Below are 72,089 nucleotides of genomic sequence, written 5' to 3'. Positions count from 1 at the left end.
GAGTACATTGGGGAGGTAGTTCACATTTTTCATAGTAGCAAAAAGGGGTGATTTCATGGGGATTGCAGAAGTTATCACTTTTACACCTTCTTTGCATTGTGCGAAATCTTCATCAATCACCACAGCATAGAATGCAGATGTCGGGCATTTAGCTGGGGAGAGTAAGAAGTTCCCAGGCCCTGCACTCAACCAATATCTCAGAGTGCCTTTCCTGCACTTTGATGCTGCAGAAAGTTGAATAAGAATGCTTTTAAGTTCTGAAAATGTAAATGGAGACGCGATCCTGGCTTTAGATGCTGATCTAAGGAAGCGGTTAATGTGGACATCCAATTCGTACAGATAGCTGCATTAGAAAACCAGAGAGAAGCTGAATCAACCATAGACTTATAGCTTAGGATCTTAGCTCTGATAGAGTGTCTCTTACTTTAGTAACACTAAGAATACATGATATGTAAAATGATTTTAGCATATACTTTCATATAATGATAGGCACATTTTTTCTTTACTTTGTTTGTTGGGGAGTCCTTCAATCGAGGGTCTATAGGAAATAGCCTCTCTACCTCCCAAGGTACACACTACGCTACCCAGACTCCGCTTGTGGGATTACACTGGGTTGTTGTGTTGTTGTTTTGTTGGGGAGGGCGGGTTTGACTTATAGGGGAATGCATTGTACATTGGAGTTGATTGGAAATGAAGCAAGTTATTCATGGAGTCTTAACATAAAGTTGATATTTTCAGAGATCAAATCACAAATTATAACATCATTGTTTAAGGAGCTAGACTAGATTCATACCCATCAAAAATAATAGCTGTGTCAAAGACGCCATGTCCTCGATGCACCATGTGATCATCCATTGGAATAACCATCATTGCTGGATCAAGAATGATTCCACCATAGACACTAGAATACATTGCCGGATAAGGTTGCTGCTTCACTGAATTCCACTTCTCGTGCAACTTCTCAAGTAACTGTCTCAGCAAAGAAACATCTAACTCAACTCGTAATGCACTAAAAATGTGGATGACTGTCAATGGCAATAGTCGAAAAATTGCACATAAAGGGGAACTTCTTTGATTCATTTCTTTCGCTTTAGATAATTTTAACTTTTAACTCTTAGACACGATTTGTCCCTAGCTTAAATTTGTGAAAAAGAGCACTGTAAAAGAAATGCCAAGAATCAATACTAAGTCTGTTGGGCAGTAATCAAGTTAGCTGAACTTCATTCATGATTCATCTCATATAACGAGCTGCATTTACTTTGATTTTCTCAAATAACATAAACTACTACATCAGGAAATACTAATAACCGTGAGATAAATGCTAAGTTATGAGCAAGAATTGCATGATCTCCGCAAATTAAATAGCTAATACAGTGGAACTACTAGTAATTGAAGGAGGTGAACTATATATGTTTTAAACTCAAACTTGTTTTGGAGCACACAATAACTATACTGGAGTTTGCCATAACTATATGTCACAGTCCAAACCCATGATACGTATTGTCCACTTTGGCCCAGCAGACCTCACAGCTTCATCCCTTGGGCTACCAATCATTGAGCCCAAAAGCGCGTGCACCGTGTGAACTTGGGTTATAACTTGAAAATCCCTTAACTTTCCTCTCTCATTCCTATGTGAATTTGGTTAATATGTAGCCCCTCTTCAAAAGCTTGATAGCCTAGAAGTTTGTCATTTCTTCTTTTTTACCCGTTCTAGTCGGCCCACCCTTCACCATGGACATCACACTATACTAGCTCTTGGACCAATTGAAAGGGGCAACACAATTTCCATTCTCCCTCATCTATTGTACAATGAAACCATTATCTATTAACTCTTTCAACATTTTATTCTTACTATTTTTCCTTTTAATTCCTATTTCAACATTAACTAGTCAAGCTAAAGATTGTAAAATTATGACACATGAACCTAACTCAACCCCAAAAGCTAGCGAGAGTAGGATTGACAAAGTCTATATATGCAAACCACTACTCCATTCCCCAATGAGACGCTAACACCCCTTCACACCCCTGCCCAACTGGAGTGTGGACTGGGAGCCCAAACAGATGAATCTGACTCTGACTCTGATATCATGAAAAAATATTTAAAGAGGGATTTAACAATTTTTACCTCGGCGGAGGACGAGAACACATGAACTGAGAAATCTTCCCCATTCTTAGTCTCTGCAGCTACAGCTGCTTCTCAGAAAGAACAACATATCACAAACACCAAAGAGCAAATTATTTTTTGACATTTCATTAAAATTTAGAGAAAAAGAGAAAGTACCTGATGTCTGATCAAACGACGAGTTCGAGGCTGCCATAGTGCAAAAGATTGAAACTTTACAAAGAAATAGATGAATGAGTATTGAAAGTGAGGTGAATGAAATGAAAAGGACCAGAAATTTATAGCAGCAGAAAACAGATGACACATGAGACAAAAACAGTCCATTTGGTTTGATATTTTTGTGTAAAGAACTGAAAAGAATCTATTTTTTTTGTCTTAACGTTTGTTGTTGGTACTACTACATTGTTTTGGAGAAGTGGTTTTGATGCTAAAGACAGAGCTGCCGTCCAACTACTCTTTGCTTTTCTGTATGATTCAAAATTGGAATCCAAAAGGCTCTTTTTTCTATTATTTCTAGGTCATTATTGGACATAAAATTGAATGTATAATGAAGAGAAAATGACAATAATTGTACCTTATCAAATGTATATACCTCTTCTGTTAGAGATGTTCAAGGTGGACACTTAATCGCACGTGACAATTTTATTTTGATGAGATGAATATCATGTAGTTAGCCCTCTAAAAATCATTTTTACCCATCCCCTTCACTTGTTCTACCATCACTAAGAAACTGATATATTTACAGATAATTTTGGAAACAAAACGGTCCCCACGCCTTCTCAAATTTTCAATTTTCACCTTAAGAGGGGTTCGAACCCAACCACAACTCTAACGTGATAAACATTTAGGTCCCTTCCTTATTAGAAGAGTCAATCAATTTTGTTTGGCGTTTACAAGTTAATATACATACAAATACAGGCTCTATCCAAAAGCTATGAATTCATCGTGAACGCACGAAACCTCACCTAGCTCCGACTCGATGTGAAAATGCATCAGAGTGAATGAATTAAAAGGCAAAAATATCTTGGGCCTTTCAACTTTTCTCCTCTGTGCTGTGCTGACGCATTTTGTTGAAACTTCGGAAATTCTTGCTTTGCTCTGTTTTTTTCTTCTTGCTTGTTCTTGAAATTTATCTGTTGGGTTCTTCTTTCTTGAGAAATTGAGCCACTTTACTGGGGAATTCTCAATTCTTGGAAATTTAGAGTCTTTTTTGGTGGGAAAGCTGGATTCTTGCTGTTAGTTTATCAACAGCATATACTAGGCCATGTTTTCACCTTCAATTTGCTTTCCAACAACAATTCTTCAAATTCATCCATCTTACTCTTCAGATAACACAAGCCGCTTCAGAACCCACAAATGTAAAAGCTATACTGATGACAGAAAACTCCCCTGTTTCTCTTTCAAAGACTCATCTTTCTCAGCTCGTTTTGATGTTTCTGCAAGTTTTTGTAGAGACGATGAATTAGTAAGTCAATTGGAAGTTCCAGATGATAAAATTTGTTCAGTGAATAGTTTTGTGGCTGACTCAAGTTTGCTTGGTCGTTTGCTTCAATCTAGTTCTAGTTTAAAAGAAGTTAAAATACTTCATGCGATTGTATTGAAGTGTTTGACGAGTAGTACTATATTCGTTGAAAATAATTTGATTAGTATCTTGGTGAAATTTGGGCGTTTGGATGATGCTCGTAAGGTGTTCGATCATATGCCTGAGAAGAATGTGGTTTCTTGGACTGCTATGCTTAATGGGTATTTGAGATATGGGTTTGATGATGAAGCTATGGATTTTTTCGCGGAGTTTGTACAGCGTGGTTTGCTGTGGAATTCGAAGACCTATGTGTGTGTGTTAAGCATGGCTGGGAGGTGTTGTGATTTTGGGCTGGGGAAGCAAGTTCATGCTGGTGTTATAAAGGGTGGATTTAGTAATTTGATTTTAGATAGTTCGATTGTGTCTTTTTACGCGCAATGTGGGGATTTGGAAAGTGCTTTTCGCGTATTTGATGTGATAAAACGCCCTGATGTAGTTTGTTGGACGACTATGATCACTGCTTGTTCTCAGCATGGGAGAGGGAAGGAAGCTTTACTAATGTTCTTGCAGTTGTTCTCTGATGGTTTTGATGCTAATGAGTTTACTGTCTGTAGTATCCTGAATGCATGTGGGGAGGAGAGGGAGTTAAAATTCGGGAAGCAACTACATGCTGCAGTTATTAAGAATAGATTTAGAATGGATGTCTTCATAGGCACCTCATTGGTAGATATGTACGCGAAGTGTAGTGAGATAGATGATGCTAGGACAGTGTTTGATGGGATGGGGAAAAGGAACACGGTGACATGGACGTCTATTATTGCAGGATATGCTCGTAATGGTCATGCGGAAGAGGCCATAAGACTCTTCCGGATAATGAAAAGGCGAAAGATCTTTGCTAATAACTTGACTATGGTAAGCATCCTTCGAGCGTGTGGCCTACTTAGGACTTTACCAACTGGAAAGGAAGTGCATGCACAAATTATCAAGAATTCTCTCCAAGATAATATTTATTTAGGAAGTACATTAGTGTGGCTGTATTGCAAATGCAGTGAAAATTCTGCAGCACATAAAGTCCTTCAGGACATGCCTATTAGGGATGTAGTTTCATGGACTGCAATGATTTCTGGCTGTGCCCATTTAGGACATGAGTACGAGGCTCTTGAATACTTGAAGGAGATGCTAGGTGAAGGCGTAGCCCCGAATCCATTTACTTATTCATCAGCCCTGAAAGCATGTGCAAAGCTGGAAGATATCGAGAGAGGGAAGCTGATCCATTCCTCCATAAGCAAGACACCTGCTCTGTCAAATGTGTTTGTGGGCAGTGCATTGATCAATATGTATGCAAAATGTGGACATCTTCCTGAGGCAATTCAAATATTTGATAACATGCCCGAGAAGAATTTGGTTTCTTGGAAGGCGATGATTGTTGCTTATGCTAAAAACGGAAACTGTGGAGAGGCATTGAAGCTCATGTATCGTATGCAAGTAGAGGGCATTGAGGTGGATGATTATATCCTTGCTACTGTCCTCACAGCATGTGGAGAATATAAGGGAACTATCAAGTCCAAATCGAAGTATTTCTTGCATCCAAATAGTTCTATAACCTAAACTCAAATGAGGTTCCTGGAGAAGTTTCAGCAAAATACAACAACATACCCAGTGTAATGATGGTTTCATTCATGTCTCAATGACAGCTGAACTCTGAGTGCTTCATGTTAGAGTCTGGTTGATAGCTATTCGTCATCGGCTTACTTCTGGACCATCGATGGACACTAGTAGCCCCTGGCTAGCCTGCCTCGCCGGTAAGAATGAGGTGAAGTTTATCGGACTGTGCTTTTAGAGGTCCATAATATTCGAACGTTGTATCTTCTAACCTCAGTGATACTCTGTATTATACGTAGGTTAGGTCCCTACGACCGCGTATTGTCATATTAAGATCATGTATACTTAAAACTTTTTCTTAGTGAAGTGATAAAGAAAAGGTTATAACAACAATTATGTGTACTAAATATCTGAATGTTAAAAACATGCTAGTATCATTCATTGGCTTGTCTTCAAATCTTTAGCTAAAACTTTTACTTGTAGCAAAAAGCTCATCTTTGGACACAGCAAATAATATCCCTTGGGTTTTTATGCCCCAGCTCCTACAAATTTGTGGATTATGAACTCAAAAATTGATTGAATTAACTATTAACATTGTATAACTTGTACTCAAAACAACATTAACATAACCTGTATAATCCCACAAGTTGAGTCTGGAGAACGTTGTGTGTACCCGTCTTACCCTACCTTGTAAAGGTATCTGTAGAGATATCAGCAAACATACCCGTAAGGTGGCTGAGTTGGTGCAACAGGTAATATCTCTTTGCATAAGAGAGGTCAAACATCAATTTTCTCGACCAACGGCTTCTTAGTTATCTGATGAGATATACATGGTGGACAAATAATCGTAGGACTACCTTATACCCTCCAAACAAACACATGATTAAATAATCCTATATTTTATCTCGGAGTTATCATACCTTCTACCTCACACCGAACTACTCCTCAGTTCTTAACGAGAAGAAGAGAATAAGTTCCTCTTTTGCCAGCTCAATATCATCACTTAGAAGTGACAGATTCCTTCAACTGGAAAAAGCATATAAACCATATGAATACTCACACATTACAGCCATTAATCCTTCAGTTATATGTGAGCAACTTATGCAGGGAATCTCCATCAGCTTTAATTTTCACTAACAAATCCACTTGAAAAATGCAGTTAATTTAAATAATTATTCAGTAATGAGGGACAGCTGCCTACACATTCCCCCACAGATTAACTTGAAACTGATAATCAAGAGAAAAAAGCTGCATTATTACCTTGATGTAAAAACATTTTTGGAAGTTAATATTACACTAAAACAAGGGGCGGCAAGTTTGAAATTGAATGTTACAATTACCAAAAATGGGAAATAAGTCAACCATGAACATTAAAACACAAGGGATCATTTGGAATACTTGTAATTTGAATCCTTTATTCAGTTGAAGAGTCTGAATTTTCAATAAAGAGTCTTAAAATATGAGTAAGTTAACTCTAGAAAAAGTCCTAGGGAGTTCAACATAGAATATAAGTTAATTTTAACCATTTAAAACAGCATGAGTCCGATGAACCCCTCGACTTTACCTGTCTATGCCCTTGTTACGTTAGCAAACTGGAAAGCAGTTGGACCAACTTTTTTTCCTGGAGGTCTCATCAGGTAAGGCCCAAATGCTACAACAAGCCCAATATTGACATTGATGGAAGATAATTTACATAAATTTTAGTATAAATTATAGGAACCACATATTATAAATACTAAATAACATCTTATCCCTTCTAGTTTTCTATTTACCAAAAATCCCTTAAAAATAATGTTTGCGGGATACATAGCGTTGTGCACGGGATACATTAGGTTTGATACATTCCACATAGCGGGATACATAGCGTTGTGCACGGGATACATTAGGTTTGATACATTCCACATAGCGGGATACATAGCGTTGTGCACAGGATACATAGCAGGATACATAGCGTTGTGCACGAGATACATGCGGGATTTTTGAAAATTTTGAAATAAGTAGGAATAAATGAATATTAAGGTAAGTAAAGGAGTGTAGTTAAGTAATTTGTCCTAAACTTTATCTCTATCTTAAAAAATGTGTAATACTGGTTTACTCTTACAGATAAAATATTAAATTATTATCTAACATTCGTAATAACTTATAAATTTTATACTGACAAATTTTTCATAAAATTTCCATAGTCTTCCTTCTCCACTCCTCTCCTCCTCCTTTTTTGGAAAATTACGCGGTTAAACAAGTTTATACTACTTAATTATTCATCATAGTTATAGTTTGCTATAATTATCACTCGCAACTAACATTATACATTAATTGCGTGGGCTGACTTCGAGTTTGTATATTAGCCACGTTTGTATATGTATATTTCGCCATATTTGTATAATTCGCAGCTAACAATTTTTTGTTTGATTTGTATTTGTATATAACGATGATTTCCTTTGGTTTTCAGTTTTGTCATCAGATACATTCAATCTTTTTGTGTATAACTTCTTAAAGTTTGTATAAACGTGTAGTTTTTGGATTTTGTAAAGTATAATGTAATTTGTATAATTGTTTAAAGTTCATACATTTATGTTTGTATTAATTCGTTATTTCGAATTTTATTATAGTTATATAATTTTTTACTTTATATCACTCAATTATATACAAACATATGTGAATTATACGTTCGTTCATGCGAATTATACAAATTATTTTCCCCTCTCTCGCTCACCTCTCTCCTCCCTCTCCCAATCTCGCTTGCCTATCTCCTCCCTCTCCCAATTTCGCTTGCCTCTCTCCTCTCAATCTCTCTCGCCAGAATATACAAATACATATGTATAATATATAATTATCTAATCGATATACATATACAATTCACCTCTCTCCCACTCTCCTGTTCGACTCTCTCCTCCCTCTCCCAATCTCGCTCGCCACTCTCCTCCCTATAACATATAGCTACGAATCATAATTAGCAAATTATAATTTTGAAACGTAATTAGATTATTTTTGAGTAGCTATATGCGAAAGTTCCTCTTCTTTTTTTCGCTCAATAATCACAACAACAACAATTACTACATTTTGATAAAACCAGTTTGGATTGGTTATATAAATACTCTAATAATTAATCCACTATAGATTAATCTCATTTTTTTAATCACATTTTTCTTTTTGGATTTTCTGTTGGAGAAGGGGAAAATTTTGTATTAAATGAGAGGTGAAACATAGTCCAATATTTTCCTATTATGGTTGATTCTAATGGCAGCAAATCCACTACTTTTTCTTCTTTTCTTTCTTTTATTTCTATTTTAGTTTGAAATATCATACTGTAAAATATTATGAGTGAGAATCGAGAAAATTGGATTCACCAATTGTTCACGCCAAACAGAAAATAAATATTATTTTTTTCTGAACATTATTTTTTTAAATTACAATAAAAATAAATAATTATAAAACGTCGTAGTTGGAGGGCGGCGGCTGACTTCAGGTTACCGTCATTGTTCAATCTTCTCGTACAGTTTTAATTTTCTCGATATTTGAGCTTTTTTTGTTTTTTTGTTTTTTGTTTTTTAATAAAGTATTTTTGTGAAATTAAAAAGTTGATTTTATTACTATTTGAAAGAAAGGAAAAAAAGGTAAAAAAGTCAACTGTTTTTACCGGTGTCGGAAGCCAAATTCATGCAACGGTGAAAAACAAGATGCATATTTAATAACAACTGAGTATAGTATATCCAATATAATTTTATAAGTACGATTCGAAGAATATATTATATATATAACTCCGTAATTTTACATAAAGAGATTTTTTCTAATAATATTGTTTCGAAGTTGTTTAGTCATGAATTGTAATTAATTTTTCACTTGAACTTGTATAAAGAATTAATTTCTGTGGCGTAATAATATTCATAACAACTTAAATGTTCGATGTTGCAATGTGGCATAGCAATTAGTCCTTTTCAAAATACAAAAGAAAATCCTCGTGAAATATTTTTTTTGATCAAATGAAATGCATATTGAGAAATAATTTCAATTTTAATATATTATACATTTTTTTTTTATGATCACAAAATTTAAAATCTTAACTGTTTTTTTAAAATTTAAATTAAAATTAAATAAACATATTAAAACGGGAGCAGTAAATGAATAATGTGAAATTCGAAAATTGATAAACCTTGCAGCAACCAAAAAAGAGAAATATTTTGGCTTTTTATGGTAACTACTGTGTGAAGGGTAGCTAGGCTTGAGTTGAGTGGCCAATTGAAAAGATGGCTCCTTTTTTATATATCAATATACTGTTCCTTTAGTTTATTTCTATTTATTTATTATAAAAATATTTTTATTAAATTTAAGAAATCAAAAGGTATTTTATTACTTAGCTCCTAATTTACATTTATAAGTAATTATAATAATTATTTTTATATGCACTGAATTATCATCACATGATGATATATTAAAATTTTAATCTTCGATAAATATATCATTTAATTTTATTTTAACTAACATTTATGTCCTTCAATTTTAGATGTACACAAATAAGCATTTAATCTTATATAAAATTAAACACATAAACATCTACATGTATTATAATGTACTATATTTAAATTGCCATGTAGATACTAAATAGTATGTCGTATGTGTCTCGCTTTTTGTTCAATTCTATATAAATTTAACTATTTATTTATGTATATATCAACAACAATTGATTTTATTACGGGACATCACATGATGTTTATATCAATTTATTATGCGTCTTTGAAATTAAAATTAAATAACACGTTTATATATTATACGTGGGAGGAAGTATTACTGATGGGAGTAAGTAATTGTGTAAGTATAGTAAGTGGGAGAAAGTAGCTATAGAATAGGTGCATGCAGATTGAAGAGATGATTTGATATAAAGCCTGTTACCTACTCTTTTTTTTTCTTTTAAGAAAAAATAATATTTTTGTATATGAAAATCTGATTTTTCTTCATGACGAGTCTCTAATAAAATAGTAGTATACATCCATCCATCCATCTATCTCTATTTATTCGTATTGATAGTGAGTGATGGATTTGATTGATGATGAGATCCATGCATGAAACTATTTTTGTTTTTATTTTATTTAATACTCCCTCGGTCCCTTTTTAGTTGTCTACTTTAGAAATGACACACATATTAAGATAATAATAATTAGCATAGTAAAGTTACAATTCTACCCTTATTAATTATGATTTCAAAAAGGATGAATTAAAACTTAGAAATTTTCAAGAAGTTTAAATGAGGATATAATAGGAAAAAAAAAATTGTCCTCTCTTGATTTGTCAAAATGGACAAGTAAATAGGGAGAACTAAAAGAGGAAATATGGACAAGTAAATAGGGACGGAGGAAGTATCTATCTATCCTCATCCAAATCAGAATATATATGATATGTTTGGCCTGAAAATTACTTATAAAAAACTTTTATAAATTGTGTTTGGTTATATAATTTGGTAAATGTATTTTTCAAGAATCATTAGTTTCCGAATATTAAAAAAACTTAGTATGTGGGCCAAGTTTTAATATTTGGAAATTTTTTTTAAAAAAATTATCCCAAACTTTATATTTTATAAGAAAATATTCATTATTTATTAATTTCAACTAATATTTGTTACTATTTATTCTGGAAAAGTTTGAGTTCTAACTTGAGTGATAGAACTAAGAAAAAAGAATAATTTGTGTTTAGTGGGTTATAATTATAACTGAATTAGTGACAAGTTTGAATCTGTGATTAATGTATTATTTGTCTATATTGTTATTTTGTTGTTGTTGATTGTAATCAATTATATTATAAGGTTATTTTTTAACGGAACATATTTATTATAAAATTATAATATAAATTTATTGGTATTATAAATAATTTTTAGAATTTATGGGTATAAATCATAATTTTTGAAATAGTTTATATTTTTGAGAAAATTAGGGCCAAACACGTTGTAAGACTTCACTCAAATATAATTTGCCAAAAATATTTGAAAAGTTAGAATCAAACGCTAGCTAAATTTCATGTATTCAAATGTTGATTTGATATTATAATAATTTCATATTATATGTGCACACACAAGTTATTTATGACCTAAATTACGTATTCAAATGCTGATTTAAAATTATAGTGTCATATTACAAGTGCACACACAAGGTATTAATGAGATGGTTACGATAATTTTGTCATATTCAAACACTGATTTGATATTATAATAATTTAATCCATGCACACACAAGTTATTTATGACCTAAATTACGTATTCAAATGTTGATTTAAAATTATAATGTCAGATTACAGGTGTACACTCAAGGTATTAATGAGATGGTTACGATAATCAAATAAACAACTATATTATCATCTTGTGATATACCAAATAATTTTTTTTGTGAAATCATATAGTAATATATTTTTTAAAATAAAGGGTCAAATATGCCCCTAAACTATTTGAAAAGGTCTAGATATACCCTCCGTTTAAAGTTTGGCTCACTCATACCCTCGCAGTCCAACTTTTCATCTAGTTATGCCCTTATTGGGAGTTAGTTGGCCTCCTGGACATATCTAGCTCATTTTTCATTTCTATAAATGTCACATGGAATTGTCATGTTATTTTGACTTTATCGCATGATATTTATATGAAAATGGAAAGGGATCGATTATGCCCCTAAAAAATTCGAACTCATAAACACCTAATCCGACCCATAAATCAACCCCCCTTTTAAATCAACTATCCGACTCATTTTCAACAATTTTGTTTAAATTTTTATTTTTATCAATAAATCCCAAAAATGAGTAATTGGTTAATAAAAAATAGGAAAAATATGACAAAAAATATAAAATTAACACAAAAAATTCACAAATAAATATTGTAACCTCAAATTCAACAATTTCAACAATTTTTTTAAATTTTTTTTTTTTTTTGATAAATCCCGAAAATGAGTAATTGATTAATAAAAATATGAAAAATACGAAAAAAATATAAAATTAACGCCAAAAAATCTTAAATAAATTTAGTAAACTTAAATTCAAAAATTTTCGACAAATCCCAAAAATGAGTAATTTATTAATGAAAAATAGGAAAAAAATGAAAAAAATATAAAATTTACGCCAAAAATTCACAAATAAATAGAGTAACCTTAAATTCAACAATTTCAACAATTTTTTTAATTTTTTTTTTGGTAAATCACGAAAATGAGTAATTGATTAATAAAAAATATGAAAAAAATATAAAATTAAAGCCAAAAAATCACAAATAAATATAGTAACCTTTAATTCAAAATTTTCAACAATTTTTAATTTTTATTTTTTTGACAAATCCCAAAAATAAGTAATTTATTAATGAAAAATAGGAAAAATATGAAAAAAATTTTATAACATTTACGCCAAAAATACACAAATAAATAGAGTAACCTTAAATTCAACTAATTTTTTATTTTTTTCGGTAAATCCTGAAAATGAGTAATAGATTAATAAAAAATAGGAAAAATATGAAAAAATATCAAATTAATTTTTTTAATTTTATATATATTTTATTAATCAATTACTCATTTTTGGGAGTTATCGAAAAAAATAAAAATAAAAAAAAATTGTTGAAATTGTTGAATTTAAGGTTACTCTATTCATTTGTGAATTTTTGGCGTAAATTTTATATTTTTTTCATATTTTTCCTACTTTTTATTAATAAATTACTCATTTTCAGGTTTTGCCAAAAAAAATAAAAAATAAAAAAATTGTTGAAATTTTTAAATCTAAGGTTACTATAATTATTTGTGATTTTTTGGTGTTAATTTTATATTTTTTATTAATCAATTACTCATTTTCGGGATTTACCGAATTTTTTTTTAAAAAATTGTTGAAATTGTTGAATTTAAGGTTACAATATTTATTTGTGAATTTTTGGCGTTAATTTTATATATTTTAAATATTTTTCCTATTTATTATTAATCAATTACTCATTTTCGGGATTTACCGAAAAAAATTAAAATTTAAACAAAATTGTTGAAAATGGGTCGGGTAGTTTATTTAAAAGGGTGGTTGATTTATGGATCGGATTAGGTTGATTTGTGAATTTTTCGCGTTAATTTTATATTTTTTTTCATATTTTTCATATTTTTTATTAATCAATTACTCATTTTCGGGATTTATCAAAAAAAATAAAAATTTAAACAAAATTGTTGAAAATGGGTCGGGTAGTTTATTTAAAAGGGGGGTTGATTTATGGGTCGGATTAGGTGTTTATGCGTTCGAATATTTTAGGGGCATAATTGATCACTTTCTATTTTCATATAAATGTCATGTGCTAAAGTCAAAATGACATGACAATTCCATATGACATTTAAAGAAATGGAAAATGAGTTGGATATGTCCAGCAGACCAACTAACACCCATAAGGGCATATCTAGAAGAATAGTTGGACGGCGAGGATACGAGTGAGCCAAACTTTAAACGAATGGTATTTCTAAACCTTTTCAAATAGTTTAGGAATATATGTGACCTTTTACCCTTTTTTTTAATTTATACAACTGGTTGGACAAATATTAATGATAAAAAAAAATTGACTATAAAAGAGCAGCTTTAAAGCATGGGGGGCCGGGGTATTTCTGGAGTTTCCTAGTTTGCAGTGCAAGTTGCTAGATCACCGTGAGTTTTGTTTGATAATAACGGCAACTCATTGTAAATGCTCTTCTACTCATACAAACGGTTCTCTTTAATTTCTTACTGCAACATCGATAATAACATATTCAATATAATTTTACATGTATGTTCTTATTATCGTGTGAAAGTAGAGAGTTTGTTTGCTATTAGACCATCTCTCAAAGAAGGCATTTGATAAAGTGAAAATAGGGAAGCGAGGTCGGAACAGTAACAACAATAAAATAGTACAATTATTGAAACACAAAATATAACATTTAATAACAAAAATCGAAGAATAAGAAAGGTTGTATGAGAATAATTATACTGCTAAAGTTAATGGTGATATGAATATGAAAATTATGAATGCATTATTTGTATACCTAAAAATATTCTATTGTATTTGTCTTCAATTAGTTTGAAAGCAACTTGGGCATGCTAGCATTTTATTCACGGATTGTCTCGTTATGGTCATCAATTGTTTCAGACTTTACCTTGTCATTTTCAACTTGGATCACTCAATCCACTAATTATGATAGTAAATTATTAGTATTATTATATGACTAATTAAAGCCTCAATGAGAATATTAAATGGTTTTATTTTTCATTTTCATTTATTAAATATTGGTGTTTTATATTTATACATTAGTTCAACAAAAGAAAATTTTAATAGTGTTGACTCTTTAGAAATTTTACCCTGCATGTTTACTAAATAGTAATCTATGTATCCTATCTACATACTAATTATAATTGTATAACTGTTATACATTATACTTTAAATATACACGACAATATACAAACTATTACTAATATATATATATATATATATATATATATATAAAGTATACGCCACTGCACAAAATATATCGTTCTCACAAGGTCTAAGAAAAAACCGCACCTCAATAAGATATTATATAGTCATTCTACACCCTAAAACAAGCTTCAATACCTAATTACTACTGTTGTTTTTGTTTATAACCCAATGTTCAGTATGCACACATATTCAACAAAATTAAATTTCAATCGTGAACTATAAGACTGACTCGACCAATTTAGATCGCGTGAACTACAAGACTTATAAGTGAAAATGGAGATCCCTTACACAATTTTTTTTTTCATTTTCAGCGACTCAAACCTAAAACCTCTATTCAAAAACGAAAACATTTAATTAATATATTATTGTACTGATAAAACTCATGACCTGTAATTTGTAAATCACATGAAAATAATTTTGTTACTACTCTAAAACCTTGATCAGGATGTTCAGTTTACACACATATTAAGTCAAGATCATTTCTGAAAACAACACAACTCCTAGAACATGATTTTTAAATCTAAAACTTCTGATTAAGAATAATTTTTTCTTACGTAATTCTACTTTATTTTATGTATTAAACTCGTGACGTATAAATCACACGAAAACTACTCTAAAAAATTTGTTCTAAGATGTTTATAATAAATGATAAGTTTGTGTAAGTAATTGAAGGTGAGGGGAGTAGGAAAAAAGAGTGGGATGCAGCAGGTATTTTGGATGGATTTTTAACCTTTGTCTCTGTCAATTGGATTATATATATAGTGTGTGTGCTGACAGAAGAGATATGAAGCAGCTTTATAGGATAGATGGTAAAATCTGTTGTTGTTTTTTTTTTTTTACTCTTTAATTTAACTCTATACTTTTCTCCTATTTTAAAACTACTTTCTGTTCCTTCCCTTTCATTTACTTCACTGACACACCCAATACCTGCACTTTTCCTCACGCACGCACGCATAACCCCAATAATTCAACCAATCCATCCACATATTTTACTTACAAAAAACTTTATTTTATAACTTTTCAAATACATAATATTTGTAAAGTTATAGAAGTTAAAATTACTCAGATAGACGATAGTTAATAATGGTTCGATTTGTTTTTGATCTCAAGGAGTGATTAGCAATAGAGAACTTGTTTCAATCAAATGGCATATGATATTAGGATAGGACATGCTTTCCTTTGTTATAAAAAAGGAATACATAGACAAGATTCTGAAACTTTCAAACTAAAAATGTAAGATGAGTGGAAATGTTTTACTTTATGTATGCTTCAATAGAATGAATTCAATATGAATAAAATATAAGTTAAATGGTCAATTGAAGGTGTTGTGACCTTTTGTTATCGATTACCTTCATTTTAAAAATAAATAAATAATACGTAATAAATTGATAGTAGAGAAAGGAATAAAAATTACAAAATGAAATATTATCAATAAGTTGAAATGTCAAATAATGAACCTTTTGAGTTATTAAGATTCTCTTGTTATTACTAGTTATCTAGTATATAATATATTAGCAGATACTGGGGTGGTCATTAATTTGTTGATATTAAAAAAAAAAGTAAAATTCCAAGTTAATATAGAAAAAAAGGTAATTGAAAGTTAAAATTGTATTTGTACATGAAAATACGATTAAAATTTTGTGGGTGAAAAATTATAATATTTTTTTTTAAACTTTAAATTACATGTTTCAAGTTGAAAATTGAAATAATGAATTAATTTGATGGAAAGAATACAAAGAAGAGAAATAGAGTTTAGAATCAACGTCACTGTCTATAATGAAATTTATTTTATGTGTTTTTATCAAACGGATTTATAAGGTTGCCTTTATCAAAGCATAAATGATCTTATGGACCCTAGCTATATTAACTTATCAAACCACATCAAATTCCTTTAAATGGGTACAATATTATATTAGTTAAGAACTTTTTTAGTAACATTAACCGAAGCCAAGCCAATAACGATGCAAAATAGAGAAATATAAATTTTGCAATTGTCTTTATTTGAGTTTCAACATTTTATTTTGAGAGGCTATTCTATTCGATGATGGTCTTAAAAAATTATTTACACAATCAAAACATTAGAATATAGTTACAAACTATAATTTAAATTACACTTACCCAATTAGAGGTTTTATAGCTAGTTTAGCGGTTAGGTATGTTTGTATTAAATCTTATAGAGTTATATTACGCTTGACATGATAGCTATATTTAGGAGGTAAATTAATCATGTACCATCAAATTAGTATGTTGTTTTGTTTGCAATTTAGAAATCAACAACGAAGCTATGATTTCCATCAATAAATTCAAAATATGAAAAGTAAACACACGAAGAAATCAATAAAAGGATTCAACATCTTAGAGCTATTAGAAAAAGATAGATTCAATGTCTATATATATTATCATGTATAAGTAGTGTAAATTTTCACTGAAGTACGCATAAATAGTAGATATATTATGTATATAAGTTAATATAAGAGAATTTATATAATCGCAATCAATAATAGTTGACTTATCGCATAGCTAATCTTTATATTATAAGAAATCTGTATAATTCTAATCAGTAATCAAACGATAGTTAAGATATACGTTCACATTATTATTATTGATATATACAATTTACATCTATAATAAATTATTCACTACCATACAAAAGTTAAAAACAAAAATTTACAAATAAATACATCACCCTTTCCCCCCCTACCCCTCGCTACCCATACTCGTGTGGTTAGTACTCCCTCCGTCCCTTTTTAGTTGTCCACTTTAGAAATGGCACACAGATTAAGGCAACAATGATTAGCACAGTGAAGTTACAATTTTACCCTTATGACAACTTTTCACTTCAAAATTACAACCACTTATTTGAATTAAAGTGAAATAAATTGGAGGGAAACAACATACACTTTTACAATTTTCAAGAAATGTAAAAAAGGGTATAATAGGAAAAAATTTGTTGTCCTTTCTTGATTTGTCAAAATGGACAACTAAATAGGGACAACCAAAAAAGGAAATATGGACAAGTAAATAGGGACGGAGGGAGTAGTTGTCACACAACTCACAAGTCTCTATACCCCTATACTCAAAATGGCCATTTTCCTCCTCTCTCTTTCTATCTCTAGGCTTATCGATATGATAATAAGGGCCTTAGCATAGCCTATAGCATAGTACAGTACAGAAAGATCATCAGAGCTATAAAAAAAAAAAAAAAACAGAACAGGACAGGGCAGTTGCACAGATTTTTCCTTTTCCCCACCTACATCATCCATCCTTATGATTTCCTCCCACTCTAATCTTTCTGCAATTCCCATGAACCATACGTACACTACCATCTCTCCTATAATATAACCCTCAAATCACTCTTCATCTTCTGCATAATGTGTTGTGTTTTCTTTGTGTGAAAAAACTTGGAATTAGGTTTATCAATTTCTTAGTGTTTTTGTTGTTGTTTTTTCCATGGAGAATTATCTTCAGATGCAGTTTGATTGCGGTGATCCGCATTTACCACCGGGGTTTCGGTTTCATCCGACTGATGAAGAACTTATTACTTACTACTTGTTGAAGAAGGTTTTGGACTGCAACTTCACTGCTAGAGCTATTGCTGAAGTTGATCTCAACAAATGTGAACCCTGGGAGCTTCCTGGTATAATTTTTTTTTTTCATGAAGTATTTGATGAGTTAAGCCTAAAAAAAAGAAACCTAAAATGTTTTTTTTTTTTTTTTTGTTTTATTTTAGGGAAAGCGAAGATGGGAGAAAAAGAATGGTATTTCTTCAGTCTACGTGATCGGAAGTATCCAACAGGGCTGAGGACTAACAGAGCTACTGAAGCAGGTTACTGGAAAGCTACTGGAAAAGATAGAGAGATTTTCAGTTCAAAAACTTGTGCACTTGTTGGTATGAAGAAAACCCTAGTTTTCTATCGAGGAAGAGCTCCAAAAGGAGAAAAAAGTAACTGGGTTATGCATGAATATCGCCTTGATGGCAAATTTGCTTATCACTACATCTCCAGGAGTTCGAAGGTACTACTTACTAATGCATGTATATTTTTGGGTTATTGATTAACTGATACACATACATTAATGTATTTTGATGATGAAACTCAATACTTTTTGTTTTGGGTTAAAGAGATCAGATTTACTGGAGATATTCTGTGCAGAAATATATCATTGATATTACTGCTAGAGCCAGAGATTCTGAAGCAGAAAGTTTTGTGAAACTTCGTTTTCATTGTCTCAATTGCTTATGATTAAGTCGGAAGTATTCATAGTCTGAAAAAAAAAACAGAAAAAGAAATAAAGGCGAAAAAAGAATTTGCTTTTATTATGATTTATGATCAAAGCAATTAAGACTTTACAGAATTATATACTGTCATGATGATAGCGATTTAATATAATCGCTTTTCAAACTTATTTTATTAGCCTTGACAAGGTGTAAGCATGCTTACGTAGAATCACCAGTCTCTTCGATTTTGACTTCTAGCGTTTTGACATTAATTTAAATTTTTTTTTTTTAACTTTCATGATTATGTGCTTAATGTTTGTTAGATCAAAAACCTCTCTTTAATAATAAGATAAGCTTTTTAGACGCCACAAATTAAAAGGTCTAGCCCTTAAAAATGTTGTATATTTGTTTTGGTGGCGAATTTAGAAAGCCTTGATGTGAGTTGTATGAACCTAGTAACTTTCGTTCAACATTGTTTTTTTGTTACGAAGTTCATTAAATATGTAAATCTAGCTCTTATTTAATTACCTAACACTTGCTGCAATTACTTATAATTTTAGAAGTCGTAATTCGAAAATCTATAATTTATAAACTTAAAATTCCGACTTTGTCTTTCACGTTTTGATTGTTCTAATATTATTTTTACTACAGGACGAGTGGGTGATTTCACGGGTCTTTCAAAAAAGTACTGGTTCTAATGGTGCCGCCACTTCAACTGGTGGCGGCAAAAAAAGGCTAAGTTCAAGCATCAACATGTACCAGGAAGTAAGTTCACCGTCTTCCGTCTCTCACCTTCCGCCGCTCCTTGATTCCTCCCCGTACAGCACCACCGCTACTTCTGCTACAGCTATCGTAATCGGCGATTGCGATCGTGATCATCATAGCTTCAAAAAGGAGCACGTGCCCTGTTTCTCCACAACTGCTACTGCTACAATAACAACACAGAGTCTAACTTACGATCCAACTTCTGTCTTCGACATTTCATCAAACACCTTGCATGCACTACAGCCAACTCCAAGTTTCAGTTCTATTTTGGACTCTACTCCAACTAATTTCACCAATTACACAAGGAACTCAACATTCCCAAGCTTGAGATCACTCCATGAGAATCTCCAGCTTCCGTTATTCTCCGGCGGAACTTCCGCCATGCACGGCGGATTTTCTAATCCGATGGGTAATTGGACCGTGCCGGAGACTCAGAAAGTTCAACAGTCTGAACTTGACTGTATGTGGAGCTACTGAAGTAGCAAGTGTTTAATTTTAATTAAGAAGTTAATTAAGTAGTAATTAGTGTGTTAATGTTTGGTTTTGGTCTATTAAGTATGGAATGTACTGTTATTGTCACCTTGTTGTAAACGTTCGGCGTAATTTAATGCATGTTATTATATCTTGTCTATTATATTCGTACGTGATTATAGTTCATGTCTTGATGTTTCAGAATTTTCAGACTATCATTGAACAGCGATGATTATTTATTTTTTGGATTTTACTTGCCTTTTAGCTGGGTATTACTCGTATTTTTTTGTCTATGAGTACTTGTTTGGCCTTTTTAACTTTGAAATGTCAGTTTTTTTAATCAATTATGAAAGAGGTTCATTCTAGTATCATGTAAATATTAATGATGAATTCAGGGTTTTCGGATTCAAATATGAAATCATTTGATATCTACTATAAATATTTTTTTATAAATTAGTACATAAAAATTTATATGAACCTCTCTTCCTTATCTAGCTCGGCGTGATAGTGTTGGTTACTGTTGCTGATTAAATTATGTGGACTAAGAGTTAGGATCCACATGGAATATTGTCTATGTTTGCCAATGAGACAAATTAAATTGAATACACCTGCTTTCACTTTAACTTATTTACATTATGTTTTTTTTTTTGTGGAGTAACGTATATTTGGTGTTTTACGTACGGAAACTCTGCCAGTATGTGTGTGGTGAAGTTCTTAAAAAAATCCATAATTACCTAACAACAAAATGTGTGTTCAATATTAAATCATTGCAAAAATAACACACGATGGGATAAGGCAGGGTGCTATTAGATACACTGAAATAGAGAGATCAGGTGAGCAAGTTTTGTCTATGTTTACAGATGCATGCAACCTATATTAGATATACATTAGATACATGTATTTGGGGCACTAAATATACGAGTGAGGTATGAGAATGGCAAGCGAGATTTGTATATGTATTACAAAAATATGCGAATCCACTTGAATACAACATATCTATACCTAATTTTGATCTCATGTGTTTCGAGATATATGCATCTGGATGTACTAAACTCTTATAAGATTTGTAATATTGCAAAGTAGCGCATATCTATATACTTAGCTTTTAAACTAATAAAATTTTGTGAGCTTCTCTAATTTTAAATATTTTTGATGAAATTTCTAACTTTATTATTAATCCAGGTTTATGGATATGAAAGCTCCATATAATTGCAAATACATTGAAGCCCTAGTTTGAGATGCATGTGAATAGATAAATGTACTTCATACGCACTAAAGAACATTAATCTCGTGATTATGAGATCATATTATTAAATGTTACTACTCCCTCCGTCCCATTTTATGTGGCAACATTTCCTTTTTGGTCAGTCCCAAAAAGAATGTCACATTTCCTTATATGGAAAGTATTTAAAGGTACAATTCCTTTTTTATCCTTCTTGGTCCCACTTAATCTTAAAATAATACTCCAATACATTTATGAGGAGAGAGAAATTGAGTCTACTTTTTAAAAGGGCAATTTGGTAAACATTTCAAAGTCTTCATTTATTTCTTAAACTCCGTGCCCGGTCAAATGTTGCCACATAAAATGGGACGGAGGGAGTATTATTTTTTGTTAATTTATCTGACATACTTTTGTTTTTAGTCAGTTTAAAAATAATGTTATGTAGCAAATATTTAATGATATTATCAATATTTATCCTACTTATTGTGCAAAAAGTCCACAAATATATCGAATAATTTTAACACATTGTTACGTCTTCACATACTTACACTTAAATTTCATGTCTTATATCATATAAATTAAAACGAATGGACTAATAATTTACTTGTTAGAATATTGGACATATTTTACTCTTTGAGGTACATGAAATATAATATAAAAATGTAGTAAAAAGGACAAGTAGTATATATAGCGTAGGTGAGAAAAAAAGGAAATGCACAAGTCCAAAGAGAGAAAAGTAAGGGTTGAGATTTGCCTTAGGTAGGAAACTTATAATCATGAATGGGATCTCCCATTCACTTCTCTGTTCCTTTCCTCTTGTCAATATATGACCTTTCAATTTTCCTCTGACGCACTATACTCATTACTGTTTACTTTAATTCAACATTCCAATTTTATTTATTTATTATGAAATATAAGTATATCATGTAAATTATATTTAATGTGAGATGATTTAGAGTAAGTGAATCAAAGTTATTTAATTTTTAATATGAGTTTGAATACAGAAGTTTCTAAATTTTTAGTTGAGATGGTGAGTCGAGGATTAATAAGAAGGTCTGAGAGATTGACTTTAATAATTTTTAAGAGAGATAGATGTATATAGAACAAAAAAGAAACTCAAAGAAGTGATCAGACAAGATATGTACATGTTCAGCTTATCGATGATATGCCACTAGATAAAAAAGTATAGAGGTTGATGATTTAGATAGAAGGATAGTAAGTAAATGAGTGTACTCGTCCTTAGTATTCATAAAGTATGTTATTCTTCATTTTGCTTTGTTTATCTTGTTATTATGTTGTCGTTATTTATTTTTTTCAGTTTTGTTTTTATCACACTTTTTTATGTCGAGGGTCTATAGTAAACAACCTCTCTACCCCATAAAAGTAATAATAAGATGTGAATTCAGAATTTTCACTAAGCGGATTCGAAAAATAAAAATATAATTATATCTAGGATTTGAATTTGGAATTTCAAGTCTTGTGTTCAAATATTCAAAATCTATATATACATAAAAAAAAATTAAAAAAAAACTTACATATTCACGTAAACACTCTCACCTCTCTTATTATTCATCCTATCCTCTTTTCTATTCGTAACATTACATTAAGTATAATGCTATACCTTAAAAAAATATATTAATCACATTAATTTATGAAAAACACAAAGAAAATCGTAACAAAAAGAATTTCTTTGACATTTCAATAATAGAAATTGTATCACAAATAGACAAAGAAAATAATAATATCAAATTTTAAAGGTACAATAAATTTAATTCTGAAAATCTTAAGGTCAACTCATCAAATAAAAATATAAATTTTTAACTCTTGTCTTGTTTTATTCATGTATATGAACTGTAAAGCAATGTAAACTATTCAGTTGTTGATAGAGCCGCGAACTCAAAACAGGAAAATAGACACGACATGGCTTTATCGTACTTGTCATCATCGACGCTATTGCGTGACTTACTGGCTTGCTGCGTCACGCGGTGCATAATAATTTTGAAAGCGAGTGATTCTGAATCTTTAACTTTCGATTTTACGAGAAATATTTTAACTTTAATAACTTAGTTTTAAACTTTACAAATTTATGACAAAAGAAAATTAAGTTTCAAGGTTACTTGGGTTTAATTACATGTTGCAAAAGAGTTCTGAGAAATTTGCTCAACTAAGCCCATTAGATTTAGTTGCATGCCAGAAAATTAGGTCCAACAAAATTCATCCTAATCTTATTAGCGGCCCAGTTACTATATTTACCTCCTCTTTTCTTAAAGTAACAAAGTGAGTGGTAAATATTTTTTCATTTTAAATTAATGTTTGAGACTCTTGGATATAGAATTGCATTTGTCGGGGAGCTTTACTCACTGATATGGGACGTTTCGACGTGAATCCAATATGTGTATCCTACGCCGTTTGAAAACCCAAAATAAAATGAAGTAAAGCCACCGTCAATCCGTTACACTACATTCTTTTAATTAGTTTTTGACCTTATTATTTTAATTTATGAAAGAACTTTCAAATTAAAGACACTTTTGAGCATAAATTCGCAATAGTACTAATTTAGCATGCATTTCCTAACAAATATTATGCAAAATTGACATCAACAAAGGTATCAATAAGAGAGGGAGTTCGGTATGAAAAAATCTCAAAAAACGCTATCTTCAAATGAGGTCCTATTTGATGCGAAAGTAAATTAGTCGAATTTTAATATAAATGTCGAGTAAAAAAAAAAAATGCAGTGATAGGGTAATTTTCCTTCAATTTTAACCCTTTTTCAAAAAAATTCACATTTGTTGTCAATCAGCTAGTGTATCACGAGTCGTGACAAACAAAAGTGAGGAGAAAAAAGCACAGTAAACGACACTGCACACAGTGTGCGTGAGTGTGTTGTGCAAGTAAACAAAAAGTTTCAAAAACCGATTCAGTAGTAGCTCTTTTAGCCCTCTTTTGTACTCTCTCATCTTTTTCCTCACCGTCTGCAATTTTTTTTCTCTCTCTGATACACTAACAATGGAGGAAGAGTACTCTATGGATCCGGCGCAGTTACTGGAAGCAGCTACTGACTTTGCGTATCATCCTGGTATGTCTGATTTTTTTTACTTGTTTCTCCTAGTTGGTAAATAAGCAATTGGTTAATTTGTGTATCATACAATTTTTTCAGGCGCTCATTCCGATGCCTCAGCTCAAGACTTTCTCAATCGATTTCCTCTTCCAGCCATTATCAAGTATCTTCTATTTTCTCCTCTGTGTTGTCAGCTCTTTCTACTTGAGTTTTCGGCTTACAATACACTCTGTATCAATTTCTCACTGAATATGTGTGGCAGAGTTAGAAACTAAGCAAATTCTTTCCAAATGCTAGGTTTAATCCTGTAGAGATTTGTATAGTTTTTTTTTTTGGAAATAAAATGTTTAAACTAGATGAGAGTAATAGAGAGTCTTTCGGTTCATTTTTTACTTGTCATGTTTCACTTCATGAGAGTCAATTTGACTAATTTTGAAGTTAATATTGAATTGGATTAATTTAATATTTTAAATTTAGATGTTCGATAACTATAAGTTGCAAGCCTTCTCATATTAATATGATGAAAAGATATATCTTAAAATGTTGATGGAAATTCATGCTTTTTGACTCTGGAAAAGTGAAACCTGACAAATTAAAGTAAGCGGAGGGAGTACATTTAATAGAATTTAAACCATGTATGAATCTTTTTGGAATGGAGGGGGTATTCAACTTTCTGAATAGTAGTGCTCCTACATGCTTGAATTGTACCATACCATATCACCTAGCTTAGAGAGATATAGTTTTGTCAATTTCCCACCAAGCGGGATTACACTGGGTCTACTGTTGTAATTTCCCACTGAATATGTGTGGCAGAGTTAGAAATTATGCAAATTCCTTCCAATTACAAGGGCTAATGCATTAATCCTGTGGAGATTTGGGTAGGATTTGTTTTTTGAAATGAAATGCTTAAACTATATAAAAGTACTATAGATTACAATCTTTTACAAGTAAGAGAATTTAAACAATGTTTAAACAATCTTGTTTGAGTATTTTTGGGACAGGGGTATTCTACTTTTTGGAAGTGCTCCTACTGGCTTTCTGATTGTGAACTTTGAATTTCTTGCAGTGCTTTGCAAACAAAAGCAGATTACCCTGGCCTAGAAAGTGCTTTGGTTGATTGTTTAGAAAAGCTTTTCAAAACAAGATATGGAGCATCACTCATTCCACACTACATGGTATGGCAATAATGCTAGTACTACTAAATAAGCTAAATTCGAATCTTCATATCTGAATGAGTTGTTGTGGGTTTATCACAAGTGTGTGGTGAAGTATGTATCAGCTATTTGGCTATTTACAGCTTAGACCATAATATTGTGGGGAATGTGAAACATTAGATTGATAAGTTTTCCCTTTAGAGTTAAATGCGCTAAGGAGCTTTAGGATTCTATCTAGTAGAGAGCAAAGGAGAAATGCTTACTCACAATGAACGAGGAAGTTTTAGAAAATTTAATCAACACTCACTTGTTATTATTCTCTGTTTTTGTGTGTATGAAGGAAGTTGGCCGGTGTCGGGTGATAGATATAGACAGCTATAATTTAAACCAACTTATAGCGGTAGGGGTACAGCTTCCTTTCTAAAGCAACGTAAGGAATTTTAAGGTTCATTTTCTTGCTGTTCTTTCTGCTTCGAGCTATTCGAATGGAGCTTTAGCCTTTATCTTATAATCATGTAACTTCTGTTCATGACTGATTTAAAAGGTTCTTGATTAATAGCGATCAAGAATGATTTACTCTTTTACAAAAGTTCTGTTCATTGTAAACATGTAAACTATACCCAGTATTTTCACTGATTTGACTTTCTTTTATTTTTATGACTACAAGGACCCATTAGGGAGCTTAGAGAAAAATAGAGAAGGAAGTAAACATCATAAAATGTTTTGAAGAGACTTTTTTAGAAAATCAGAAACAGAAGCATTTTGATAACAATATCTGCTGGTTTTCAGAAATCAAACCAAAACCTTTTTCCCAAAGAGAAAATAATCCAATTAATAGGGTTTTCCTAACAGCTAATGTCTCCCCTAAAAATTGGTTTTCAAAATTTTTTAGAAAATCTAAGCCTTTCAATATTGAGCCAAAACCAAATCCAGAGAAATGATCTTAGATAGCAATGAGGAAATATATTTGGAATTTATCTGTGTAAGGATCCTCTGTGTGGTCTTATAGAGCTAGTCAATCGTAAGTCGATGTACATTAATAGTTTATTCCCTTGTCCATCTCCGTGCAACATTTGTACTTACTCTTATGCGTGCCCATCATAATAGAATTTGAGGTAAATCATTAACTTTTTCTAAATTCCTTGGTCTGATTTCTGCTTATCTGCAGCCATTTGTTATTGTCGGTCTCGGTGCAGAGTCTCAGAAAGTCAGACATTTAGCATGCCAAACAGTAAGTGCTTCTATGATAATTTCAACCCTTTTTTGTTAAGCATATGTATATGTACGTCTAAGGTAAATTTAAGATCTTTTCTCCTATTAGTTTTTCAGTTTCCACCCAATTCAGACCCTTTCTGTATGGATGCTTATTTATCAGGAAGACATGTAGCTAACTCTGTAGGATGATGTGGGTGTATGAGAGAACTGAATAGTGAGGACACATGAATTTAACAGCTCTCATATTTCCGTGTATGTGTCTCTGGATATTTTAAGCAGGATTGATGTCAATCTGAAGTTGACAACTTGGCAAGTTTAGACTTTTCTTCCTATGAGAAACAGAATATGTGAAGTTGTTATTGGAATTACTGAATGTTATAATATACGTTGCTACACATTCTCATCATTCTGGAGAATTCACTTATTGTTGTATTTGCTTTTCCTCATTGAGTGCTCCATGTCATTCTAAGTTTTAGCTATCTTTGTTTGACTTGCTGAAAACCATGAACGTGGGCAATCTTTTTTGGTCTCCAAGTTTGACTCTAATGCAGTAGTAACCATGTACAGGTATCCTGCCTGTTGGAGAATATTGATGAAGCAATTGTTATACAACTAATTCATGAGTATGAAGTTTATCAACTTTTGCTTAATTGCCTCATCAGTGGGTAAGACACAATGCAATTTCTTACCATATGCAATCACTGACCGAGCTGTCTATGATTTTTTTGTTTGTTTTGTGGAGATGGCTTTGTTGGATGTACTGATCCTGGTATGGGCTTGCCTTTTTGTAGCAGTTGATTTGATTTCACGTGCTTCTTTGAGAGTCGATTTATTTCTGCTTTTGCCTGCATAGTTTGGACATCACATGTTATTCTTACTCCTTTAACTGTCATATGGGGTCATTCTAAGAGAATATGGTGTGGGCATGAGTTAGAAAATAATATGTACAGGAGTTCGATCAGGGAACTAATTGTTCTCTTTTGTCGTTTCATCTGCTAGCATGATATGTTCTATTAAAGCACTTCAACCAGGTAGTATGACCTCTTTCCAATTCTCCTCCTTTAATTCACATTTTTCTTTTAGAAAAAAATTCTTATCGTGTCATGTGAACGAATGGCTCTTGTATTACCTACATGTCTACACTTAGTGAACACATTGTCAAATGTGTTGTTAGTTGGGACTCTACGTTTGCCCTTGGAAACAAAAAATCTGATACTTGTGACAATTATTTCTTGTCAATGACAAAATTTTGAATGAGAACTATTATTTTATTTTCCCCTTTTGAACTTTTTTCCAAGCCATGTCCTTAAGATGCATCTTTGTGTGCATGCTATTTGCCTCCTGAATTGCTGACTAGTTGGTTTTGGGATCCCCATGTGGAGGTTGCTTGTGAACTGATTTTGTAACCTCATGCTGCTTATGTTTTGGAACCTGTCATCTTTTACTACAACATTCTTTAGTTTCTCACATCCTAGTGGTGATGCTTTACATGCTTAGATCTGTGTGATTTTGCTGTACCATATGCTTGTTGTGACTTCCTAAAGTAGAATTTTATATCATCAGTCGTGATGATGACCAGTGGCGGAGTCAGAAATTTTAACAAGGGGGTTCAAAATTTAAGAAGTAAACACGCAAACTAGTGGAAGAGGGTTCGACATCTATTATACATACCTAAAAAATAATTTTAACTATGTATAAATAGTAATATGTTTCGCCGAGAGGGTTCGGATGAACCCCCTCATTATATGCTGCCTCCGCCCCTGATGATGACATGTGACTAGCATACATCAATCAGAAAAGTATTCACCCTAATATCACTTCTTTTTCCTCTCCTAGAAATTGGGTCTGCTTGTAGTCATGTAGGGTAGGGGTATGCATCGGTCGGTTCGGTTCGATTTTATGTATTATCGGTTCGGTTTATCGGTTTTTAAATAAACTAAACCAATAACGAACCAATTAGATAATTTTTTATCGGTTTTCGGTTTATCGGTTTTGGTCCTTGACGGTTCGGTTTTCGGTTTAACCAATAAGAAAATGCTTATAAAACAAATATATGGTTTCTCTAATAAATTTGACACAACAAGATAATAATGTAACTTTACAAAAGCTCATAAAATAGCAATAATAATAACAAACATGAAAAGAACTATACATATGTAAGACAGAGAAATCAAGAGGAATATGGTTTTTACTTTAGGTTTTGACAATTTGTATAATGTAAAGTTGTGAATTCAAAGTCACAACGAAGTATGAATTGATGGCTAAATGACAAAGACATAACTATTAAGATATTGAGATTAATATTTACTAATATGTATGTATATGTAAAAGTAGTAAATTACTATAGTCTTAACTCTTAATGGGTTATCGGTTTACCCAATAACCCAATAACAATAAACCAATAACACTTTTCTCGGTTTGGTTTATCGGTCGATTTGGTTTTTGCACACCCCTAATGTAGGGTTTATTATTCTGGCAGGGATGCGGAAGTTGCTGCTTCATCTACAGATGCAATTAGGAAACTAGCAACCCATTCTAAAGGCATTGTATGTAGTATTCTGCTTCTTATCAATGCACATACATTTCTGCATGCCTGTGGTGATAATTTGATCAGATATATTGTAAATATGATCTCTGTTGAATTTAATAAAATTTTCTGAAGGATATCATATTTCCTGAAAGCAGCAATGAAGCGACAAACCTCGTGAACTTCGCAACCAACTGTTCACCTCTGGTATGTTTTTTTCTGATGGATGGTAAAAGTTCTGTGTGCCTTTTGACAGACAATGTGCTGTATGCAATGAAAAGCTCTGTTCTGAAATTAGTTCTTCACTTTCGGTCATGCTGAAATTAGTGTGAAAAACATGTCTAATGAGCAGTTCTCTTTTAAATTTAGTGCTTTACTTGATGTCATGTTGAGATAAATTATTATAGTTGCTATCCAGTTAATCATAGCATATGAAATTATTCTTAAATAAAGAATCTAAGAGACAAAGACACTACTCTTAGTCTATACATACCACTAAGGAGCCTTGGCGCAATGGTAGGAGATTCTACCATTTGACCAGGAGGTCCTGACTTAAAGTCGGGGAACATTCTCTTGCAAACATGCAATGTAAAGCTACATAAAATTAACCCAACATAGTCTGGCCTTCCTTACACCCCCACATAGCGAGAGTTTCTTGACTAGGTTCCTATTCTTTAACCATCATACATGTTATTTTTTCTAATTTTGGTGAAGCTTCTTCAACATTCACTTTATGTAGTTTATAATGAGAGAATCATACTTCAGAAATATCTTTTCAAATCCTAACTTGGTTTTACTTTTGCATAAATTACACATAAAATCTACATGACGTAATCCAAAAGTTCTAATATCTATAGTTTGTGTTTTCTTATCTGATTCAAACAGAAATTATAATCATCTATCTATTTTGCTATCGATGTAATTGAGCTGGTGCCTTGTTGTGTCTGTCTTGATTATAGAACTTCACTTACTCATCCCTCCACAATTAAAATAAGAAAGAGGAAATAAAGTAATTAAAGTGGAATCCAATGTCAGTGGTGGTTCTTGATTCATCTGAACCTCATTGAGCTGTGGTATGCTTTTTTCCTCCTCTATCAACTGTTTTANGTCTGTCTTGATTATAGAACTTCTCTTACTCATCCCTCCAAAATTAAAATAAGAAAGAGGAAATAAAGTAATTAAAGTGGAATCCAATGTCAGTGGTGGTTCTTGATTCATCTGAACCCTATGTTGCTCGGACTCTTCAAAAATGCCAATGGGTGCGTATCGGATTCGCCAAAAGTAGTGTATTTTTGAAGAATCCGAGACGGGTGCGGCATCAAAAGTGAAGAGTCCGCGCAACTAAGTCTGAACCTCATTGAGCTATGGTATGCTTTTTTCCTCCTCTATCAACTGTTATATTATCTTATTGCTAGTACTTGGGCTTTTCATTTTGCTAAATCCTCAGGGACGAGTTAGAGTTTTAGCTTTGATAGTGAAGTTATTCTCCATTTCCACTTCTGTGGCATCAAGAGTCTACAGCTCAAATCTTCTTAGCTTGTTGGAGACAGAAATCAGCAATTCAAATGACACATTAGTCACTTTGAGCAGCTTGGAACTCCTATATGAGGTTTGCTTCTAGCTAGATATAAAATTTTCCTCTACATGTTATCATTGCAGTTGCATTTTACTTGTCACTTCATAAGGTCTTATCAGCTATAGATTTTTCATATTTGTTCAGCAGTGGTAGAACATATCTCTGGAATTTTATTTGTTTGAGAAAAACTCAGGAAGTCCTTGTCATAAAAGTTGTGCACTCTTCACGCAAAGTATCAACTCTTTACCTGTTTGACATATCACAAAGAGAATGCAGAACTAACTTCTTTGATCCCAGAATAACATTTGCGGACTCTGAACCGTTACTATCTAGTAGTATTGGTGATGTGACCATACCTTTTTTCTTTATGCCAAGCACTTGATGTTCTCTTTTTCCCCAGCCATCGAGTAAATTTACTCTGTTGCTTTTTTATGTTTTGTTCCTTCCTACTGTTCTGAGAGGTTGGTCCCATAGTCTATAGTAAACATAGAAGAAAATGAAATAATCAGGTAAGATACTCTGAAAATATAAGGCAGAGAACTAGGGTTAGGTATTTACCTAAAGCAACCTTTTCCTTGTCTGCCGTTAATACCTTATCAAAACTTTGGATCATCATGTGATGTGGAGGAAAGGTGGCTACTACTTGGAAGTTTCCATATAAGTTTAAGAGCTTTTTCCTGTATATGTTTTTCTTTCTCTAGCTATAGGGGATCTAGTGGTGGCATATATCAAATATACTCTTCTTTTATTTGGGGGTTTGTACTTGTGTGTTAAGCTGCTATATGTTTTATTCTACAATCACTTAATAGCCTTTTCTTCAATTTGTTCCTGATTGATGTTTTACTTGTTTTTCTTGTATGTGCTGGGTGAATGAAGTTGGCTGATGTTCAGCACAGCACTGAGTTCTTGTCAAGGACTAAGCTTCTTCAAATTCTTACTTCTATTATTAGGTCTGCACACGAGAATTGCTGCTTGTGATTCTGAATTTTATGTTCTAGTCATTCAATCATTGTAACTATCATATTTATTTCTTCACCTGTCTATCTTCCTTAGTGATGCTTCTGCTGAATCGATTTTGCGATCAAGAGCAATGATGATAACTGGAAGGCTGATGGCTAGGGAGAATGCCTTTGTGTTTATCGATGAATCTGGTGATACTCACATATACTTCTTCTGTCTTAATTGTGTGCCAAATTTGTTTGTTTGTTTAAAATTTATTAACTTTACAAGTTGTAGGTATGTTGATTGAGTATTAGAGTTTTCATTTTTTAAATTAGCTTATCACTTAAGTGATGAATAAGACATGTTGCATGTACATGACCCTGGTATGTATTCAGGTTTTATGGTGTATAATTAATGGACTTGTGAGTGGGTCCAAGTAGAATTATTTCCATCAATTAATTCAATATTGATTGAAGCCCACAGTATATGTTAGGTAAAAAAATTCTCATATCCAAGAAATTAGCATCATGGTTTGGCATATTTTAATTAGAATGTAGGAGGAGCTCAATTTCATCCTCAAAATCTATTGCATGTTCTAGTTAAGGAAATACGTATGTCCAAAGGATATATATAGGTAGGCTTTGGTTTTGTGAAAGAATTTTAAGTGCAATATTTGGACTCGTTAAGGCAATGGATGGGCGGCCCAAAATTATTATAAACCCTTTTGGAAGCTTACATAATTTAGGCAGGATTACTATAGGACAACACCCTCATGTGAATGAATCTAAGCATCCAACTCAAAACCTCAAAGGCCCCTTAAGGCAGGGTGTCAATGGCCCAAGACCGTTATAGACATCAATTGGAAGCCCATTTTCAACCCATATGGGACAACAGAACTCAACTGGTTTTAATGTATGCACGGTAGAAGTGGTGTATCAATTGCAGTTAATAAGATGTTGGCTGATCTTAAGGATTTTTTATTTATTTTAAGTAGGAACTAGGAAGGTTATATATATAATCTAGCAAATTTAATTCTTTGCTTGGTATTCCTTTCTTCCCCATTGTTGTCTAAGTTAACAACTCAATATGTATCAAAAGAGGATAGACTCTCTTTGTGGTATGTTTTCTATGAAGTTATCTGGTACCACACTGTTTGTTGTAATATATCCTACCTTTTCTTTTGTTGTTCTACTGCAGCATTTGCTTGCTTGCATAATAACACTTTGGTTGTTATTATGACTTTCAGGTTGTAGAAATCTTATTTCTGCCATTAATGGAAGATTCGATTTCTTAGAAAGTCAAAATGCAGATGAATGTGAATGTGCTCTTGAAGCATTGGGACAAATTGGATTGTGTAAGTTTTTAATTTTTTTATATTTATGTCCACGTGATGTAGCTCAATTTCTCCTTGACAGAAGTATACCTTGAACTACATTTATTTCAACAAAAACTTTAAATAATTGAGGCAATTTTTATTTAGGATTTCTTTAAATTGATGATCACACTTTGTACTTATGAGACCTCTGCTGATTTTTTGGTGATTAACTTAGAGTTTGAGCCCTACTCACTTTTTAAGTATCTGAACAAAGTGTGTGTACCATAAGTGTGCATGACAATAGTAAGAGAGTATTGAACTGTCCTCAGGTGTTTCCCCTTCTTTTGAGAAGGTAAAAGGCTTTTCATTGTTGTAAAAACAATACAAAGTATCAACTCCAAAAGATGAGATAAAAAGAAGAAAAAAAGATTAGACTAGGCTACTAATATAGTCTCACTGTACATGAATAGTTTCAAAAGCCTCTAAAATGGTCTCAGCTTCGCCTATGTATTCCATTTTACACTAAGAAGCAAACAATTGAACTTGATCTTCCAGGTTGGGTTGGTTAATCCTTCAAAGCATCTTTGATTCCTTTCTCTCCAAATAGTCACCATATACAAGCCATGATTGTGGCCCATTTCTTTCTTAGATTTTGTCTTTAATTTTAGCTCCAGTATTTCAAGAGGTGATGTGGTAATTACCCACTGTAATCCCGTTTTTACCCTTTATACAGTATATTTCTTGTTTCCCCTTTAATCACATTTTTTTTGTGTTTTTGATTCATTAAAAATGAAGAAAGATTGAAGCTCTGATGCTATAATTTCTTACATACCCTATAGAGATCTTTATGCAAGAGCAGAACTCTGGTCTAAGTCAGTGTCTAAGAACTAAGCCATAGATTACCATGTCACGTGGAAGGACCTAACGATGTGAAGCTGTCGTTACTCATTATTGTGCATGATTTGTTGGTCTAGTGACGCTAGTCAAGCTATCTAGAAAATCTGGTTAGTGGTACCGGCTATTACTTTTTGGTGCATCTGGTCAGAAAGGAATCCTAGGTGATCTGATGGGATCTCAACTCCAAGTCAATCTGCAAGATTCAATTGTTTACTTAGTCTGTGTAACTGGCTAACTCTATACCTTTTTTGGATTGTGCCAGCTCGCCAGATATAGCTTAATGTTTTGTACATGAGTAGACTCGATCTTCCTTTTGTTATTTTTGCTTATGCATCTGCTTGATGCTATTAATGAAACCTTATTACTTCATCAAAAAGAAAAATTGTTGGTTTGATGACTCGGTGGGGAAATGCTTAATGGGCTAGAATGGTGTGTCATGATATAGTGATGTACTAGCTCAAAGATCCATATGCTTTGTATAACCACGTGACGTGATGGTAATCCTGACTTCTGTGCGTATTTTATTATTCTGGACTGTTTTTGTAGTATTACGGTTGCTTCATAACTATTCTCAGGTATTAATGTATTCAGGCTATGAAATCCAGTACTTAGGTTGCAGCTTTATAATTGTAGGGAATTGCCATTGGTGTTAATTGATTCTGATTTCATTCTTCTAGTATCCAACCTACTAGATATCATCGTTTATGCTGAGCTAATATTTAATCCTCTCATCAAATATTCTTTGGTCTGTCCTCTTGTTCTTGATATGAATATACTTCTCGAAGTACTGGTTCCTGCATTCATGCAGAAGTATGTTTTTTTGTTGCTCTTTTGACCGCTGGAATTTCTTTCTAGCACTGTGTAGTTCACTGTGACACATGCCACTACAACATATTCACTTGGTTAAGAGATTATGTCGTAATTGAAAAAAAAAATTGTCCTTGACATCTTGCAGGCAGCAAAGGGGCAGCATCACTTCTCTCAGGTGCACAGCCTGCAGGAAGACATGTGATTTATGCAGCCTTTGATCAGCAACAGCATGGTAAACAGCTGGTAAGCACATCTTTTTTTCTGACATTTCCACTCTGCTATGAGTGTTGAATTCGAGACTCCTTAGAGGACAAGCTTTAACTTATGTTATCCATGTCAATTTACACAACCTCAATTTTATGAATGTTGTGTGAATGATGGCAACTTATTATTGTATTCTAATGTAATTCAGCTGGAAGCAAAGAGGAGACGTATTAATATCTTTATCTATTGCTTAAGTTCTGTGCGGAACTCATGCAAACTCTGACTTCATGATTTAAAGAGATTCAGAAATTTGTTACCGACCTAATCTTTACTTGGGACTTCCTTTGAATGTAAAAAACAGGCGGCATTGCATGCTCTTGCAAACATTGTTGGAGAAACTCGCGCCGAAAAGGATGTATTGCTGGATGGTGATGCAGAGCAGAATCTTCGGCGCCTGATCTATGAAGCAGCATCCAAGACTTCAAAGCTGACACCTTCAGTGAGTTTAATTTTTGTGTGACGTCTGGCTTCATGATAAAAAAAAACCCCTGTAATCAGCACTCCATGCTCCCAAAAAGGGTAAGGGGGATTGAGAGACAGAGAGGGTAAACAAATGGATTATAAAAGAAAGGAAAACCTGTGAAATGCATTACCCTCGTGGGTTGAAGAGTTTTATTGGGATTTGATGTGCATGAACTGTTGTTAGACTTGTGTTCAACATTAATAGCCAGTTTGCCCAAGCTTTTGGGAAGCGCAAAGTGCTTATTTTAGCGAGTTGTGATATTTGGCCAAACTTTTAGGAACAAATAAGTGTTTTTGAGTAGTAGTAGTAGAAACTATTTTTCAGAAGTTAAAAATAGTAGTTTTTCCCCAAAAGCACTTTTGGAACCTTGACCAAGCACAATTACTGGATTAATATTGGTAAAATTGCTTTTGAAATTCATTGCCAAATACATACTCCTACTCTGCAAAAGTCTTTTTTTGAAAAAACAGTTCTAAAAAAACGCACTTTTCAAAATAAGCAGATTTTGGAATTTTGGCCATATAAGTCTTCAAATTCTTCTTTGACTCTTTTCTAATATAATTTCTTGACATGAAGTTCTTGGTTATTTATTTGAATTGTTCCTTGTGACAGGGTCTCCTCTTATCAATTCTTCAACAGGATTCAGAAATTCGTAAGGCGGTGAGATATATCTCTGCAGCTAATGGCTTATATCATTTTATAGAGAGGAACAGTTAGAAGAAAGTTTCCTTGTTTATGTTATCCTTTTAAAAATCAACTATTTGAAGAAGCTATTCCTTCCTACCTAGCTGTACTGTGGAAAGTTTTAATTCTTTTAGCAGTATAGTGATGCATGTGAATCGTTTCAACTTAATTTGGATTTTAAATTGACTAAAGTGTGCATAGGAATAATGGCTACAAAAAAATAGTACTCTATTATTTTCTTGTCATTTATGTATTTTCTGTAGAGTGCAAAGTAATGCAAACCATTTCATGATGCTGGACGTGTTGGTGCGATCAATGATCACACAGTTAGTAAAAGCCAGTATCTTCTTATGTTTACAGGGATACAGAGTGATAACTGGGTTGGTGATGCGACCTTGGTGCCTGATGGAGGTTATTTCCAGACGAGAAATAATAGATATAGTAACTGATGCATTTAAAGAGACAGAAAAGATAGGTTTGTATGCTAATATCCAATTTGCTTGACAGTAGACACTAACATTGTTACTATGGGTACAAGTATTTGCTGTTTGCATATCTAAATGCAGTCATTTGATGACATTTTTTTGGCATCATCTCTGATTGATCATATCTTCACCTAAAGGACTTCTGTGCTACTGCATTTTCTCATTCAACCTTATGTTGGCCCATATTCACGTGAAACTGCAAGTTAGTGTATTTCTTGTTTTAATTGTCTGTTCATCCTTTACCCTGACAATTCCATTAACAAATAGTCTTTAACTTACCATATCTCCGTACTACAAAAGTTGCATCATCAGCTATTGATTTTTCAACTCACCTGGCTAAGCAGGACTTTTGACAGATATTGAAAGACCACCCTCATTTAGGCCTTAATTGTAGTTGTATGTGTCCTCATTTATATCTTATATGTATTCTATTGTAAAGCTGTAACTATTTCACATAATATATGTTCTTGTTTACAAATATACATTTCTAAAGCTCGAGAAATATTTATGTTTTAACTATGGTATACGTGCATGAACTTCCTTTCCAGTTATATAGAGATTCAGAATCACCAAAAGTTGACCTGGTTTCAATTGCAACATTTTCTTCTTTTTGTGTCCATCACAATTTCTTTTTATATAAAGAAAACTCTCGATGACTTCCCGTAGATAAAGGGTTGAACATGTAGCTTTTAAGAGAACGAATTGAATGGCTAAAAATGCAACAGCTGGAATCATAAGGCCCAAACCCAGTATATTCGGGGCTTTTCTTTCCCAATATGATGCCATAAGTATCATTGATGACACGGTTTAACCGCCTGAAGAGCAATTATATGCTGAGAAAATAACTGTGAACCTTTCTGAAGCACTTTGGATTTTCCTGAAGTTGGTTAATGTTCAGGTATGGAAGCAAGACACAAGTGTTGCCAGTCAATCTACAAAGTTTTTACCTCATCTAGTAAACTGATTGCTGACAATGCACTTTCGGGTATAGCTACAAAGGTGCGTCTTTCCTGATTTATATCACTTGTGCTCAAATCTTTACAGATTACTTATAGTTCATTGTGGATCTGAGATGGGATTGGTCTTCAATCCTAGAGTTCCCTGTTATAGAAGTCTGACGTGTCCTTATTTTCACCGTGTATATACATATAGTTATGCCTACTTATTATAGATATAGACAAGCATGTCAGGTGTTCAACCTATTTTTTGCATTTTAGTTTTCTTTGTGCAAGTATCGCGGTGAATTTGCAACAACAACATACCCAATGTAATCCCACAAGTGGAGTTTGGAGAGGGTGGTGTGTACGCAATCCTACCCCTACATTGTGAGGTTAGAGTGGTTGTTTTTGATAGACCTAGCTAAGTAACGCATATCTAAGATCAAGTATGCAAAACAAATACATTAGTGAAGAAGACATACTGAAAAATAATTGAGAAGGGAATAGTAGCAACAACAAATAATATGATAACTGAAGCAAAGGAAACAACAAGTATTACTAAAATAGAAGAATAAGGGGTCGTTTGGTGTGAGGGATAATACCAAATAGTCCCGGGATTAAATTATAGTATCCCGGATTAATAATTAGTACCGGGATAAGTTATCCCTCTCTTTGGGTGGTATAGTAATCCCGGGATAACTTATCTCGGGATAAAATAGGTAAATGACAAAAATGTCTCTTTCAACCCTTTTGTTATATCACTTTTTACATTAATGAAGGGCATTTTTGTAAACAAATAAATTGTTCTTAAAATTTATTATTTTGAATACAACAAACCAAACACTCAATAAAAAATAATCCCAACACAACTTATCCCATCATAACTAATCCCAACATAACTTATCCCAACATAACTTATCCCATCATAACTCATTTTTAAACCAAACGACCCCTAAGAGTAATAAGCAATACTGACAAGGAAACTAGACAACATTCTATTACCTACTAACCTTATATCATAATCTTCGACCTCCATATTCTCCTATCTAGGGTTATGTCTTCTTTGAAGTTTATTTTAATGAGCATAAAACCAGGGGAAGAGTCTACTTTTCAGTTGTTTCACTTTATATGTTTGTCACTGTGCCTATGTGGGTCATAGAAAAGAAAATACATAAAAGCCTAACAAGTGAGCCATGCTTCCTTGAAATTTGCCCTCGGTAAGATGTAGGTGTGTCATGTCTTGTTTATACTTCTTCGGCCTACTTCTACCACTCCTCAAATTCACCATGGTCAACCTCTCACACCTCCCCACTGAGGCATCTGTGCATCTCCTTTTCACATGTCCATACCATCTCAGCCTCACTTGACTTGTCTCATCTTGTCCACCATGGAAGTCATTCCGACCTTGTCCCAAATATCTTCGTTTCTAATGCTATCTCTGCTAGTATGCCCACACATCCATCTCAACATCCACATTTTTGCTACTTTCATCTTTTGCACGTGCAAGTTATTGACCAACCAACACTCTGCCTGGTCAAGTTGGTGCATTTGCCTATTTATTTATTTATTGAAGAAGTAAGATGTTTCATTAAGTGAATTTGCCTATTTATTGTCAACTGCATGGAAAATTTAAAAATGAGTTGGCCACGATGGTAGCAATAGGAGAGCGAAAGAAATGAGATATAATTTACAGAAAGTCCAAGTTAAATCTTCACATAAATACGATCTTTTAGCCCAAGTAAACGTCTTTTAAGATGGTTGAGGACTGATAGCCCAAGTGACATAGTGTTTGTTTCATCAAAGATTCTTAATTTTCTGTTCCTTTTCTCCTCTCGTTGATGGTGTGCTTTCCTACATTTGTGTTATAATAATGTGCTTTCCTGCAGCTGGAGGAAGCTATCAACAGAGGTCCTTATCTAGGAAGAAAGCTTTCTGAAGCACAACCTGCAGTGATGACTGAGCAGAGATTTTAGTCTTCTCAACATCATAGAAACTATCTTACAAGTTACAAGTGTTAATTTCAGCCATGACGTATCAGCTTTAAGATGTTAACCCTCAGTAGTACATAGTGGATCAACTTGCTTGCTCACTTCCCTTGTAAAATGTTCCCTTTTCTGTAGGCAAACAGCAACAAAGACTGTAAACTATGTGTGTAGGCATTTGGTGCTAACTGCTAAAGTTGGGTTTAGCTATTCAAGTTCACTTGCCTTTTTCACTTCCAAAGATCTCATCCAAGAGACTTCACTGCTTTGTCATGCCGAAGTGATAAATATTTGAACTCGAGCTTCCTTAGATGAGCCAACTTTGAGCTGAAAAATCTGTTGAATCTTGGTTGTAGGGCTCTACTAGTGCTACGATTATCGTATTTTATTACTGTTGTGCTCTTCACTTTGGGTATCTTTATTATTTTGTTGTCAATACTTTTCTACTCTTCTGCATTTTCATATGTTGTATTTTTTAGAACCATCTTTGAAAACGCTTTTTTTAAGCTGAGGGTCTTATCGGAAACAATATTCTACCTCTCTCAAGGTGCTGATAAGGTCTGTGTACCCCCACCCTTTCTAGACTCCATCTTACTAGACACGGGATTACATTGGATATGTTATTGTTGTCAGTGTTTCACATGTGCTTAATATGTAAAATCAGAAGTGAATAAAATAGAAGTTGCATTATCCGTTAAGTGAAAGATAATTAGCATTGCAACAGTGTTGGGCACAAATATCCGTTTTTATGATACCTTAATATGTTTTAAACGAGTTTAATTTAGCCCAATAGCGTTGGAAGTTGGTCTTGAACTTTTATTCCTTGCTTACCTGCACGGTCACAACTTAAAGTCTTGTTTGTGGATCACAACTTGTTAAATTTGAAACTTTAATCGCGGCTCAAAAGTTCAAAATCACTCACCTCAAAAGTCATTCTCGTAAATCACCCGACTGATAATGGACGGATCTCATCTCTTTTGCTCTTAATGGTTTTTTCTTTTTTGTTGGGCTAATAAAACATGGCCCATATAACACATCAGTCTCCACCAACACAAGCCCATAATCAAAATCAAAAGAAAATAAGACTGTGAGGATAAGATGGGATACCAATTAGTACAAAGTTCTTCAGCTTTTGCTGTTGCTGTGTAGAGAGTGTGAGAAATACAGAGAAAAAGCCATGGCAGGAGCTTGCTTATCTTCTTCTTGTTTGAGCTTTACTACAAAATTCAACACCCTTTCTCTCAATGGACCACATGCTGATGCATTTAGGTCACTCAGTTTTTCTGCTAACACTTCTCTCAATCTCTTCTCTAAAGGTATGAATTTCATTTACAACGAACCCATCAGTTCAAGAATCCCTTTTTATCTTTTATTTTGATTTTTCAAAGATTAACCTAGCATCTACGAATGGGAATTTTTCGCGGGGAGTTTGATTTTTCTAATTTTTCGGAGATAATAACTATTAGTTGAGTCATCATACGAGAGAGATTAACTCTATTTTGGGGTATTTACTTGTTTCAAATTGGTTAGTAGAATTTAGAGTTTTATGGTCTTATTGATTTTCTTTGAATTGCAGGGGCTGTTTCACTGAATCCAGTGCAAATGCCGTTTCGTCGTTCCATTGTTTGTGAAGCTGCTCCAACAAAGAAAGCGGATTCTGCAGCTAAAAGGGCAAGACAAGCTGAAAAGAGGAGAATTTACCACAAGGCTAAAAAATCTGAAGTCAGGACTAGGATTAAGACTGTAAGTTGCTTTCACTTTTGGGTTTAATTATGATTAGTTATTAGTTCGAAGTTCGAACTGTCAACTACTTCGTTGGTTTTGCATTGTTCCTATTAATATTTTTATATAACATGCTTGTTGAGTTCTTTTGTAATGTGGTTTTTATTGTGCAATTGATATTTTCCTTTTTAGTTTCACTTGTGGTGTCGAGATAGGCTAGATAAATAAACCCCTCCTTGAAGTTGATCTAAAGATTTGAATGAATTTTGTAAATAATTAAAGGAACCTTGAAATGGATCAAGAATTGTGTGCAGAACATGTCTACCATGAGACAACAGAATTGGTCAACTTCTGTCCCTTCCACCTACTTGTAGAAGCTAGATGAAATTATGTACTTGTTTAGTCAGTAATCTATTACGGCAAGCATTTTGATGGATTGTCTGTGTAACTTTTTCTTTGACTATTTAAAATTGTTCCATTTTGTCCTCCTAACTAAATTTTGTTTGAATGGGGCACAAAGAATTTTCAATGATGCTGCTTGTTGATGGGACCTCTATGGAAGTAGAGAAAACTCAATTTGAGGAAGAGCTATATTTACATAGAGTCCCTATTTTTTGTGAATGTGCCCCATAAAATGATTTAGCATTGAGATTTTGTTAAGTTCTGATGTTTGTTTATTTATTTTATTTGAGTGCATGTCTAACATTCTCTAAGTCTCATCTTCGGATGTGTGGCATATGGTAAACCAAGTCTTTTTCAATTGTTTCAAGCAACAACGGAAGAGTGAGTGGATGAGTGCAGAGATGGGGTAGTAGTCCATTTTATGTCAATCTGATTTCTTCCTTTTTGATCTTTAAGGTCATAGTCACTATTTTTCCCGTAACTGTTGAGACAATAAACTGCTGATGGGTTTGGATCTCTGAGGCAAAAGTATGGTCAAAATTGGAACTGCAGAGAATAAACTGAGTTAAATTTCAATAAAATAGTAATGCATTAGGATTGGGAATTTGTGCTAAGCAACTCTTGCATGGCTTTTGTTGTCCTTCATTTAAATATGAGTTATACATATGTCAAATAATCACCTTTTGCACTTACTCTCTGCTCTTAGAGATGTCTCTTGAATATGCTAAGGTACTGAAGGTTATAATTTTGGAGCAAAATACCATTTTCATCATGTCTTATTCTTAGACGACTCTATGAAGGTGCAAATACTACCTTCAGTTTCATTTTAGCTAATCCTATCTATTAGATAATAATGTGAAAGCTATCCTAATCTATTGGATAAAGATGAAAAATTAAAAACAATAACCTCAAAGACTAGTGTTGTGCCTTAGGTTGCAGTGGAGTGTCATGATTCTGCAGTCAGCATAGCTTCAAACTCCAGCTTTTGAGGCTGAGTCATAGCTTCAACTGTTTAGGCCTATTTGACAGTTATTAGAGCTCTCTTATGGAGTCAGCAAATTTGCTTTCATTTGGTTTCCTTCCGTTCACCTTTTTCCTAATTTTCAGAGTCCTGGAAGAGGAATATTGTTTGTTGGGGTCATTGATATTCAGGATGTGGAGATAATTCCCCTTCATAATTTTGTCTTTTGTTACCTCCAGTTATATAGACACATGGTGCACTAGGCTAGGTGATCCCAGAATTTGTATGACTGAACAACTATGAAGATTTTTAGATTGTTGAAGCCCTTGTATTACTTAGTTTTTAAGGTAAAAAGATGTTAGAAGCTACTCTGATATGCCCTTGCACCATCCGTCGAAGTGAATTGACAAAGAGATAAAAATTGCAGACTATAATAAGAGAAGAAGGGTTAGTAACTAACAAGAGCTGTTTCTCTCTGAACGGAAACTTGAACTTGAACCAAGATTTGGTTGTACTTGACTGATTAGTGGAGATTTAATGGTATTTGAGAGTGATGAACAAATCAAGTGAGAAGATTCGCTATTCTGAGAAGTTTGTAATGAAGTTGTAGTCATTGCTAAATAAAGTAATGTTGATTAAGTTCCCATAAGCACGACCTTAGAAATGAACTCAACAGATTCATGGATCTTTTGATAAAAGATAGATTTATGGGCATAAGTCAACTTTCATGGACTGCACCTGGCTACATTTACCGCATGAAATTAATAAATTAGAGGAAGATTAGAAGAAGCATTTTCAGAAATGCGTATAAACACATGTAGACTCGGGGTTAATTGGACAATGCCCAGAACCACTTTTGAGGTACTAACACACTGGCAAGGAATTGGGAAGAGAGGATCAAAGGAAGATTGGTGGAAAAATGTACCTGCTTGCATTTGGTGGACACTATGGAAAGAAAGAAATGGAAGGTGCTTCGAGGGGAGGTCAAGCAGCTCCCAGATGATCAAGATGAAATGCCTTAGTCTTTTGTTTTTTTGGTGTAAGCAAGATTTAGTGGGGGAAGTAGATAGTGTAGTGGAGTTTATAGGCCAATTGTAAATTTTTNTCAAGTGAGAAGATTCGCTATTCTGAGAAGTTTGTAATGAAGTTGTAGTCATTGCTAAATAAAGTAATGTTGATTAAGTTCCCATAAGCACGACCTTAGAAATGAACTCAACAGATTCATGGATCTTTTGATAAAAGATAGATTTATGGGCATTAGTCAACTTTCATGGACTGCACCTGGCTGCATTTACACCATGAAATTAATAAATTAGAGGAAGATAAGAAGAAGCATTTTCAGAAACGCGTATAAACACATCGAGAAAAAGATATAAGCTATCACAGGCTTCTTCATCTCAGCATATGGAACCTAACCTTTGTTCTTTTCTAGGTTTTGGAAGCATTGGAGACATTGAGGAAGAAAACTGATGCAGAGTCAGAGGAAGTTGTGTCAGTTGAGAAGTTGATTGCAGAGGCATATTCCGCAATCGATAAAGCAGTTAAAGTTGGGACACTTCACAGGAACACTGGAGCGAGAAGAAAATCTCGTCTTGCTAGAAGAAAGAAAGCAGTTGAGATCCATCATGGCTGGTATGTTCCTGCTCCAGCCACTGAACCTGATCTTGTAGCCACAGCTTGATGTCAATCCATATTTTTCATATTCAATGTAAAGCAGTGGCATCTTGTGGAGAATTCAGCTTCCTAGAGTATGATCAGATATTTTTCATTCTTGATATTGTATATGACCTTGTTGTGCAATCAATTTCTACTTCTCTTTGTTTTCTTCAGTTAATAATTTGTGTACTTTCATTTTGTTTCTTGAACATAATATGTTGTTGATGTTTAGAGTTTACGAGTTTCCAGACTCCACTCGTAAGATTACAAATGGGTATGTTGTTTAGAATTCAGTGTTCGTGAGAAATCCATCTTCAAATGGATGTTTATTGGGATGTTAGAACACACTGATAGTGTAAAAAAAAATCTATATATAGAGTGTATGACTTAAATTCGTCACTCTATGAGTCTCTTCCTTTTTGCGTATGACATCAGCTCTCCCTTTGGCAGCACCTTCACTATTGATGAATGCCAAGTGTTTTTCCTTGCGTGGATCCAATGAAAACTTGATGAGTCTATCTATCTTTTTACTAACAATTATGTATTTACTTTGTAAAAATGAACCCACGTAAACAATGTTTTTTTTTTTCGTACATTAACCGCCGACCATAAAAATTATATAGTATATTGAATAATAAATTAAGGAGAACACCTGCTTCATCGTCGAGTTTCTTCTAAAATCTAAATAGGAAGCGATAACAAAATTGAGTTTAATTAAAATACATTTGCATTTACTCCTTAAGGTTCCAATTTTTTTTATAGTTTTAACAAATTAATTTTATCTGAAAATACCTGACGTCTGAAAAAAAATACTTATTATATCCAAGTTTTAACTTTTCTAATTTAATTAGTAAATAATTAAATTAGTAAAGTATTACTACTGATTAAATATGTCATCTTGAGAGAAATAAATAAAAAGTAATATAAACAAGTATACTTATGATTAAAAATATTAATCTATATACTTTTGCAAAATGATGTCCAAAAAAAATAGACATAATATATAAATATATCCTTTAATTTGTCTTTTATAGAAGACGAATGTATCCATATTTTATATTATAAATTTAAGAGTATATTTGCGCATATCCAAAATTAGAGGGCATAAATATTTGCATAAATCAAATTAAAGAACACGTTTATGTATTATCTATATCTTTTATATTACCTTAAAGCATGAACTTCTAACTTGAATGTAAATTACTATAATATCCCTAACTTAAAACACTCATATATTTATTTGAATAGCATATGTTTTCTTGAAAGGTTGTGACTTTTTCGATGAGTTGTAACTTTTCTGATAAGTTGTGATTTTTTTTCAAAGGGTTGTGATTTTTTGATGAGTTGTGACTTTTCTAATAAGTTGTGACTTTTTCGAAGGGTTGTGACTTCTTGGACATGCCACGACTTTTCAGATAAGACACAAAAAACACTTGTTCATACTACCTTTTGTTGACTATGAATAAAAGGGCATCCTCTCATTTTTCAACCACAATTTTTTTTTAATCTTCTACTCTTCATCTTCTTGCATTTTAAAAATTTTCGTTTGATTTATTGTCGTTGTGTGAGTTCGAAGTTTAGCGGAATGTGAGGTACCACTATTTTGATGAAGTAAATCATTTTATCCTAAGAGGATATACCTCGAGTACTTGAGGAAAATAATATTTGAAGATATAATAGTTATTTTTTGGTTAATATATACAGTGGTATGTAATGTTCCAATATATAAAGTTAACAAGATGTAGTCTAAATTCATTTGTTTTTTTGACAGTTTCTCTTGTGATATAAATATATGCTTCTGAATATCTTTTTCCAAAATTATTTAAATTCTCAAAAGTTAGAGAATTGTCACGATATTTTTGTTGATGCTCAAGACATAAAAATGACTTTATTTACCAATGTTACTTATGTGATTTAGATAGTCACAAAGCTTGCTTCAAAATAGATATTATTATATAAACATTTCCCTTTTGTTTTACTTCTTTACTATTTCTTAATATCTAAGTATTTTAGACTAAATAAATTCATATGACTTGTAATAACGCATGTTGAAGTTTGTAGTAGTTTAACTTTTATTATTTATTTAATAGCTAATTTTTATGAGATAACTATTTACATTAATGCATATATATATATATATATATATATTTAGTAATATGGAATATATAAACATTTTCATCTTGTCCCTACACTAAATTAAAATCTATAACTATAAAAAATAGTAACATTAATTAAAAATCCTCTTTATTTATGTAAGTATTTTTTTTTTTAGAAATTCAGCTATTGCACTTTAATTCTTTAGTTATAACATTGTAAATTAACTTAGTTATTACTAATTATTTCAAACGTTAGTCACACTTTTTTACATTCTTTAGTTATAATATTATGAATTCTCATAGTTATTATATGAAGTATTTCTATCTTTCATCTTTTCTTATATTAAGTTTTGACCAATAATTTTTCATATTACCCNCCCCCCCCCCCCCCCCTCCCTATATATCTAATAACACGGTGTTGTTATTTTTCTTGGATGAACCATGCTTGATTGAATAAATTGAAAATCGTTTACAAGGATATGGAACTATATCTTTGTTGGGTGTAAGGTAAATCAAGTGATTATATATATGATTTCACAGATAGAATATATTCGGTAATTTTAATTTTTAGTTTTTTCAGTAAAAAAAAAAAGGAAACATTTCTTAGTTAACTATGACTGATAACTATCTTTTATTTATGTACACAATCAATTGTGAAGTCAAATATGAAAGCCAACAACAACGACATCTTTTATGTTATAACTTATAAAATAAAAATTAATATACAAAAAAATAGTTCTAAAAAATAAAATGTAGTTGTTCTCTTCACATGTTCATATGATATCTACACAATTTAACGTGGAATACAAGTGCAAAGCACGTGTGCTTAGATGACAAGAAAAATATACAACAAATATCGTCTACAAGGTAATATTAGTGAGATATGACTAATTACATGATTGAACCTCTTCAAATTGAAATAATTATATACATTATTGCATTTAACTAATAAAATCTTTCATCGACCATCTTCATAGGTTCACGTAAATAAGATATATATATATGACGATCTACATTAAACATTCACAAACAAATCTGCAATAATATTTTGTGCAAAGTTAAATATTCAAATCTCCGCTTAAATAAACGATTTTATTTACTATAACATAAATTTTCTGAATTGGTAATCACGTGCAATGCACGTGTCGAAAAACTAGTCCAATAAAATATTGATAGCTCTTTTTTATACATTTAAACAACACTAAAAGATAGGATTAAGTGGCTTTGAAGTTAACAAAACAAAATCTGCGCCACATGTTGGTTCGCGTGAATAAGAGATGTATATATATGACGATCCACATTAAACATTCACAAATGAATCTACAATAATATTTTGTGCAAAGTGAAATAATTATATACATTATTGCATTTAACTAATAATTTTTTTCATTGACCATCTTCATAGGTTAGCGTGAATAAGATTATATATATATATATATATGTATGATGATCCACATTAAACATTCACAAACGAATCTGCAATAATATTTTGTGCAAAGTTAATTATTCAAATTTTCGCTTAAATAAGCGATTTTATTTACTATAACATATATTTTCTGAATTAGTAATCATGTGCAACACACGTGTCGAAAAACTAGTCCAATAAAATATTGATTGCTCTTTTTAATACATTTAAACAACACTAAAAGATATGATTAGGTGGCTTTGAAGTTAACAAAACAAAATATGCGTCACATGTTGGTTCGCGTGAATAAGATATATATATATATGACAATCCACATTAAACATTCACAAACGAATCTGCTATAATATTTTGTGCAAAGTTAATTGTGTCAAATCTCCGCTTAAGTAAGCGATTTTATTTACTATAACATATATTTTCTGAATTGATAATCACGTGCAACGCACGTGTCGAAAAATTAGTCCAATAAAATATTAATAGCTCTTTTTTATACATTTAAACAACACTAAAAAGATAGGATTAGGTAGCTTTGAAGTTAACAAAACAAAATCTGCGCCACATATAATAATAAGTCGATTTTCTACTTTGTTGTTTCTGAAATTTGACACTTCACTTCTGTGGGCTAAATTCTAAAACCTTAAAACCCCTCAATAAACCTTGTTCTTTTTCCAGCAAAAGTTTGTTATTGTTTATTATAAATGTGATAAATGTTTACTAATCGAAAGAAAGAAGATGAACGCAATAGATATGAGGTGTTGCCAATGAAAGGGAATGAAAGAGTGGGGCGATGATTTATATGTGTGTCGGCGCCGGCGGGAAGGGGAAACAACCTTGACACGAAGAAGATGAAGAAGACGAGAGGGTGAGGGCGTTGATTAAAAAAGTTAATTTTTATTTTCTTAAAATTCTTTTGGATTACTTAAATACAATTTTTAAAAAATTCAATTCAATCGCCACGTGTCATTGTTTGATTGGTACACCTGATATGTTTGTGTTTGAGCTACACACAATTTTGATTTTCAATTGATTATCATTTTGTGTCTAATAGATATAAATTTCTTGAGGTTAAAGTGTTCAATAGGTACTAACTTTAGTTGAGATGTCTAAATGAATTATGCGGACAATTTTAAGGGGCCGCAGATGACTTAAACCTTTATTTAATAGCTAATTTTTATGAGATAAATATTTTCATTAATGCAAATATATATATATAAAATAAATTTTGTATTCGATAATATGGAATAAACATTTTCATCTTGTCCTTACACTAAATTAAAATCTATAACTATAAAAAATAGTAACATTAATTAAAAGTTCTATTAATTTATGTAAGTATATTTTTTTTTAGAAATTCAGCTATAGCACTTTAATTCTTTAGTTAAAGCATTGTATATTAACTTAGTTATTACTAATTATTTCAAACGTTATTCACACTCTTTTACATTCTTTAGTTATAATATTATGAATTCCCATAGTTATTACATGAATTATTTCTATCTTTCATCTTTTATTAAGTTTTGACCAATAATTTTTCATATTTTCGCTCCTATATATCTAATAACACGGTGTTGTTATTTTTCTTTTGGATGAATCATGCTTGGTTGGATAAATTGAAAATCGTTTATAAGGATGTGGAACTATATCTTTGTTGGGTGTAAGGTAAACCAAGTGGTTATATATATGATTTCAGAGATAGAATATATTCGGTAATTTTAATTTTTAGTTTTTTCAGTAAAAAAAAAGAGGAAACCTTTCTCAGTTAACTATTGACAGTCAGATAACTATCTTTTATTTATGTATACATTCAATCGTGAAGTCAAATATGAGAGCCAACAACAAGGACGACATCTATTATGCTATAACTTATAAAATAAAAATTAATATACAAAAAAATAGTTCTAAAAAATAAAATGTAGTTGTTCTCTTCACATGTTCATATGATATCTACACAATTTAACGTGGAATACAAGTGCAAAGCACGTGTGCTTAGATGACAAGAAAAATATACAACAAATATCGTCTACAAGGTAATATTAGTGAGATATGACTAATTACATGACTGAACCTCTTCAAATTGAAATAATTATCTACATTATTGCATTTAACTAATAATATTTTTCATCGACCATCTTCATAGGTTCGCGTGAATAAGATATATATATATATATATGATGATCCATATTAAACATTCACAAATGAATCTGCAATAATATTTTGTGCAAATTTAATTATTCAAATATCCGCTTAAATAAGCGATTTTATTTACTATAACATATATTTTCTAAATTATTATCGAAAAACTAGTCCAATAAAATATTGATAGCTCTTTTTTATACATTTAACAACACTAAAAGATAGGATTAGGTGGCTTTGAAATTAACAAAACAAAATCTGCACCACATGTTGGTTCGCGTGAATAAGATATTACTTTACTATATAAGAAGAGTGAATAAATTCACTCCTCTTTCGACATGTGGCACCAAAAAAAAGGAGAGGGTTGAACATAAGTGTGAATGTGAGGGTATTTTGGATATTTAAAAATACCCTCACATTCACACTTATCTACTAAAAAAAAATTACTATATAATATATATAACGTATAATATAAGTACTACATAAGTGTGAAAGTGAGGGTATTTTGGGTATTTAAAAATACCCTCACATTCACACTTATCTACTAAAAAAAATATATATAAGTAGTAGATTTAAATATATTTAAAAATAATATAAGTAATACTATACTTAGTATGCTTAAAAATAGTAAAAACTACATAAAAAGTATTACATATCATATTACAATAATTAACAATTATTTGACACTTTCAATTCTATCAATGCCATATAAATTAGGATAAAAAAGGTAACATTTATATTCAAAAATAATATAAGTAATACTATACATTACAATAATTAATAGCTTAAATATTTAAAAGTTATATAAAAAATTTAATTGACTCTCTAAATTCTATTGCTACCACATAAAATGGATTATATGATAAACATATATTGTTTGAAATTGACGAAAAAGAAACTATAAATTACAATAATTAACAAAAAAAATTGTCGGCTCCAAAAAATCTATCAATTAAGAACATATATTGTTTCAAATTGACGAAAAAGAAACTATAAATTACAATAATTAACAAAAAAATTCTCTCGACTCCAACAAATCTATCAATTAATGCCACATAAATTGGGACATGGAAAATAACATATATTCTTTAAAAATTAAGTTCAAAATGTACTATAAAATACAATAATTAACAACTTAATATAGTAAAGAGACATATAAAAAATGGTTAATATTTGAAATTTTGCATGTGCCACGTAAATTAGAACAAAGAGAGTAATAAATATTATTTTCAAAATTCTGTAAAAAAAAGGTACTACAAATCACAATAGCTAACAATTTAAAATATTTTTAGAATCATATAAAAATTTCAATAACTTCTCAAATTTCATAATATATGACATAAGAAGAGGGAATAACCAATATATTTATAAAAAGAAATGACATATAAAATGAAATGGACAGAGTATTAGTTTTTGAAAATGGAAAAGGACAAAACACATATAAAATTAAAAGACATATAAAAAAAAGTTGGTTTAACTCTCAAACATAAAAAGTAACATATGTTATTAAAAACTTTAATAAAAAGTACTATAATTTACAATAAATAATAACTTAAAATATCTACAAGACAACAAAAAAAAGACTAATTTTTGTACTGCTTGTGTCACATAAATTAGGATTGGGATGATTTTAAAATTTTAATTTTGGTTATACATTATAAAATAGCCGAAAAATTGAATGATATAATTTTTTTAAAAATAACCGAATGAATCGTCCTATCGATAACCCTAATGTTACTTCTACTCTGTTTATTTTTACTTAAATTTAGAAAGATATGTTTCATTTCTACCCTCAATCTTATCGGTACATTTATTTGCTATTTGAAATTGAAATTAAAAAGACAAATGACAAATAAGTTTTTATATTAGCTCACTTATGAGCAAAATATATTATAACAATCTTTACTAATTTTATAACAATACATAAACTATACTCTCTCCGTCCCATATTAGATGGGCACTTCCAACTTTACACGGTGATTAAGAAATCATTAATACATTGGAAGACTTCACCATTTTACCCTTTGTTTATATCAATGCACATTGAAATGAGTTACAAAAAATACACATACAATATAGGAATGGTCATATTAATTGTAGGGTAAAATGGAAAAGAATTAATTAATTCTATCCTAATTTAATAAGTGCTCAAATAATATGAAAAAATTTTTTTTAGTAAGATTCTCATCTAATATGGGACGGAGAGAGTAACAATATAACTTTATTAATGTTGGGCCCGGGCAGCGCCCGGGCTTTCTTTACTAGTATATATATATATGACGATCCACATTAAACATTCACAAACGAATTTGTAATAATATTTTGTGCAAAGTTAATTATTCAAATCTCCGCTTAAATAAGCGATTTTATGTACTATAACATATATTATCTGAATTGATAATCACGTGCGACGCACGTGTCAAAAAACTAATCCAATAAAATATTAATAGCTTTTTTTTATTCATTTAAACAACACTAAAAAATAGGATTAGGTGGCTTTTTTGAAGTTAACAAAACAAATTTTATATACTATAACATATATTTTCTGAATTGATAATCATGTGCGACGCACGTGTCGAAAATCTAATCCAATAAAATATTGATAGCTCTTTTTTATACATTTAAACAGCACATGATTAGGTGGCTTTGATGTTAACAAAACAAAATCTGCACCACATGTAATAATAAGTCGGTTTTCTACTTTGTTGTTTCTGGAATTTGACACTTCACTTCTGTGGGCTTAATTCTAAAACCTTAAAACCCCTCAATAAACCTTTGTCCTTTTCATCTTTTCTTTAGAAAGGGTTTCAGTTTTGGGAAATTGGGGCTGAGCTGTAGTTTGTGTGAAGTGAAAAATGGGGAGACTATTTTTGGTGGATCTTGAAGGCAAAACTTACAATTGCAAATTCTGCAAAACCCAACTTGGTCAAGTTGATGATCTTGTTTCAAAGGTACAATTTTCCCCCCTTTTTTTAATCTTTTGGTTTTTTTTTTTTTGTGGTTGAATTACTAGATATAGGTATGGAATTCTGATCTTTCATTGACATATGGTTGTATATCACTGTTGGGTACAAGTAAAAATCTCAGCTTTTGTAGATTTTTTTTGATTTGTTTTTTAAATTAGCTTTTATAGCTAGTAAATGAGTAATTTTTATGTTGTTTAGTACAATTGTAACATGTTTCTGGTTAATTCTGAAGTTTCAAATGTTCTTCCAAGTATTATGAGGATTGAGGATTCATCATGAATCTGAATTAACCATTAGGAAAATGGGTTATTTAAGTTAAGGATGGAAGAGTGTGGAGATTTTATTTGACTATTAAAATTTTGTTGTTGATATGATCCAGAAATGAGTGACTACTTCAGGGGAGATAGAAGTGACGTGTAAAGACGTTTGGAAGTTTTCAAGCATGTTGGATCATGTTGATTTTATGTATATACATGGATGTTTGAACAAAATAGTTTATAGTTTAGCTATATTTTCTATTTCTTTGTTGAAGGAGATCTCTTGGGAGAAGTTTTTCCCAAGCTGGATCATACGTGATGCGAAGGATACATTTGAATTCTGTAGTTGTTGATGCAGTAATACAAAGTGTTCAGTTCCGGTGAAAAAATTTCATGAATCTGACAAGTTTTATGTTGGCTGCTAAGCATACATTGACCCTCCTCTTTTCTTTCTATATATATATACTTATATATACCGAGTCTCGGGTGAGCCTTGTGGGTGACGTGGCACCCCCTCGACCCTTAGTAGATCCTCCCTTGGTTAAAAGCATTTCCTTTTTTCACTCATAAGTAAAATATATGAATAAGAATTGTCTAGCACCAACAGGTGATGTAAGTTGGAATTCTTGAAGCAAGTAAAATTAATTGAAACTTTAATTGGAACTTAAGAAGTTCCTTTTATCTCATTGTGTATGAACTGTTAGTTTACATGCTTTGTCGTGGTTTATTGCATGAGAAAATTGTGTTTCGTCTTTGCTGCATAAATTGCAATTCAGTTTGCAATGTTTAACTATGTCTGACAAAATCTCCTTTATGCTATTTATTCAGGCTTTTCATTGCCGCAATGGAAAAGCATACCTGTTCAATAATGTGTGAGTGGCCTCTAATTATTCTCAACATCAGATTGATAGTATACATTGCTATTTCATGAATCAGTGCTTTTGTTTTACAAGTGATTTAATTTGTCAGTAAACCTGCATCCATTCATGAGTGACAACTGGTGCTTTCTTTTTGGGGCTTGTACGTTACTGTATCTGTTGTCGGGAGAATGTGCTGTTTAATATGTTTGGCGCATCATTCATGCGTAGTGGATAGGTGTTTCTCTTAATTGGTAAAGTGTCATGTTACCATTGATAATCTGTTGCGTCTATTTTCAGTGAGTTTCAGGCAATACCGTCATTTTTATTCAACAGAATGTCATTTGAGACCAAGCATTTGTGAAATGTATGATATTCCCTGTTTGGACTTTTTTTTTAAAAATGGTAGAGGTTTTATTAACAATAGTACCAAGATGGTACAAAAGTACAAGCCACCAAAAAGTCAAGTAGCAACCATTCTTTGTTCTTATTATTATTCCTTTAAATTTCTGGGGTGGGAGGTTATAGATATAAATGGCTCTTGCAAAGAAATGCACTTTAGGCATATAGGAACTTCTCACATTTAATTTGATTCAAAATGCTTTGTCATGCTTTCTATAGTATTTTGCCACGATTTTTGTACTTCCGTTATTTCTTTTTCAATCTGCATTGATATGGTTTTTTCCTTGAGTTGAGGGTCAATAGGAAACAATCTCTCTACGTCCCAAGGTAGGCGTATTGTTTGGGTACACTCTACCCTCCCCAAACCCCGCTTGTGGGATTACACTGGCTACATAGTTGTTGTTAGTTGCAAGTTCCAATGGTTTGCTCATCATCAGCATCAGTTAGTTATTTTTGTGCATGACTATTTGACTTAGGCCACAGTTGGATATAGTGTTACTCAGTTGTCCAAGGTATGTACTGTACATGCATACGTATGTATGCTTGCATTCTTCTTGCCCATCTACTTTCAAGACTTCAGTTTCCCTGGTAATGCCTGGTCTGTCCAGATGGTATGTTGTCATTAGCAACTATAGTTCAAGTTTTCATAGTTTCATTAATGAGATATCCACCTAGTAAGTCAAAAATGGAAGATAATGCTGCATGCTGGATGGAATCTGTACTTTTATTGTCGACTCAGTTTTCTGAGCGGTTGTAGTTGGTCGAAGACCACTTTGCTTTTTTAAAGACGTTGCTATGTTTAAAGCTTATTTTCTGACAGGAAGCTAAGCTGAATCGTCTTACAGCGGAAATTGGTTATTTAATTCAGGGTTGAACGGATTAGTTTATGTCAAAACATCTAGTTCAGTGGTCTTCTTTACTTGGCTTTCTTGATTTTGCAAGAGACGTGTGTTGTTAGCTCCATTATCTGTTCTTTTATCCTTTCCTGGCCTGATCAGACTATGTTTCTTTTCCAATTCATATGATGTAATTTTTCACCTTCTTTCTTTGTGTAGGGTAAATATAACTTTTGGACAGAGCGAGGAGAGGACGATGCTCTCTGGAAAGCACACTGTGACAGATATATTTTGTTGTTGCTGTGGGCAGATTCTTGGCTGGAAATATGTAATCCCTTTTATTCCTTCTTCTTTGTCCATAGGCAGCAACGCGTAGAGCCAAAACGTACAACCATGGGAACACACATAAAAAGTTCCTTCTATTATCTTTTGAGGGATATGAATCGGTGTATATAAGCTAAATTCACACGGTATATGTAACACGCGTAGTTCTATTAACGACTAATATTTGTGTCTCATTCACACAGGAGAAAGCCCATGAGAAAAGCCAGAAGTACAAAGAAGGGAAATTTGTCCTTGAAAGGTTTATTACTCTCTCCCCCTCTCTATCTTTTTTATAGTAAAAAAAAGAGTTACGTTAATTCGCATTAACATTTTATCGTGAAAAACAATATGCTCATTTCAAGTGTTCGTAACATAACATTTCTATGCTGTTGATAATGTGTGTGGAACAGAGGCAGGATCATTGATGGTGAAGTTGATTCTGAATTCTACATTGATACTCGTGCAAGCACAAGTGATGGTGAAGATACAATGTAAATAGTGGGAGCTTAGTGCACCGATTTGCAGATATTTGTATCTTGTAGACTTAGCAAAAGAATAGTTGTATCTTATCTGGAGATCTCCTCAAGTTTGTGGATATAGAAACTAAGTTACTGCAGAAGTGCTTTTTATTTAATATGGTTGACTAAAGTAAATGTTTTATTGGTCTTACATGTTTTGTGTGCTTCCTTCATTATATTAGTCTGCTCAGCATGGTTTGTTATGTTTATTTAGGAATGTGCTTGCTTACGCTTTAAGAAAAAAACTAAACATGTATATTCTCAAATAGGGATAAAATTCCACCCGATGATCGAGTTTGGTGTGGCGAGTGTAGTATCTCAAAAAGGATGTAAGCTAAATACACATATATATATTCAAATAGGGATCAAATTTCACCCAATCAGCCGATTGAGTTTGGTGCAGAGAGTGTGGTATCCTAAAAAGGAAGGCCGTAAACTAATATATAGATTTACATAGGGATCAAATTCCATCCGATCACTTGATTGAGGTTGGTATAGCGAGTGTGGAATCTAAAATGGATGCTACTTGGTCTTTCCTTTCGATCAAATTCATTGAATAGACTTGATCCAATCACTCGATTGAGGTTGGTATAGCGAGTGTGGAATCTAAAAAGGATGCTACTTGGTTTTTTCTTTGATCAAATTCATTGAATAGACTTGCTTAACGTTCATAGTTTATATCTCTATAACTCTATATGATTTGCAATTTGCGATATATATAAGAGTTCTATTTTAAAATGGACGTAAATTATTAGTTTCATCTCCAAACTATTGATAGTTTTAAAAAAACACAATCTAATTGATAAACTAAATGTAGATACATCCTCAATATACAACATGACATAACAAGTGGTCTCAAACTCTTGTACAAACATGAGACTCTTAATAAATGAATCGAAAGAAGTGTTGAAAATATCTTAAATTAGGCGAGAATTTAAGGGTGTATTAAGATAATGAATCTTTCAAAGTCTCGTACATGAGAGTCTTAACAAAAGAGTGTTGAATACATAACTTGGCAATTTTTTTTTGAAGGTTGTTAATAGTTCTGAAACAAATAAGCACAGTTTGCTAAGATAATGGATACTATATATGTATGGGGTTGAGTGTGTTGGGCACCATCCAGATCCTTTCACCAAACCAAACGAACCTCCTTTCCTTCTTCCAAATCCGAATTTACATATGCAGATTTTCCAATATTGATTGCAATTAGCGATTCGTTTATCTGCGGTTTGCTTTTTGGTATTCCAATTTTGTTAACGAAGAAGAAGAAGTAAATCCGAACACAATGGGAGAACGCAAGTCTTCATCTAAGAAAAAATCTTCCAGAAAGAAGAGGCTCAAAGTTTCCTCTAAGGTATCTTTTTCAACTCTCCTTTTCGATGCTTTCCATTTATTCGCATAATAACATTCGTTCGCTTGCTCAGTATTATGTATAATGTTCCTGTATGGTGTGTTGCTTTCTTTCTATTTCGTTTTGAATTATTGTGTGTAGTTATGTATTTTAGGGTTTATCTTCATCTTAAACTAAAGTTATTGAACTTTGTTTTGTATCAAATAAAATCACTCAACTTAAGGTTTTTATTTCTAATCTCCTTTAATTTGCTTTTTAAGGGCTTAAGTTTTTTCTGTTTACTGAATTAATTTTTGTGATGTTATGGAATATTTGTTAATGTCCTTTTGTAGTGATGCTAATAGTTCCCTTTTTACTGGTGGTGGAAATAGGGAAGATAATTAAAACTAATGGTTAGTTATCTGCTATGTTCCAAAAATGTTAGTTACACCCGTGTTGGATCCTCCTAAAATGCACTACTTTTGGAGGATAGAACACATACCCGGCGACATTTTTGAAGAGTCCGAACAACATAAGTTATATGTACCCTCTGTTGAACATAAGTCCAAGCAACATATGTAATTAGCTGGTTTAACTTTTGGGTCTTTTCATGTGTGTACCATCAGGGGATGTTTTTTGGGGGATAAAAATTAAGATAGCCGTTCTATTAGCTAAAAATTAAAATGAAACTGTTTTCCAAGAACAAGGGTCAAAAAGTAATTCAGAAGGCTGGTTATTTTGGGTATAATACTTGTAGGAGTTGACATTACTGAACTGGGAGAATGTAAGTCCTACTCCTTCCAGTTTGTTTAGAAGGGATTATTTCCATGTAAATATTCATATACAAATCTGTAATATGATAAGGCTTCATGTGATATAGCTCATGATCGCTCGTAGGAGTATTAAGTCACATTGCATAGTCATTTGAATCGCTATAGTTAGAGTTCCATGAATCATTTATTGTTCTTTGTATTTTTTTTTGTTTTCTGCTATATCCGCAAAATAACCTTAGTGGAGCAAATCTAGAGTTATTTATCAAAAGAAACAATTATCTGCACCTGTTAATACTTGGTATCTTTTAGAAGCCACCATGGAAAAACGGATATCTAAGATCTTGTATTAAATATATTCTCTTTTGTTTCAATTTGTAATTCCTTAACTGACACTTAGAAGAAAGAATTATGAAAGACTTTATAATGCTTGATCATTCCAGCACACTTTGTACACTCTTTATTGAATATATTTAATACCCAAATATTCATGGAGATGTTTTCACGAGATATTGCATTATATTTTTAATTAATATTAGGCATGCTTTCGTAGAACAATGTAAGGTTACCTCCTGTTTTCTTATCAATACATTCTAATCTTGTCTCTGGCAATTCCAATTTATCATCCTTCATTAGACATCTTCATGTGTTGTGTGGTTAGATACGCAAGAGAAAAAGCAGAAGAAACAAATCCAAGAAGTTATCCAGTTCCGAGGATGACTCGTCATCTTCTGCTTCCTCTGATTAATCTAGCAGTCCACAGTCTTTGTCCTCTGATTCAGAGGTTGATTATAGTAGGAAAAAATGTAGGCACTCACGTGATATGAAACGCGTGAAGAAAAGAACTTGGAGAAGATATTCAAGCCGAGATGTCAGTGATAGTTCACCCCCTGTAAAGAAAAGAAAACGGTCAAATAGAAAGAGTCTTAATTATGGGAGAAAAGTGCAGAAGAAGAAGCGAAAGAGACACGCTAGTATTAGCTCCACGAACAGTGACTCAAGAAGTTGTTCTAGTTGCCAAAGTTAAAATAGTATTAGCTCCGAGGTAGAGATTCTAAGAGCTTTTCCACTTGCCAAGATGCAACTAATAGTGGTAAATAGGAAGCGATAACAAAATTGAGTTTAATTAAAATACATTTGCATATACTACTTAAGGTTCCAAATATTTATAGTTTTAACAAATTAATCTTGTCTTAAAATACCTGACATCTGAAGATTTTTTTTTATTATATCTAAGTTTTAAATTTTCTAATTTAATTAGTAAAGTCAGTTTAAAAAAAAAAATTAATTAGTAAAGTATTATTACTGATTAAAGAGAAATAAATAAAAAGTAATATAAACAAGTATACTTATGATTAAAAATATTACTATAAATACTTTTGCAAAGCGATGTCCAAATAAAATAGGCATAATATATAAATATATCTTTTAATTTATCTTCCATACTAAGACAAATGTATCTATTTGTTTAATTTATATAAGTTTAAGAGTCTATTTGTACATATTTAAAATTGAAGGGCATAACTATTTGCTTAAGCTAAATTAAAAGCACGTTTATAAAATACAACATAAAATATGATCTCAAATTCTTGTGGTGAGCATAAGACTATTTATAAAAGATCAGAGAAGTATTGAAAAATACTCTAAACTTGGTGAAAATTTAGAATTAATTTTACTCATGTTACAAGACAAAAAAGCGTATTTACATGTATGTACTAAAGTAAAGATATTTTTAAGGTTGTTGAAACAATATGATCGAGTTTAGGGGTATTGGGAAGTAATAAGTACATACATATTACGGTAAAATACAAGTTAGAGATAAGCAAGCAGGTGCAGCTTGCTATGATAATGGATACAATATATCTATGAGTTTGAGTGTGTTGCCGGATCCGAATTCACAATTATCGATTCGTTCATCTGCGGTTTGCTTTTTGCTATTCCAATTTTGTTTACAAAGAAGAAGAAGAAGTGAATCCGAACACAATGGGAGAACGGAAGTCTTCATCTGAGAAAAAATCTTCCAAAAAGAAGAGACTCAAAGTTTCCTCTAAGGTATTTTTTTCAACTCTCCTTTTCGATGCTTTCCATTTATTCACATAATAACATTCGTTTCGCTTGCTCAGTATTATGTATAATGTTCCTGTATGCTGTGTTGATCTCTTTCTATTTCGTTATGAATTTCTGTGTATAGTTATGTATTTTAGGGTTTATGTAGAATTTATTGAACTTTGTTTTGTATCAAATAAAATCACTCAACTTTAAGGTTTTTATTTTCAATAATCTTAAAAGGTTATTGAATTATGAGAATTCACCTTTAATTTGATTTTTAAGGGCTTATGTTTTTTCTAGTTTACTGAATTAATTTTTGTCATGTTATGGAATATTTGTAAATGTTTTCCTTTTGTAGTGATGCTAATAGTTCCCTTTTTACTGGTGGTGGAAATATGGAAGAGAATTAAAAATAATGGTTAGTAATTTGCTATGTTGCTCGGACTCTCCAAATATGTTGTTGAATCTGTGTTGGATCTTCCCATAATGCACTACTTTTGGGGGATACGACACACACACGACAACATTTTTAAGGAGTCTGAACAACATAAGCTGTTTGTACCCTCTGTTGAACCTAAGTCCAAGCAACATATGTAATTAGCTGGTTTAACTTTTGGGTCTTTTCATGTGTGTATCATTAGGGGATGTTTTTTGGGGGACAAAAATTAAGCTAGCCGTTCTTTTAGCTAAAAATTAAAATGAAACTGTTTTCCAAGAACAAGGGTCAAAAAGTAGTTCAAAAGGCTGGTTATTTTGGGTACAATACTTATATGAGTTGACATTACTGAACTGGGAGAATATAAGTCCTACTCCTTCCAGTTTGTTTAGAAGGGATTATTTTTCATGTAAATATTCATATACAAATCTGTAATATGGTAAGGCTTCATGTGGTATAGCTCATGATCGCTCGTGGGAGTGTTAAGTCACATTGCATAGTCATTTGAATCGTTATAGTTAGAGTTCCTTGAATCGTTTATTGTTCTTTGTATTTTTTTTGTTTTCTGCTCTATCCGCAAAATAAACTTAGTGGAGCAAATCTAGAGTTATTTATCCAAAAAAACAATTATCTGCACCTGTTAATACTTGGTATGTTTCAATTTGTAATTCATTAACTGACACTCAGAAAAAAGAATTATGAAAGACTTTATAATGCTTGATCATGCCAGCACACTTTGTACACTATTTATTGCATTATATTTTTAATTAATATTAGGCATGCTTTCTGTAGAACAATGTTAGGTTACCTCCTGTTTTCTTATGAATTCCAATTTATTATCCTTCATTATACATCTTAATGTGTTTGTGGTTAGATACGGAAGAGAAAAAGCAGAAGAAACAAATTCAAGAAGTTATCCAGTTCTGAGGATGACTAGTCATCTTCTGCTTCCTCTGATTATTCTAGCAGTCCACAGTCTTTGTCCCCCGATTCAGAGGTTGATTATAGTATGAAAAAACGTAGGCACTCACTTGATATAAAACACGTGAAGAAAAGAACTCGGAGAAGATCTTCAAGCCGAGATGTCAGTGAGGGTTCACCCCTTGTAAAGAAAAGAAAACGGTCAAATAGAAAGAGTCTTGATTATGGGAGAAAAGTGCAGAAGAAGAAGCGAAAGAGACACACTAGTATTAGCTCCACGAACAGTGACTCAAGAAGTTGTTCTAGGAAAATAGTATTAGCTCCAGAGGTAGAGATTTTAAGAGCTTTTCCACTTACCAAGATACACCTAATAGTGGTAAATAGGAAGCGATAACGAAATTGAGTTTGATTAAAAGACATTTTACTTAAGGTTCCAAATATTTATAGTTTTAACAAATTAATCTTGTCTTAAAATACTTGACGTCTGAAGAATTTTTTTTATTATATCTAAGTTTTAAATTTTCTAATTTAATTAGTAAAGTATTATTACTGATTAAAGAGAAATAAATAAAAAGTAATATAAACAAGTGTACTTATGATTAAAAATATTACTATAAATACTTTTGCAAAGCGATGTCCAAATAAAATAGGCATAATATATAAATATATCTTTTAATTTGTCTTCCATACTAAGACGAATGTATCTATTTGTTTAATTTATATAAGTTTAAGAGTCGATTTATACATATTTAAAATTGAAGGGCATAAATATTTGCTTAAGCTAAATTAAAAACACGTTTATGTATTATCATTCATATATATATATATATATATATATATATTATTAAAAGTGGGAAGCTCTAAAGTGCAAAGTTGGATTACCATTTTACCCCTACACTATATAGAAATATTATAAATTATATATATTAATTAATTATTAATTATTAATCCAACTCAAAAGTTAATTTTTTATTTATCAATTATGAGTTGTGTCTCTTCAATGGCTCAATCCCATTTTCCAGCAACCATACAACTTCAGCTATTTAAACCGTATATTATTTTCTGTTTTCAAAGCTTTTAGTTAGTTTTCCATATTAAATTAAATATTTTCTGTTTTAAAAGCGTTTAGTCAGACTCTTTCGTTTTGGAATATGAATAGTTATTTTCATTTTCTATATATGTATTGTAAATTAATTATCATTTTTTACTTCTAATCTTTTTTACAATTTTCTCCTGTATTTGCTTAGCCTTTGTGTTTGCTAATTACTAATTTTTATTTATTTTTCTTTGTTTCAGATATTATCTTGCAATTGTGAACTCTTCCCTTCTTCATCGCATCATCAGCTACATAATAGATATGATAGTCATATCATTGGAGTTATGCCTAGTCATGAAGAAGGTAAACATACATTAGGCCAATTCACTAGGAATCTTTTTAGTTTGTTAAGATGTGTCTCATAAGGAAATATAGAGAACTTGTATTGTTTGAGATCCATAAATTAGTAGTAAATACTAGAATGAAATGAGTCCAAATAGAGTGAAATAAATAGTGAGAATGCATATGCCGACTCTAAGAAGCATGTAATTGAGGTATGGTTGTAATGGGGTTAAAAAGAGTAATAGAAGTAGATGGATCGTTGTAGCCGATAAGTAACTGCTAACAAACTGATATACAAACATTATGAGTTTTGTCATCTATACTATATTGTTACATGCTATAGAGTTTGACGAAATGATAGCAGAAACTTTTACTAGAAAACAAAGTAAAGCTTAATGTTGACCAAACAACATCATCTGAACTTAAGTGCTTGGGTCCAGTAATCTCGAATTGGGCTTTGGACTGTCATCACATATATACATAGCATATGCATAATCATAAACAAGGATTGTGCCATTGTCTTTAGAAAATTGCACCACTTTAGTCACTCTGATGCTGTCAAATCAGTGGATTATTTCAACCATTTGTATTAAGTTCTAGCTTGTTTGTGAATATGGATTGCTTATGTTATTTCGCAATACTATTGTATTAAACGTTTTAGTTAATATTCTCATATAAAATTTACACATGAAGGATTCATAATCTTGAATCAAACAAAGAAAGTTGTACATGCAATAATCTATTAGAAATAAATATGATTTTTTTTCAAGTGTACCCCGTGAAATTGACAACGATACATTATACATCTTAAAGAAGACATATGTTAATCAATATTTCAACACTATGAAATACAATTATTATTCGGAAACAACATCTTGATATGTATGTGGATATAAGGAGGAGACTATAGTTTGTTAAAAATAAGACACAAACTTTAAGATATGAAACATTTACAAACATAATCAATGTTACTTATGTTTTATCTATAAATTATATGTTATTGAAATATTAAAAAAATAAGGAAAGTGCCACACTGAGTATAAGATATATGAGAACTACATAAGAAAAATGTTACACCAATTCAATTGACTGTTTATAGCTACAAACAATTACCCTTTCCTAAATTTAGTCACTTATTACTTACATGTTTTAGCATCATCTATATCATTTTTAAAAATTGTACTAATTAACATGGGACACACGTGCGTTGCACGTGTCCAGAAACTAGTTCAATAAAATATTGATAGCTCGTTTTTGTACATTTAAACAACACTAAAAGATAGGATTAGGTGGCTTTGAAGTTAACAAAACAAAATCTGCACCACATGTAATAATAAGTTGTTTTCTACTTTGTTGTTTCTGGAATTTGACACTTCACTTCTGTGGGCTAAATTCTAAAATCTTAAGACCCCTCAATAAACCTTGTCTTTTCATCTTTTCTTTAAGAAGGGTTTCAGTTTTGGGAAATTGGGGCTGAGCTGCAGTTTGTGTGAAGTGAAAAATGGGGAGAGTATTTTTGGTGGATCTTGAAGGCAAAACTTACAATTGCAAATTCTGCAAAACCCAACTTGCCCGTGCTGATCAACTTATTTCCAAGGTACGATTTTTTATTTTTTATTTTTATTTTTTGGTTGAATGACTAGATCTAGCTATGTAAAATCCTGATCTTTCATTTGACATGGTTATATATCACTTCTCGGTACAAGTAAAAATCTCACCTTTTTTATAGGTAGTAAATAAGTAATTTTTGTGTTGTTTAGTGCAAATGAAATGCTTTTCTTGTTAATTCAGAAGTTTCAAATTTTACGAATTCATCAATCCTCATCATGAATTTGAATTGACCATTAGGAAAATGGTTTATTGAGTTAGGGATGGAAGAGTGTGCAGATTTTATTTGTCTCTAAAAAAATGTTGTTGATAAGATCCAGGAATGAGTGACTACTTCATGAGAGATAGCAGTGACGTGTGAAGACGTTTGGAAGCTCTCAAGCATGTTGGATCATGTCGATTTTATGTGTATTCCTAGATGTTTGAACAAAATAGTTCATAGTTTAGCTAGATTTTCTATTTCTTTGTTGAAGGAGATCTCTTGGGAGAGGTTTTTCCCAAGTTGGATCGTGCATGATGCTAAGGGTACATTTGAATTTCGTAGCTGTTGATGCAATAATACAAAGTGTTTAGTTTCGGTGAAAAAGTTCATGAATTTGACAAGTTTAATGTTGGTTGCCAAGCATACATTAACCCTCCTCCTTTGTTTAAGTGTGGGACTTATTAAACACGTCGTTTTAAATAAGAACTCAATTGTAGATTCTTCTTCATTGCGTGTGCTAAAAGCAAAGTTGCATTTGGGATTTGGAGGTTTGGGGTGCAACTTTGCTTTGAACATAGACATCTTGCTATTTAAACAGGGAAGGTTGTCTTCTCTTTTAGAGGAAAGAAAAGATTTTGGGGATAGAAAGAAGGCAACAAAAATAATTAAAAAAATCAAACAAGGTTAAATTCAACAATAAAGTCTAAAAGAATCACTACTAAGAAAAAGGAGGAGAATAGGTGAAATGCCTAACTCCTTAATTGCCCAGTGAAGCAAACAAAATAGTTAAAGTACTGTAGAGGGCTGGAATCGAACTCACGCAACCTAGAAGGAATTTCCGGAGTTTTGCCAGTGGCGTCATGTATTATTTTATTCAATGAGTGGCACGTTAACTATTTATTCTATATATATATATATATATATATTTATATGTACCGAGTTTCGGGTGAGACTTTTTGGTGACGTGGCACCCCCTTGGCCCTTAGTAGATCCTCCCCTGGTTAAAAGCAACTCCTTTTTTCACTCGTAAGTAAAATATATGCATAAGAATTGTCTAGCACCAATAGGTGATGTAAGTTGGAATTCTCGAAGCAAGTAAAATTAATTGGAACTCAAGAAGTTTCTTTTATCTCATTGTGTATGAACTGTCAGTTTACTTTCTTTGTCGTGGTATATTGCATGAGAAAATTGTGTTTCGTCTTTGCTGCATAAATTGCATTTCATTTTGCAATGGTTAACTATGTCTGACAAAATCTCCTTTATGCTATTTATTCAGGCTTTTCATTGCAGCAGTGGAAGAGCATACCTGTTCAATAAAGTGTGAGTGGCCTCTAACGTCATATTGATAGTATACATTGCTATTTCATGAATCTGTATTTTTGTTTTACAAGTGATTTAATTTGTCAATAAACCTGCATCCATTCGTGAGTGACAACTGGTGCTTTCTTTTTGGGGCTTGTACGATATTGTATCTGTTGTCGGGAGAAAGTGCTGTTTAATATGTTTGGCACATCATTCAGACGCAGTTGATAGGCGTTTCTCCTAATTGGTTAAATGTTACGTCACCATTAACAACCTGTTGCGTCTATTTTCAGTGAGTTATAGGCAATACGGTCATTTTTATTCAACAGAATGCCATTTGTGACCAAGTATTTGTGGAATGAATGATATTGCCTGTCCCGACATTTTTTTTTTTGAAATGGTAGAGGTTTTATTAATAATAGTACCAAGATGGTACAAAAAGTACAAGCCACCAAAAAGACAAGTAGCAACCCTTCTTTGTTCTTATTATTATTCCTTTAAATTTCGGGGGGTGGGGGGTTATAGATATAAATGGCTATTGCAAAGAAATGCACTTGAGGGATGAGGCATGTAGGAACTTCTCACATTTGATTCAAAATACTTTGTCATGCTTTCTATAGTATTTTGCCATGATTTCTGAACTTCCGTTATTTCTTTTTCAATCTTCTTTGATATGTTTATCCTTGAGCCGAGGGTCTATAGGAAACAACCTCTCTACCTCCAAAGGTAGGCGTATGGTTTGGGCACACTCTACCCTCCCCAGACCCCGGCTATAGGATTACATTGGCCAAGTAGTTGTTGTTAATTGCAAGTTCCAATGGCTCACTCAACATCAGCATCAGCTAGATATTATGTGCATTTGAGCATAACTGTTTGACTTAGGCCACATTTGGATATAGGGTTTGCTCAATTGTCCGAGGTATGTACTGTACGTACATACATACGTATGTATGCTTGAATTCTTCTTGCCCATCTACTTTCAAGATTTTGGTTTCCCTGGATTAGCCTGGCTGCCCAGATTGTATGTTGTCATCAGCAACTATAATTCAAATTTTCATAGTTTCATTAATGAGTTATCGACCTAGCAAGTCAAAACAGAAGACAATGCTGCATGCTGGATGGAATCTGTACTTTTGCATGGTTGCTTGGTGTAGACTGGAGTTTTCTGAGCGGCTGTAGTTGGTAGAAGACCACTTTCCTTTTTTAAAGATGTTGCTATGTTTAAAGCTTATTTTCTGACAGGAAGCTATGCTGAATCATCTTACTGCAGAAGCTTGTTCTTTAATTAGGGGTTGAATGGATTAGTTTATGTCATGGTTGGTAAGTGGTGATCTCTTACCCGGAGTACAATCTAGTTCAGTGGTCTTCTTTACTTTGCTTTCTTGATTTGTGCAAGAGATGTGTGTTGTTAGCTCCATTTTCTGTTCTTTTCTCCTTCCTCGGCCTGATCAGATTATGTTTCTTTTCCAATTCATATGATGGAATTTTTCACCTTTCTTTCTTTGTGTTATTCAGGGTAAATATATATTTTGGACAGACCGAGGAGAGGACATTGCTTTCCGAAACGCACACTGTGACGGATATATTTTGTCGTCGCTGTGGGCAGATTCTTGGCTGGAAATATGTAATTCCTCTCATCCCCTCTTCTTTTTCCATACGCACCAACACGTAGAGCCAAAAAATACAACCGTGGGAACAAACACACAAAAAGTTCCTTTTATTGTCTTTTGGGGGATATGAATTGGTGTATGTAAGCTAAACTCACTCAGTTTATGTAACATGTGTAGTTCCATTAACGACTAATATTGGTGTCTCGTTTACACAGGAGAAAACCCATGAGGAAAGCCAGAAGTACAAAGAAGGGAAATTTGTCCTTGAAAGGTTTTATTACTCTCTCACCCTCTTTACATTTTTATAGCAAAAAAATAATTGCGTTAATTCGCATTACATTTTATCGTAAAAAATCAATATGCTCATTTTAAGTGTTCCTAATATAACATTTCTTTGTTGTTGATAATGTGTGTCGAACAGAGTCAGGATTATTGATGGTGAATTTGATTCTAAATTCTACATTGATACTCGTTCAAGCTCAAGTGATGATGAAGATACAATGTAAATTGTGGGAGCTTAGTGTACCGATTTGCAGATACTTGTATCTTGTAGACTTAGGAAAAAAATAGTTGTATCTTGTCGAAGATCTCCTAAAGTTTGTGGATGTAGAAACTAAGTTGCTGCAGAAGTGTTTTCTAATCAATATGCTCGACTTAAGTTAATGTTTTAGTGGTCTTGCATGTTTTTTGTGCTTATTCTGTTCAGAATGGTTCGTTATGCTTTCTCTATTATTTGTGATGGATTGAGTTTGGTGTAGCAAGAGTCGTATCTCAAGAAGGATGTAAACTATATATATATATATATATACTAGTTTCACGGCATGTGCGGTGTACGTGTGTATCGTATCATATCGTATACAATATTGTAAAATAGAATTAATATTACTAAATTAAAGCTTTTTAGTAAATAATTATAATTTAAAGAATATAGGACAAGTGATTATAAATGATTAATACAAATTATCATAGAGTTACTTATTGTTTAGATCAAAATGACAAGATATAATTGAAACTTTTCAAAATACATTCAAAGTTTAAATATGGGGAGAAAGTGATATTTCTTGAGTAGTATTGTTTTTTACTTCACTCAATTTTGTAAACAAATTTAACCAATAATATAGAAATAAATATCACTATAAAAAAGGTCACCAATAGCAGTGGCATACCCACCCTTACCAAACTTCGTCGGAAAATTACATTGTATATAGAGGTTAAATTTTGGTTTAGTAAATACTCCCTTTGTCTCATTTTATATGTCATCCTTTTCTATAAATAGTTGATCCATAATACTTGTCATTTCATAAAATTAATGCATAGATTACCATATTGTTCCTTTTTTATCCTTGTGAGTTATTAGTCTTGAAAATATATATTTGACCAACTTAGAAAAGCTAAGTAAATGATTAATGTTCAATAGTTAAATTAATTAATAAAAATAAATTAATTTATATTCATTGATTGAAAACTTAAGTTCCAAAAAATTTAAATAAGAGTAGAAAGATAAAATTACATTATTTCTTAATGCAAATGCAAAGTAAAAATATGACATATAAAACGGAACGGAGGGAGTACATATATAAACATTGAAACCTCTTAACACAAGTTAAATATGTATTTTTCCACTTTCAATACATTAGTTTATTTAATTGTATTTGATATGGACCCACAATTTTCTTTCAATTTTCAATTAAACTATACCCTCTCTCTCTCCTCTCTAGTTTTAATTGCAATTTTAAAGGACAATTTATACCCCACAATCCACATGTCAACTTGTTAATAGATCCTCACACAAATTTTGTTGGTTGTATCTTGCTCAAAATAATTTTTCAACATGAGACTCTTTATAAAATAATTTATACAACATAAAATATGATCTCAATTTCTTGCACAAGCATAAGACTCTTTATAATAGAACAATCTTAGTGTTGAAAAATACTCTAAACTTGATGAAAATTTAGAATTAATTTCACTCATGTTACAAGATTGAAAGCTTATTTACATGTATGTACTATAGTAAAGATATTTTTAAGGTTGTTGAAACAATATGATCGAGTTTAGGGGTATTGNCGTTTCGCTTGCTCAGTATTATGTATAATGTTCCTGTATGCTGTGTTGATCTCTTTCTATTTCGTTATGAATTTCTGTGTATAGTTATGTATTTTAGGGTTTATGTAGAATTTATTGAACTTTGTTTTGTATCAAATAAAATCACTCAACTTTAAGGTTTTTATTTTCAATAATCTTAAAAGGTTATTGAATTATGAGAATTCACCTTTAATTTGATTTTTAAGGGCTTATGTTTTTTCTAGTTTACTGAATTAATTTTTGTCATGTTATGGAATATTTGTAAATGTTTTCCTTTTGTAGTGATGCTAATAGTTCCCTTTTTACTGGTGGTGGAAATATGGAAGAGAATTAAAAATAATGGTTAGTAATTTGCTATGTTGCTCGGACTCTCCAAATATGTTGTTGAATCTGTGTTGGATCTTCCCATAATGCACTACTTTTGGGGGATACGACACACACACGACAACATTTTTAAGGAGTCTGAACAACATAAGCTGTTTGTACCCTCTGTTGAACCTAAGTCCAAGCAACATATGTAATTAGCTGGTTTAACTTTTGGGTCTTTTCATGTGTGTATCATTAGGGGATGTTTTTTGGGGGACAAAAATTAAGCTAGCCGTTCTTTTAGCTAAAAATTAAAATGAAACTGTTTTCCAAGAACAAGGGTCAAAAAGTAGTTCAAAAGGCTGGTTATTTTGGGTACAATACTTATATGAGTTGACATTACTGAACTGGGAGAATATAAGTCCTACTCCTTCCAGTTTGTTTAGAAGGGATTATTTTTCATGTAAATATTCATATACAAATCTGTAATATGGTAAGGCTTCATGTGGTATAGCTCATGATCGCTCGTGGGAGTGTTAAGTCACATTGCATAGTCATTTGAATCGTTATAGTTAGAGTTCCTTGAATCGTTTATTGTTCTTTGTATTTTTTTTGTTTTCTGCTCTATCCGCAAAATAAACTTAGTGGAGCAAATCTAGAGTCATTTATCCAAAAAAACAATTATCTGCACCTGTTAATACTTGGTATCTTTTAGAAGCCACCATGGAAAAAAGGATAATCTTGTATTAAATACATTCTCTTTTGTTTCAATTTGTAATTCGTTAACTGACACTCTGAAGAAAGAATTATGAAAGACTTTATAATGCTTGATCATGCCAGCACACTTTGTACACTATTTATTGCATTATATTTTTAATTTATATTAGGCATGCTTTCTGTAGAACAATGTAAGGTTACCTCCTGTTTTCTTATGAATTCCAATTTATTATCCTTCATTATACATCTTCATGTGTTGTGTGGTTAGATACGGAAGAGAAAAAACAGAAGAAACAAATTCAAGAAGTTATCCAATTCTGAGGATGACTAGTCATCTTCTGCTTCCTCTGATTATTCTAGCAGTCCACAGTCTTTGTCCTCCGATTCAGAGGTTGATTATAGTATGAAAAAATGTAGGCACTCACGTGATATAAAACACGTGAAGAAAAGAACTCGGAGAAGATCTTCAAGCCGAGATGTCAGTGAGGGTTCACCCCCTTTAAAGAAAAGAAAACGGTCAAATAGAAAGAGTCTTGATTATGGGAGAAAAGTGCAGAAGAAGAAGCGAAAGAGACACGCTAGTATTAACTCCACTAACAGTGACTCAAGAAGCTGTTCTAGGAAAATAGTATTAGCTCCAGAGGTAGAGATTTTAAGAGCTTTTCCACTTGCCAAGATACAACTAATAGTGGTAAATAGGAACCGATAACGAAATTGAGTTTGATTAAAAGACATTTGCATATACTACTTAAGGTTCCAAATATTTATAGTTTTAACAAATTAATCTTGTCTTAAAATACCTGACGTCTGAAGAATTTTTTTTATTATATCTAAGTTTTAAATTTTCTAATTTAATTAGTAAAGTATTATTACTGATTAAAGAGAAATAAATAAAAAGTAATATAAACAAGTATACTTATGATTAAAAATATTACTATAAATACTTTTGCAAAGCGATGTCCAAATAAATAGGCATAATATGTAAATATATCTTTTAATTTGTCTTCCATACTAAGACGAATGTATCTATTTGTTTAATTTATATAAGTTTAATAGTCGATTTATACATATTTAAAATTGATGGGCATAAATATTTGCTTAGGCTAAATTAAAAACACGTTTATGTATTATCATTCATATACATATATATATATATATTATTAAA

The 72,089-nt window shown here is 32.1% G+C and overlaps 7 protein-coding genes across 25 annotated transcripts in view; 6 read left to right on the top strand and 1 right to left on the bottom strand.

Moving 5' to 3' along the window:
* LOC125877846 (D-amino-acid transaminase, chloroplastic-like) overlaps positions 1-2,713 on the bottom strand; it is a 3,825-nt gene extending 1,112 nt beyond the window's left edge. Inside the window, exons 1-5 of one of the 3 annotated variants that reach the window (XM_049559121.1) lie at positions 2,697-2,713; positions 2,282-2,335; positions 2,126-2,190; positions 794-969; positions 1-343 (exon numbers count right to left, since the gene is read on the bottom strand). The exon at positions 1-343 is cut by the window's left edge and continues 331 nt beyond it. In XM_049559121.1, the coding sequence (XP_049415078.1) occupies positions 1-343; positions 794-969; positions 2,126-2,190; positions 2,282-2,318 (621 nt within the window). In that variant the 5' untranslated portion in view covers positions 2,319-2,335; positions 2,697-2,713. Of the gene's footprint in view, positions 344-793; positions 970-2,125; positions 2,194-2,281; positions 2,606-2,696 lie in introns of those variants that run through there. The other 2 variants (XM_049559119.1, XM_049559120.1) reach the window with 2 other exon arrangements.
* Positions 2,714-3,147: 434 nt separating this feature from the next.
* On the top strand, positions 3,148-5,636 carry LOC125875483 (pentatricopeptide repeat-containing protein At4g18520, chloroplastic). The gene has a single exon (XM_049556462.1). It carries the CDS (start codon positions 3,387-3,389, stop codon positions 5,250-5,252), a length of 1,866 nt encoding a protein of 621 aa, XP_049412419.1. The 5' UTR covers positions 3,148-3,386; the 3' UTR covers positions 5,253-5,636.
* Positions 5,637-17,714: 12,078 nt separating this feature from the next.
* On the top strand, positions 17,715-20,279 carry LOC125875490 (protein CUP-SHAPED COTYLEDON 2-like). Its single transcript, XM_049556471.1, has 3 exons — positions 17,715-18,310; positions 18,404-18,687; positions 19,541-20,279. The coding sequence occupies exons 1-3, from the start codon at positions 18,124-18,126 to the stop codon at positions 20,129-20,131; spliced, it is 1,062 nt and encodes a 353-aa protein (XP_049412428.1). The 5' UTR covers positions 17,715-18,123; the 3' UTR covers positions 20,132-20,279.
* Positions 20,280-24,197: 3,918 nt separating this feature from the next.
* Positions 24,198-39,997, top strand: LOC125875484 (uncharacterized). The gene is made up of 17 exons (XM_049556463.1): positions 24,198-24,423; positions 24,505-24,568; positions 25,472-25,580; positions 26,728-26,790; positions 27,342-27,439; positions 29,254-29,320; positions 29,437-29,508; positions 30,749-30,910; positions 31,754-31,827; positions 31,931-32,028; positions 33,066-33,173; positions 34,987-35,084; positions 35,407-35,544; positions 36,181-36,228; positions 36,613-36,727; positions 37,636-37,736; positions 39,562-39,997. The coding sequence occupies exons 1-17, from the start codon at positions 24,354-24,356 to the stop codon at positions 39,646-39,648; spliced, it is 1,572 nt and encodes a 523-aa protein (XP_049412420.1). The 5' UTR covers positions 24,198-24,353; the 3' UTR covers positions 39,649-39,997.
* A 749-nt stretch (positions 39,998-40,746) lies between these two features.
* On the top strand, positions 40,747-44,571 carry LOC125875496 (30S ribosomal protein S20, chloroplastic). Its single transcript, XM_049556476.1, has 3 exons — positions 40,747-40,973; positions 41,234-41,400; positions 44,175-44,571. The coding sequence occupies exons 1-3, from the start codon at positions 40,835-40,837 to the stop codon at positions 44,421-44,423; spliced, it is 555 nt and encodes a 184-aa protein (XP_049412433.1). The 5' UTR covers positions 40,747-40,834; the 3' UTR covers positions 44,424-44,571.
* An 8,205-nt stretch (positions 44,572-52,776) lies between these two features.
* On the top strand, positions 52,777-56,361 carry LOC125875499 (protein yippee-like At5g53940). Its single transcript, XM_049556479.1, has 5 exons — positions 52,777-53,001; positions 54,102-54,145; positions 55,588-55,696; positions 55,896-55,951; positions 56,103-56,361. Exons 1-5 carry the CDS (start codon positions 52,906-52,908, stop codon positions 56,185-56,187), a joined length of 390 nt encoding a protein of 129 aa, XP_049412436.1. The 5' UTR covers positions 52,777-52,905; the 3' UTR covers positions 56,188-56,361.
* An 844-nt stretch (positions 56,362-57,205) lies between these two features.
* The window catches only part of LOC125875479 (protein yippee-like At5g53940), a 32,444-nt gene continuing 17,560 nt past the window's right edge, over positions 57,206-72,089 (top strand). For 4 of the 17 annotated variants that reach the window (XM_049556443.1, XM_049556444.1, XM_049556455.1 and 1 more), the window contains exon 1: positions 57,206-57,564. Coding sequence is in view for 7 of the 17 variants with exons in the window: in XM_049556454.1 (XP_049412411.1) it covers positions 64,596-64,691; positions 66,181-66,224; positions 67,722-67,830; positions 68,032-68,087; positions 68,238-68,322 (390 nt within the window). In the remaining 10 variants the exon portion in view is untranslated. Of the gene's footprint in view, positions 57,565-60,109; positions 60,363-63,012; positions 63,116-64,543; positions 64,692-65,992; positions 66,225-67,721; positions 67,831-68,031; positions 68,088-68,237; positions 68,558-72,089 lie in introns of those variants that run through there. The other 13 variants (XM_049556442.1, XM_049556445.1, XM_049556440.1 and 10 more) reach the window with 11 other exon arrangements.

Source organism: Solanum stenotomum, chromosome 9 (assembly GCF_019186545.1).
Source record: "Solanum stenotomum isolate F172 chromosome 9, ASM1918654v1, whole genome shotgun sequence".
In the NCBI taxonomy this organism is placed as follows: Eukaryota; Viridiplantae; Streptophyta; class Magnoliopsida; order Solanales; family Solanaceae; genus Solanum; species Solanum stenotomum.
Note: the sequence above shows the minus strand (reverse complement) of the source record. Positions and strands in the feature narration are given on the sequence as shown.

Bases quoted from the DNA above. Each gene is read 5' to 3' on its own strand.
- LOC125875496 (XM_049556476.1), top strand. From the start codon at position 40,835: ATGGCAGGAGCTTGCTTATCTTCTTCTTGTTTGAGCTTTACTACAAAA. The intron at 40,974-41,233 runs GTATGAATTTCA...TTTGAATTGCAG, and splicing joins TCTCAATCTCTTCTCTAAAG to GGGCTGTTTCACTGAATCCA. The intron at 41,401-44,174 runs GTAAGTTGCTTT...GTTCTTTTCTAG, and splicing joins TCAGGACTAGGATTAAGACT to GTTTTGGAAGCATTGGAGAC.
- LOC125875490 (XM_049556471.1), top strand. From the start codon at position 18,124: ATGGAGAATTATCTTCAGATGCAGTTTGATTGCGGTGATCCGCATTTA. The intron at 18,311-18,403 runs GTATAATTTTTT...GTTTTATTTTAG, and splicing joins TGAACCCTGGGAGCTTCCTG to GGAAAGCGAAGATGGGAGAA. The intron at 18,688-19,540 runs GTACTACTTACT...TTTTTACTACAG, and splicing joins ACATCTCCAGGAGTTCGAAG to GACGAGTGGGTGATTTCACG.
- LOC125875484 (XM_049556463.1), top strand. From the start codon at position 24,354: ATGGAGGAAGAGTACTCTATGGATCCGGCGCAGTTACTGGAAGCAGCT. The intron at 24,424-24,504 runs GTATGTCTGATT...CAATTTTTTCAG, and splicing joins TGACTTTGCGTATCATCCTG to GCGCTCATTCCGATGCCTCA. The intron at 24,569-25,471 runs GTATCTTCTATT...AATTTCTTGCAG, and splicing joins CCTCTTCCAGCCATTATCAA to TGCTTTGCAAACAAAAGCAG.
- LOC125875483 (XM_049556462.1), top strand. From the start codon at position 3,387: ATGTTTTCACCTTCAATTTGCTTTCCAACAACAATTCTTCAAATTCAT.
- LOC125875499 (XM_049556479.1), top strand. From the start codon at position 52,906: ATGGGGAGACTATTTTTGGTGGATCTTGAAGGCAAAACTTACAATTGC. The intron at 55,697-55,895 runs GTAATCCCTTTT...TCATTCACACAG, and splicing joins AGATTCTTGGCTGGAAATAT to GAGAAAGCCCATGAGAAAAG. The intron at 55,952-56,102 runs GTTTATTACTCT...TGTGTGGAACAG, and splicing joins GGGAAATTTGTCCTTGAAAG to AGGCAGGATCATTGATGGTG.